This window comes from Schistocerca americana, chromosome X (genome assembly GCF_021461395.2).
Source record: "Schistocerca americana isolate TAMUIC-IGC-003095 chromosome X, iqSchAmer2.1, whole genome shotgun sequence".
NCBI lineage: Eukaryota > Metazoa > Arthropoda > Insecta > Orthoptera > Acrididae > Schistocerca > Schistocerca americana.
The window spans coordinates 759,141,368-759,213,456 of NC_060130.1; the positions used below are offsets into that span (position 1 = coordinate 759,141,368).

General features: G+C 40.2%; 1 protein-coding gene across 1 annotated transcript; it reads left to right on the forward strand.

Moving 5' to 3' along the window:
• Window positions 1-1,295: 1,295 nt before the first annotated feature.
• Window positions 1,296-48,707, forward strand: LOC124555435 (transcriptional activator GLI3-like). The gene is made up of 10 exons (XM_047129345.1): window positions 1,296-1,457; window positions 15,198-16,101; window positions 23,800-23,997; window positions 28,106-28,355; window positions 28,515-28,738; window positions 30,970-31,131; window positions 31,427-31,540; window positions 32,428-32,569; window positions 41,657-41,809; window positions 48,098-48,707. The coding sequence occupies exons 2-10, from the start codon at window positions 15,217-15,219 to the stop codon at window positions 48,223-48,225; spliced, it is 2,256 nt and encodes a 751-aa protein (XP_046985301.1). The 5' UTR covers window positions 1,296-1,457; window positions 15,198-15,216; the 3' UTR covers window positions 48,226-48,707.
• Window positions 48,708-72,089: the final 23,382 nt, after the last annotated feature.

The window sequence follows — 72,089 nt, forward strand, 5'->3', positions numbered from 1 at the left end:
GAGGCAGCACGGCTCATTATTTCTGCAGGGCCGGCCGGAGTGGCCGTGCGGTTCTAGGCGCTACAGTCTAGAGCCGGGCTGGCGCTACGGTCGCAGGTTCAAATCCTGCCTCGGGCATGGATGTGTGTGATGTCCTTAGGTTTGTTAGGTTTAATTAGTTCTAAGTTCTGGGCGACTGATGACCTCAGAAGTTAAGTCGCATAGTGCTCAGAGCCATTTGAGCCATTCCTGCAGGGGACTTCCAACGACTTGTTGACTCCATGCCACATTGAGTTACTACACCACGCTGGGCAGAAGGTGGTCCGACACGATATTAGGGGGTATCCCACGACTTTTCTCATCTCCGTGTATAAGCGAGTATCATTTACTGTCTTAACAAAAAGTGATGTGTAGCATTTGGCCGGCCGGGGTGCCCGAGTGGTTCTAGGCGCTACAGTCTGGAACCGCGCTACCGCTACGGTCGCAGTTTCGAATCCCGCCTCGCGCATGGATGTGTGTGTTGTCTTTAGGTTAGTTAGGTTTAAGTAGTTCTAAGTTCTAGGGGACTGATGACATCAGAAGTTGAGTCCCATAGTGCTCAGAACCATTAGAACCTTTTTTTTTTGTATCATTTGACGTAGTCTTGGCTTTCTCACAGAGCTTTAACGTGTTTGGGCTCCATTAATTTTGTTGCTATAATTAAACGTTTACGAAGGAGAAAGTAAGGAGGTTCGGATTCGACTCCTGGCTGGGTCGGAGATTTTCTCAGTTCAGGGACTGGGTTTCGTGTTGTCCTTACGTTCGTGTCGTCATCAATGATATTACACTGTTGAGGTGGCTGTTATGGACACGTCTCGACAGCCAATAAATTTAAAAAATAGGAAGTTAAACCATCCTTAGATACTGCTGAAATGCATCGGATCGCGCATGTGCAAGCAGCACATACGTGCTCGTGTAAATTTTTGGCGAATACAGTTTAGCATTGGCAGGAGTTTTTCTCGCAACCTTTTCCGCATCTTTCGATCAGCGGAACGTTAATTCAAAACAAGTGCTGCGCGCTGAGCGTACAGTAATGATGGTGCCATGCGGTCCTCGACGTTATGGAACGCCGCCGCTCTCTAAGTACACATTTCATTCAGTTTCTTGTCCCTGCCGGGCGAGCATCAATTTCGTTTTTTTGTCGCGCCGCGAGCGGGCTCGCCTTTTTTTCCTCACGCCTCTCGCTCCGAACACGCGTGTCGCGCGGGGGCGTGGTTTAAATCTGTGCGTAAGCGTGGCTGAGCGGCTGACCCGCGATTATGAACCCAACAGTAACGACGCCAGTCGCATTCGGAACGGCGCACGGATCGGTGGCGCGGCCGCGAGTGTTGAGCCTGCAGCATCCAGCCAGCAGCCACGCCAGTCGGACTGCCACAGTGCAACGCGCCGGACGTCACCGGAGTCCTCACAAGACTGACTGCATCTCTCTTCTCCACTGGGTAAGTCTCGCTCAGTTTCATACCAGGGAAGGCACAACAGCTAGTGTCTTTCCTTCGCCTACAAATGACAACCGACGATTGTGAAGACTTTACGATTGAGGGGAAATACATCGGTTAAGATATTTGCTCTCTCTGTAACGAGTTTCGAGGTCAAATGTTCATCGCCAACGATGTCAGTACCTTTCTTTGAAAGATATGATAGTTAAACATCAGTTCAGTTATTTTCTCGTTTGAAATGAATGTTCGCTCGAAAGGAATGTGACAACAGACGGTGTCTGGTTCAGTTGGAAAGGAAAAGTAACAGAAACCTCTTGTGGCATTGTTGAAGTAATTTTCCTGACATTTGTGTCAACGATTTAAGGTAACCGCGGAGAACCTGATTCACATTGAGTTAACCGGATTTCAGTTTCACGGTTTTCAATAAGAACCTGATGTCTTCATCAGTTGTTACTCGGCACTGCATTTAATAGCCAGGTCTCTGTACATACGCCCAGAGGAGTCGGATAAAGCAGAACCTGCTATGACATTGAGCGTGTTTCTGAGTGTTAAACGCGTGTTGCAACAATTGTTGTGCGTCAGTTGAGGTGTTTGTTGACTCCATTAGACGCCAGTAATTTCATAAAATACAGAACACGAGTATACAAGATAACTATTGTGTTGCCTTGGTCTGAGCCACTTATGGTGATCAAAATTAATGAATAATCCTTTATATTGTAGAACATTCGACTGTTACTACTGCAACACGGAGGTATCAGTGACGCGCCTGTAATACACGAAAACAATTTCGTCAGCCGCGTTGCTTATCCAGTATTTATCTTAGAATATTCAAAACACATTGATATGAATCGATATTTGATGACATGGCCGGCTTCTTATGTGTAAAAAAATGCATTCGATAACGTCGTATATATATCCTTCACGTCATACATAATGGGTTGGCCCACATTTCAGCATTTAAAAATATTAGCATTAGGCTCTCAAATTTTAGTTTTTAATCTATCTGTAAAATCTTTGTTTGCCCACACTTCACTGTTTCTAGTCCTTAATGATGCCGGTATATTGTTTCATCAGTGGTTTGATGGAAACATGTACAGACTCATAATCATAATTTTCTATTATCATTGTAACAGAGTATTTCATAGGTGGTTTGGTATCCCTGTTCACTCTACAGAATAAAAAGCATATCAAAAGATTGATATGGATTTTAGGAGGAGCGAGTTAAAATATGTTGAAATTGTTTGCCATGGTGCTGAGGCTTTATCTTGCCCGCGTGAACTGACCCTGAACCGATGTGAGCCGATAGGTTGGGAATCCTACCACATATTGATAACCTCACTTTGCGTTCGCACGGTTGCCATGGAGACCAGAAAAGGCCATAAGCTTGTGGCAGGATTTGGAACTGCGAATGCGGCATACGAGGTGAAGTCATGAAATAGGCACTTTCAGTTTTGCCTCTTCAGGAAAAAATCCACAGTAACGTAATAGTATATCGTTGTAGCATAGAAGCGTGATTTCCTACAATAGTGTAAATTCTGTTTCTGATGCCAGAGAAAGGAAAATCCATCTTCTTTTCTACCTTCCACTGCTGACTTTTATAATCTAATAAAGTGATTAAAGAAGCAATTCTGTGTCTTTCCATAGTCTTTATAGCGTAGATATAAAATTCGGATTTTCCTCTTTATCATTGCAAGCCGTCTTTTTTCTGTATAAATCTGCTAGGTTGCTTCTGAGTGACCTGGTGGACTGGTAGCTTCTGCGATAGGGTAGTACGATGCGGGGTTATATCCTTGTGCGATTCAAGGCGGTTCCTTTTACCTTACACTTCAGGTACAACTTTTGAAAATTTAAACAATAAAAATTCGATCTGTGATTAGATTTCAAGTCAAATTGTAGGGTCATTCATACCGAACTGGACAAGGTGATTGACACTTAGGATAAAGGAAGACATTATCACTAAAGTAGAACCATACCGAGTAAGGCATGCCTGTGCAAATTCAGATGCGCCGAAGACCAACTACATTTAGCACACATATATACAGTAAATAGCATTTTTCACTCTTTTCTGTGCACTGTCGAAAATGATGAACAGCCGTCGTCACTAATGTTTTCTGTAATTCTTGTTGTACGGTTGGCCATTGGTAGTAGTAGCAGTTTTAGCTATACACAGAACTCGCAGGACATACGTTTTCAATACAACCTCTCTCTCTCTCTCTCTCTCTTTCTTTCAAATAAGGAAGACGGAGAATCGGGGGAGGGGGGGCACCTTTGTCGGTATAAGCCCTCTTAAATCGAATGCACAGAGACTTAACCAGATCGCAAGTACTCTCATAAAGGCAACTTGGCACGATCAACTTCATTCATAAGGAAGACAGACTCCCCCACCCAGCACTGGATAAGAATAGTCAGTATCTGTGACCGATATCGTGTTCTGCCAGCCCTCAATATTGAACAGAGAATCTGTTTTCATGTTGTGTAGCTGAGAGTCTTTCTGCAATTTAATCATTAAAACACAGTTAAGTTAGCCCCTGAGTGGAACCGCATTCGTCAGCTAATAGTTGGGGCTAAGCAGGAATACCGTACTGTGTTCCAGGGCGCGTTCCTAGTGGGGAAGTTTGCCTGCTACTTTCATCCCACTTGTGGTTAGCCCCTCGTTAGAGTAATTCCACAGTGTAGTTGGCTGTAATGAATTTAGTGTTTTATCTTTGTTCATGGATAAATCTAAGAGAAATGCGCATGTATATTTGGACAGTTATCCAGAAAATGTATAGAAAACAACGCTGATTCTAACATTCCAGTCTGAGCGCTAGAACATAATCTACAATGAGGGTTGGGTTGTTTGGGTGATGAGACCAAAAAACGAGGTCATCGGTCTCATCGGATTAGGGAAGGACGGGGAAGGAAGTCAGCCGTGTCCTTTCAGAGGAACCATCCCGGCATTTGCTTGGAATGATTTAGGGAAATCACGGGAAACCTATATCAGGATGGCCGGACGCGGGATTGAACCGTCGTCCTCCCGAATGCGAGTCCATTGTGCTAACCACTGCGCCACCCAGCCTTACACATTCGTTTCGCAGGGTTCTGAAATGTGACTGCGAAAATTGGCGTAGAGTCTGTCAGGAAGAGCACACGTTTGAAACCTCGAACAAGATCCGGTAAAAGAAGGTCTTTGCTCTGGCAGGAAAGTATTAATTACCAAGCAGAGCACCTCAGCATCATATAGAGTTCTGGCGCGGTGGCTGTGCGTGAATACAGCCCATGGCTGGGAGCTATTGGTGGAAGCACTGCGTGATTGTGAAGTATTTTATTTTCCTATTATTTATTTATTTTAGACAGGAGGTAGCGTACTGTTGTAGCGTACTTTTCATAGTTCAGCCTTCAGTTATCTTTCATCTGGGAAGATTCTCTAAGAATAAATATCCTTGCTTTTACCACAGTTTTGTAGGATAAAAGAACATTTTATAACACCACAAGAAAATCGGCAGAGCTACAGGATAGTGGGAGATCCATTGTTGCAGGTTGCCCCGTCATTATTGATTTAAAGACATTTTGTGATGAAAAATCTGCCTTCAGTCACACTTACATTTTATTTACTATACAACCCTCGCCGAAGCTTAACTGTAAAGGTTTCATAATGAATTGTGTTGAAAATACCACTTCAGTTGTAAATTTCTTTATTTTCACACGACCGGTTTCGGATTGCTATAAGCCCATCTTCAGGTGTCGTAGCTGTGCTGTGGTCCCCGAGCGACAGGGAGTCCCCGTTCTGCGCTCATAGGCAGCACACCGGGACTGATACACGCGGCGCTCGGGGACCATAGCACAGCTACTGCACCTGAAGATGGGCTTATAGTAGTCCGAAACCGGTCGTGTGAAAATTGAGAAATTTACAACTGAGCGGGATTTTCGACCTCTGCTAAAATGCTCAGTTGCGGAAGTTCTTCCTACAGGATTGTTTGTCCGACGGTTACTGTTTTTCTTCCAAAGATCGTTAACAACATTCACACTTACAAATTACCGTAGGTGTTTTGGGTGCGTTTAAGTTATGAAGTTTCATAACTGAATCCTAACTGCATTACAGGTAGTAGCTCTACTCTACTTGGTGGTATCACAGTTGAAAAGCCACATTAAGACGGGCGTCATTTCAGATTTCGGCGTCCCAATTTCATACATTCTAAAAAGTTTCGTATATGTTTTTAAATCGTGAAAATTCACTGTGAACTTCCTTGGTTAACTGAAAATAGTATATATAAGCGCTTTGCCTTGGTTGGTCTTGGAACTGTCCAGGAGATGCTGCTTACTCCAGTGCTAACTCATAGATCTGGTTGTAATAAATTGAGACGAATACAAAAACGAAAAATGTCCATCTCCACTGCATCTGAACCCAGAAAAATCCTTTAAAAATCATATATCTCTCCGTCTTATGATAAATGTTAGTTATTTACCAAAGTTCTGATGAAGATGTGACTATTTTTAAAGGATCTGAGTTTCACAACAATTTCACCCGTTCTGATTCAGATATATCTATGTTTTCCTGAATCAGTCTAGGTGAATAACTCGTTGGAATCTGGTCCAAGAGTAGGGTCAATTCTCTTTTCCTGCAGATACATAAGCTCATGGGGCATTAACATTAATTCCTCAAAAGCTTTATTGTGTTCAGGCAATATCTGCTAATTTAACTAAATGATTCCCGTAAAAGTCGCATAAATCTCTTTTTTTTTTCATGAAAGAATTTAGAGTTTAACGCTCCATCATTAGACGCAGAGTACAAGCTCGGAGCTGATAAAAATGGAGAATGAACTCAGCTGCTCCCATTTCAAAGAAACCACCTTCTCTCAGTCGTCTTCGTGAACCAATGGAAACCTTAAATCCGGTTGGTCGGACGGCAGCTTGAACGCCACTGCTCCCGACTGCGAGTCCAGTATCCCGTCACTGCGCCACCTCGCTCAGTAGCATAACTTGCATTTTATGATTAAAGTGTGTAGCGCTTAACTCAGTTGTATTCCCAACATCGGGTGTATACCGAACAAGGACACAGGTAAAACGAAATCTGGCTGGCGAAATTCTGGGCCTGAAATGGAACCTTGTGGATAGTAATTTATTAAACGTACCCTTTACACGCAACCCGCCTCCGTAGCCGAGGTCGCTAACGCACTCTTGTGCGGTGGCGCTAGGCTAGGAGGTATGTCGTTTCGAATCCTGATGGCGTAAAAGTTTCACTGCCAGTATGGCCGGCAAGAGAAGGAGAGGTGGTGGCGGAAAGTTCATGATCACCAGTCTCTGCGCCAATGTCCTGGATTAAATTCCAAGCCTCTCCGCAGTGTCTCCTATAATGAGGGTATGTGACACTGTTTTTGGTGATCTGTCCGTCTGATGGCGGTCCCCTTGGTGCTCCCCGACAGGGGCAGGCTATGTTCACCCCCTCTCTTCCCTTCATCCATAACTACATAAACTCAACACTACACTGCACAACGAGTCCACACAGTCACCTCCACGACATAGATACACACTTCAGGAAAACGATGACAAACCACATCCGCTTTGACCTGGCCTAGGACGACGGTGTGGATTCTTGCATCTGCTCCCCTACGCTCATTCTATGTATGGAACTACTTTGACTTTTACACGTCTTTCATCCTTCCTATTGTTATATAACAATCCAATGTATTATGTATTTTTTGTGCTTAAAAGGCTAGAAAATTTCTGTGCTAAGAAATTTAATATGATCAGGCAACTTCTAGTTTGTTCTCCGTGTCTAGTGACGAAGCATTAAACCTTAATCTTCCTTCCTAGAAAAATGATTTGTATAAGAGAGGTTCTTCTAACATTTCCTTTTTCAAGCTTTCATGTAGCTAAGACGGTCAATTGTTTGTCGGCAGCTATCTTAGGCGATCAATATCGGGCGTGTTTCATAGTGATGGATAAAGAGGAGTATCGGACAGTAATAAAACATTTTTCTTTATGAAACGATGAACTGCTAACCAGATCCAAACTGCACTACTGGCCATTAAAATTGCTACACCAAGACGAAATGCAGATGATAAACGGGTATTCATTGGACAAATATATTATACTAGAACTGACATGTGATTACATTTTCACGCAGTTTGGGTGCATAGATCCTGAGAAATCAGTACCCAGAACAACCACCTCTGGCCGCAATAACAGCCTTGATACGCCTGGCCATTGAGTCAAACAGAGCTTGGATGGCGTGTACAGGTACAGCTGCCTGTGGTGTCACCGCCAGACACCACACTTGCTAGGTGGTAGCCTTTAAATCGGCCGCGGTCCGTTAGCATACGTCAGACCCGCGTGTCGCCACTGTCAGTGATTGCAGACCGAGCGCCGCCACACGGCAGGTCTCGTCTAGCGAGACTCCCTAGCACTCTCCACAGTTGTACAGCCGACTTTGCTAGCGATGGTTCACTGACTACATACGCTCTCGTTTGTAGAGACGACCGTTTAGCATAGCCTTCAGCTACGTCATTTGCTACGACCTAGCAAGGCGCCATATTCAGTTACAATGTCTTCTGAACAGATAATATTGTGACTCATGTACCGTCAAGAGCGACATTCATCATTAATGGATTAAAGTTAAGTATCAAACTAATTTCGTCCACTTTCTGAATTCTCGTTCCTTGTCATGTTCCAGACCTCACGTCAGTATAGTTCTTCCCTCTTCACGTCAGCCTGCGTGTGCTAAACGCGTGCATTTCGGCCTCCTCTAGTAAACGATGTTGGCTCTTCTGCCAACTACAACACTGCCGATGCAGCTTCATCACGATACCACAGTTCATCAAGAGTAGTGACTGGCGTATTGTGACGAGCCAGTTGCTCGGCCACCATTGACCAGACGTTTCCAATTGGTGAGAGATCTGGAGAATGTGCTGGCCAGAGCAGCAGTCGAACATTTCCTGTATCCAAAAAGGCACGTACAGGACCTGCAACATGCGGTCGTGCATTATCCTGCTGAAATGTAGGGTTTCGCAGGGATCGAATGAAGGGTAGAGCCACGGGTCGTAACACATCTGAAATGTAACGTCCACTGTTCAAAGTGCTGTCAATGCGAACAAGAGGTGACCGAGACATGTAACCAATGGCACCCCATACCATCACACCAGGTGATACGCCAGTATGGCGATGACGAATACACACTTCCAATGTGCGTTCACCGCGATATCGTCAAACACGGATGCGACCATCATCATGCTGTAAACAGAACCCGGATTCATCCGAAGAAATGACGTTTTGCCATTCGTGCACCCAGGTTCGTCGCTGAGTACAACATCGCAGGCGCTCCTGTCTGTGATGCAGCGTCAAGGGTAACCGCAACCATGGTCTTCGAGCTGATAGTCCATGCTCCTGCTAACGTCGTCGAACTGTTCGTGGAGATGGTTGTTGTCTTGCAAACGTCCCCGTCTCAGGAATCGAGACGTGGCTGCACGATCCGTTACAGCCATGCGGATAGGATGCCTGTCATCTCGACTGCTAGTGATACCTTTCCATCGTGCTACACGCCCACGGTGGCGTTTGTCAGAATTGTGGTGAAATTTTATTCCAATGTGACATCATTATGCCACCTTACAACTCACATGAACCTCTGAGCTCTGGCCTTTATTTTCCGCATGTGTCTAAACCTCGCTGTTTGAAGCATCACCAAGCCAGAGGCGCCACGCTTTTGTACCATTACAGCAAAAGGATGTATGCAAATTTCAAATTTCTGCGTCGCAATGGGGGAAAACGAAGGCGTTTCAGAAATGTGGTACTTTAATTCTTCTGCGCAGTATATTTAGAAGAACACCTACCACATTTCAGCGATGTGCAAGCAGATGTATTGCGCTGGTACAAGAGCATTTTTAAGCGAGCTGCGATATCTTTAAACTCTCTGTGGAAACGGTTTAATAACACTGTATAAAAAGAGTCAATATACGTGTTACCATTTTACAAGTAGTCAATTATGAGTTGAAGAAAACGGTACATATGCACTTTTCAAACGGTCAAAAGTGTTTTAGATTTTTTTTCTGTGCACTTTCACCGTTGTCAACCATCTGTTTGGGCTAAAGTTGTCGCTCTGCATTGTAAGGATGGATTCTTGTTTCGTTTACACTCGTGTAAGCGTACGAATCTTACAGCCATGTTCTTCTTTCACGATACCGTGAATGATACAGCCTGTTTATTCAAAAGAAGCACCAAATTGGCGTGCCAAATCTGCAGTACGCTACATTCATATTTCTAGTAACAAACAGCGTTGGGTCAGGGTGCAGAGTCTCTATGAACTTCTTTCAACATGCACTACTGGCCATTAAAATTGCTACACCACGAAGATGACGTGCTGCAGACCCGAAATTTAACCGACAGGAAGAATATGCTGTGATATACAAATGATTCGCTTTTCAGAGCATTCACACAAGGTTGGCGCCGGTGGCGACACCTACAACGTGCTGCATGAGTTAAGTTTCCAACCGATTTCACATACACAAACAGCAGTTGACCGGCGTTGCCTGGTAAAACGTTGTTGTAATGCCTCGTGTAAGGAGGAGAAATGCGTACCATCACGTTTCCGACTTTGATAAAAATTGGATTGTAGCCTATCGCGATTACGGTTTATCGTATCGCGACATTGCTGCTCGCGTTGGTCGAGATCTAATGACTGTTAGCAGAATATGGAATCGGTGGGTTCAGGAGGGTAATACGGAACGTCGTGCTGGATCCCAACGGCCTCGTATCACTAGCAGTCGAGATGAGAGGCATCCTATCCGCATGGCTGTAACAGATCGTGCAGCCACGTCTCGATCCCTGAGTCAACAGATGGGGACGTTTGCAAAACAACAACCATCTGCACGAACAGTTCGACGACGTTTGCAGCAGCATGGACTATCAGCTCGGAGACCATGGCTGCGGTTACCCTTGACGCTGCGTCACAGACAGGAGCGCCTGTGATGGTGTTCTCAACGACGAACCTGGGTGAACGAATGGCAAAACGTCATTTTTTCGGATGATCCGGGTTCTGTTTACAGCATCATGATGGTCGCATCCGTGTTTGGCGACATCGCGGTGAACGCACACTGGAAGCGTGTATTCGTCATCGCCATACTGGCGTATCACCTGGTGTGATGGTATGGGGTGCCATTGGTTACACGTCTCGGGCACCTCTTGTTCGCATTGACGGCACTTTGAACAGTTGACGTTACATTTCGATGTGTTACGACCCGTGGCTCTACCCTTCATTCGATCCCTGCGAAATGGTTCAAATGGCTCTGAGCACTATGGGACTCAACATCTGTGATCATAAGTCCCCTAGAACTTAGAATTACTTAAACCTAACTAACCTAAGGACATCACACGCATCCATGCCCGAGGCAGGATTCGAACCTGCGACCGTAGCGGTCACGCGGTTCCAGACTGAAGCGCCTTTAACCGCACGGCCACACCGGCCGGCGATCCCTGCGAAACCCTACCTTTCAGCAGGATAATGCACGACCGCATGTTGCATGTCCTGTACGGGCTTTTCTGGATACAGAAAATGCTCGACTGCTGCCCTGGCCAGCACATTCTTCAGATCTCTCACCAATTGAAAACGTCTGTTCAATGGTAGCCGAGCAACTGGCTCGTTACAATATGCCAGTCACTACTCTTGATGAATTGTGGTATCGTGTTGAAGCTGCATGGCCAGCTATACCTGTACACGTCATCCAAGCTCTTTTTGATTCAATGTCCAGGCGTATCAAGGCCGTTATTACGGCCAGAGGTGGTTGTTCTGGGTACTGATTTGTCAGGATCTATGCATCCAAATTGCGTGAATATGTAATCACATGTCAGTTCTAGTATAATGTATTTGTCCAATGAATACCCGTTTATCATCTGCATTTCTTCTTGGTGTAGCAATTTTAATGGCCATTAGCGTAATTTATTGGGATAGTGTACATCCAAAAGTCAGGAAAATCTCCTGTTTCCCATACACAGTTGAAGAGACGGGGCGGGGAATTTCTTTAGTTATCACTGAGGTGTGCCACGGCATAGCATAATGGATTTTGTCCTGACCTGGTGTTGTGTCAAGAACCTGTAGCAGTCCGTCTCCTGCATGGATAAAGAACAGTAGTATGTTTTATTATTGATGGAACAAAAATCCTAACAACCACATTGATCAATAGCTCAGTTGTGACGGGAAACTGGATCCTGGCTAGTGATACGCTCACACTAGCGAATTATTTCACACGTGCCTACAGCATGTTTCTCTGGCGGGCAGAGAGCCTGCCATTTCCTATACACCAGTAACTTACCAGTTCTCACATCTCCGAAACTCTTCTCTTCATCTCCAGTAATAAAGTAGACTTAATGTAATAGTTTATGGAACTCAGGAAGAGCAGAAGTTATGCTTGCTGCAATTTCCTCTTGTTCTCTTTAATAAGTGGTGACATACGGCTTTTGCTACTTGAAAGGTTCTAAGCAACTGTTCGGCATTTGAAACGTTGCAGAGCCACCGGCCCACCTCTGAATGTAGCGCAGCATTCGTTTCTTGAGCGGGTGACTATCTGACTTTATAACTGGACGGATGGATGCTTTAATGACGTTGTATCATGTTGACAGTATGCTCTACCTATTCTTCCATGCTTCTGCGATGCCCAGACACAGCCATTTGACCACACAGTGTCCAGTCAGCCTTACTAAGAATCGATTTTTGTAGTTTCTTTTTCAGCGTTGGACCATATACAAACTGAATTGAGACCGGAAAGCGACCAGTCAAGTGAATATCGTCAGCAATTTCCCACAGAGCGCAGGGGCTAGAGTGTATATCAGTATATCGATATACCTAACGATGGCTAAGAACCCTTTGGAAGTGCTGAAGTGCATGCACTTGCACGTTTCTAAGAAACACCAGTCTTTCATCTTCGTGAACTCCACCGCAGGGCTTGAGACAGAAATGTCCTCCTTCAGATTTCCACACTGAGGTTGTCCTTTCTATGGAGTGTAAGACCACCAGTAGCTTTGAAACTAGTTTCCCGGGGACAAAGACACAAGGATCTCCCCTCTACCTTGAACTTCAGTAATAATCCGGAAACCATTCATGTTTCACTGGAGTATTAAAGACATTTTACTGATGAAAATAAAACACCTACAGCCGTCCTTATGATGTCATTTATTGTACGGCTACCAGTTTTTTTTTTTTTTTTTTTTTTTTTTTTGGAGAGACAACATCGCAGTTACAGGTAGCCTGTGTAAACCAGTTATGTTGGCCACTGATGCATCATGTATATAGATGGTGTTAACCTCTTCAGCATCAGCTAAGGCCCGAAGATGGCCAATTGAAGAGCTGAAACTGGTAGCTGTACAATAAATGACATCATGATGATGACTGGCTGTAGGTGTTTTATTTTCTTTTATTTCCAGACGTCCAATCACAAGGATAGACATACAAAAACTTTTACTGACGAGGTTTCTTTCACCTTATCCCCACTTATTTCTGACTTGGGGAAAAGAGATTTGTGGATAGGAATCTAGTTTGGTGACTAGCAGGTTCTCACAACAGTTTTCTACAGCAGTATCCCCATTCTATAAATCAGAAAACGATGATCTGCTGGCTTGTGGTCCGTTTTTATCGATTTCATTTTATTTTCGTGGAGAGGACGGCACTGATCATGTTGAGGATAAGTGTGATGCAGAAATTTTCCTTATTGCAGTTGCTATCTTTTGTATATATGTTTACAGGGGACCCTGTTTCAGTTGTTTGATATAAACAGAGAAAGAGTCTCATGGTATTGTTGGCTGGTTCTCCTTCTCTGTTCCATCTCAAGGATTCGATCCAGCAACTTCCTAATCGACGCTACTGTATATGACGTACATTACCGCTCTTGGCTACGGAGGTGCATTGTTTTTGGGAATGACATAGGCTATAAATATAAATGTTTATGCTGCTTTCTGCTTACACAGGATTCGTTACGTTCTTTCAGATGTGAGGCAAAAAGAAAATACATGGCGCTGTTATTCTGTTTATATCCTCCATATTCTCTTTTCTTTGAGGAAGAGTTGGCCATCTCTTCTATGTGATTCTGGACCTTACTGTGGGTTTCCTGTCTCATGTACACCAGTTCAATGTTTTCCCTACGTCGCTTTCCCTCTGCAAAGCAAAGTGATGCGGCAATATTTTCTGCATTTTCAAGGACGCATTCTGTTTGGAACATATGATTTACAGTTGATAACATCAGTCTCGCGATAACCAACAATTAAACGTCAGTATAAAGTCGGCTGTCCGCTCAACTTCGTAGTTGCCTCTCTTCATAGTGTTCTTACAAACACGTTCTGTCTCCCTCTCTTTCGGTAAATCCGCTGTCAAAATGTTTGAGACATTTACGTACGACTACGTCCTTGCTCAAGTTCAGCAGCTGTGTAATTCTGCAGTATTTGGGCATTCGCCCAGTTTCTCAATCTTTAACAAGTGCGGTACATAGCGTGGATAGACTCAGCTAGTCATGTGAGAAGTGTTGCGTTACATGGCCACTGAGTTTATTTTAATGATCTTTCTGGTCCTTCCAGTAATGTACCTTGTGCATGTAGGGGGGGTGGCGCTATCAATCGTCCTGCTTTGCCCATATTTTAGGGCGTGATCTTTGGCCTCTTAGTAGTATCAGCTGCTCTCTTTCATTCAGGACTAGCACCTGAAGTCTGCATGACTGAGTGTGAGTATTTCTCAACAGCCCATCTAAACTATCGGGAGTGTTTTCGTTTAAAATTGTGAGCTCCAAAGCAACTGGCGCAGTACCTGAGGAAATAACGATCAATCCAGTAAAAGTGTCACCTTTTCTGGACAAGCTAATACAACTTTAGCACAGCAGGTGCTTCCAGGACTGTGCATCACCCCAACATCCGAGCCATCGCAATGAACACACTTTCAAGCGAAGAGCTTTTTTTTTTTTTTTTTTTTTTTTTAGAGATTTGTACCATCCTCACAATACTGAAAGTTAATTCAAAAATTCCATTCCCTGTGGCACACAACTTTCCACGATCATACGATCATGCCACACAGTGGAGACTGACGCATGGCCAAAGTTTATCTGTACAGAGGTCTGGCGATGCACGCTAGACCTCCATTTGGTTGGGAACCCTGGGTTAATCAAACTTGCATCTAGCCAATACTAGCCCATTTCTCTGAGGTGCCCATTATTTGATACTGCACATGAGGTGTATATACCCGGTCAAGTGCTATGGGCATGATTTGCAGCCCCCTTGTACAATCCCATCACCCTTCCCACTCTCCGCTCTCACTCATTAGTATCACTCCCACAGAGCAATCATTCTTCCCTCACTCCATCAGTGAATTAATTAAGGAAAAACTATCAGAAATGTTGTAAAACAAAATGAAAATGAAGATATTCTATAGAGTACAACACCAATGTTTATGTCGTTAGAGATAACTTACTCCATCAGGTTTGGTAAGGATTGAAAAGTAATCAGCAACAGAACTGGTAAATGTAGCAGCCCGTGGAAAAATTTTCCACAAGTATGTCTGAAATACTTTCTTATTTATTTCTGTTTAAAGAAATTGTTGTCTCAGCATGTTGGGAGACTGAGGTACTTTATACGGTATCTGAATGCAATACAAACTTTCAATACCTCAAACTGGCCTTGAACTTCACAGCAGTAAAAATATGGTTACAAACACGCTCAGTATTTTGTTGTATAATAACTGAAATCTGTGATAGTAATTTTCTTAATGGTTGACACTATAGTTGACATCTTCTTTCACAGGTTCTGTCTGACATGAAACATGCATCTGGATCCAGCAACTCCAGCAGAAAGTCAGATGTCATCCAGAGGACTGCATCATTCTTTAACATCGTGTGCATCACCTACATTGAGCTTCTCACCAACTGTGTACTCATCTTTTAGTCAGGCACCACAAGATACTGCATCATTCTTCAGCCTGATTCCAGATGCTATTCCAGTACGCACTGCGTCTGAAGATGTTAGAGAGGAGTGTGGACCACAGACATGCTCAACAGCTTTACTCACACCCACACAAAACGAGTTTTTTGAACAAGATTTCAATGTGTCTGTAGAGGATAAGATGGATTACCATACGCCACTTTTGGACAATACAACGACAATTCCATCATTCCTCTCACAGGAAGATTGTTCATTATATCTACGTGAGCTAGTGTGCAGTGAATTTCCTACTACCTTAATCAAGAGCAAAAGCCCATTTTTAAATGACACTTCTGATTATTCTGTGGATGAAGTATCGTCATTTTGTGAAAATTTCTCAGTATCATTTGATGGTGTATCTGAAATTTCAGTAATTTCTGATTCAGGTGTAACAGAGGTTCACAACTATTCTCTGGAAGACAGCAACAGTGAAACATCGCTTCCTTGTCAAAATGTAGATGTACCCTCAACTACATCAAAACAACACATTACCATTGCTCCAAATGTGCTGCAGGAGAAAAGAACTAGTTCAAATACCCAAAGTCTTTGTGAAGAAACTGTTGTTGATGGTATGGACAACGAAAGTACAGACTTAAAATTTTCGTCTTGGAATATCCATAATACTGATTCAAGAAGAACTTCCTTTTCTTTTAGAAATGATAGCATAAACTTGAACAGTATAATTAGGCATTCCTCTACAAGTCTTCTGGGATCATCAACAATACAGGTAATATACAATACTATTGTCTTGTTTATAATGTGTTAACACCACCAGAAATGTATCAGTTGATGTAATTACCATATATAACTGATAAGTCATCTATAGTTGGGAAACAGTAAGTATAAAAACAATATTTCAGAAAGTCTTGGTTGCAACAAAGACTGTTTCCTTCCTGAAATAATTCATAACAATTGTTGCGCCAGTCAATGGAGTGGAAAAGATTTTTGAAAAGTATTTTATAATTTTATACATTATTAAACAGTTTTTTAAAGTATATGTTCATGCCATTGAAAAAGCTTTATCATCTGTACCACAGGAGAATCATTGTGCACAATGCTTCTTACTAGATCTTATTAACTGTGTATTGAAAAATCACAAAACACACCATCAAGAGTATTATATTTCATATTATAGGTACCAAATTTAGCTCAGTACTGCCAGGGAATGTCATAAAGAGATCAACCAAGTATTTTGAAAAGCTGTTAAATGAACTTCCATTTGTGAAAATTTCAGCAAGACAGATACCTCTCAATGAAGATAACTTTATGCCAATACAAAAGTGATTAGGGTTATAGAACTGTGTCTATTTTTCTATTTTGTGAACAGAGTATGACATGCCCAAAGATGCTGCCATCAGAGCCTGTAAGCATAATTGCATGCATTAGAAAAGAACCTGGACTGAGTCATGCAATGTCTCCAGCCATGTAGTTTTTGGGTGAATTCACAAATCATCAAAAGTAGTTTTTGGAGGATTGAACAAATAAGTATCCAACCAAACCCAGGCATGTTAGGTGGGTAAATATGAAAATAATTTATGCAGCTATTTCCATCATTCTTTGAACAAGGCTTGCATATTTATTACCAAATGTGACAATGTCACACTGAAATGTTGTTTGTGAAATTGCCTGAATGATGACAAGTATCTGAGGCTTAAGACATCTATGATGTTGCAATTGTTGATACTGACTCTAATGGTACCCCAAACTGCCACAGTGCCTTAATTTAGGTGTGTTGTGCTACTCTCTTCTGTTGGTTGGTTGACTGCAACCCTGCTCTAAGGATATAGCAAATATGTGGTCATCACCAGAGGCCAAGATAAAATGATACTTGTCTGTTATCATGACAGTTGGAGTAAAATATATTGAACCATAATTACAATCACAACACACACCACATTGCTCCAACATTGGCCATCATTACTGACAAAGCTTTATGGTCTACTCCAGACATGTAGTCACATTACATGGTCTAGTATCAAGTCATTGCTCCTTACATCCCTTTTCTATCTTATTGTTCTACACATTTATCACTGTTGTAAAAACAGTCCTTGATAGAGAACAATTTCGCAGTATGACAAACCCATTACCATGTGAACTTCCACCCACTCACAAACAGATATTTTGCATTAGATGTAAATGAGACATACTAGTACTTGCTGTTCAATGGTTTGTTATTGATTAGACTGATAAGACCTTGCTAACATAAGAGGCACACATGTGCAGCATTGCTCTTAAATCTTATTCATTTAATTCTGGTGCACTGTTCTACACATTCTCCGTGTGCCATTTGGGTGATTTTTCTCAGGTGCTACTACAATGGAACTCCAATTTTACGTTCTCCAATTTTACATTTTTTATGATTCTACATCATAAGTTCATAGTCTCTGTGAAAAAGCCATCAGATCAATGCTAAAAATTTCTCTATTTTACATTTCTTTCTAGTAAGGTTTACCTTGATTTTAAGTTCTTACTCAATGTCTCACTCAACTTCATCCCATTTTCTTCCTATTGACATGTGATGTGACTGACTGAGTTATAGGTACCACAAAAGACAAATAATTTGCAACATCGATGGAGGCAAAGTTAAGGGGGTAATTTAGGCCATTGTGGAGAGGGAAGACTTGAGAGAGGAAATGCAGACATAATCCATGACTGCTGCTGCCAACACACTTGCAAGTTGCAATGTTAATAGAAAAACAAGACAGTCAATGCGAAGTGTTCTGCACCAAGCCAATATGTGATGAAGGGGCCTAGCCACCACCTCTTTTTGTGCCAGTTATAGCTCAGTCTCATCTTTTTGCATGTATTCCTGATGTGATGTATTCAGCAACAATATCAATTGTCAACCTTTTAAATTCAACCATTGAATCTCAAAGAACATGCTTGGTCATGATCGAGGAAATGTTGCCCATTTTTGGATAGTGAACTCTTATTGGCTGGCGATTTGTTAAGTCATCCAATAGCCAGTGCAGCCTCCACATCACACTAAAACACGTAAAATGAGCTCACCTACTGGATGTGTGCAGAGGGGGAGCGACACTGCAATGACCGGAATGCAGGCAGGGGTGAAAGCATTTTGTGAAGTGCTGAAAATATGCTTGTCATGCAGATGATGTGCTGTGGAAGAGATGTCACATGGAAATAGATCAAGGGTTTTGTAATAGCACATTTTAAAGGTTTTCATATGCAAAGCTGACGTGATACAGTTGTAACAACTACATACACTACTCACTTATATACTTTGCATCACACATACCACACACTGTAGATTGTAAAGAATGGCAGCAGTGATAGAGGGCACGAAGCAAAACTTTAACACCTGAGTTTTCTTCCAAATTTATTTCTTACACAGTGTACAGAAATTCACTGAACTGACTTTTGATAAGCTAGTAACGTCAATTGGGGAAGTAAACTCATTTTCTCACATCTCTGTTTTTCTCATCAAGCCTAAAAAAACACTTTAACATTGGTGAGCATATGAAGTGTGGCTTGTAAGAAAAGTGTTAAACAATAACAGCAATGGTGACAAAATTTGTCATTAAGCAGATGTCCACATTTATGCTTGTGGTTTAACCAATTAGATGCAGTGATGTTTTTGGTTTAATTCAACGTGTTCATCAATGTTTGCTTTTTTCTGTGTGAGCATATAGGATGATCTCTCAAAAACACATGTTTTGAGCATATAATTTGTGGTTCTGGCATGTCAGAAAATAGGTTGATTACCTTGTACCCAGATACCAATTTCAATTTTTTGATGAGTACACATCTGTGATTTTCTAAGAACTGATTGTATCGATTACCACAAATTATTGTATAATCATTGTATTGTACATTTAATTTCTTCACTTAGAAAAATTTTATGTAAAGTCTGGGAGAGGATAGCAATTTTTAATCATATATGCCAAGTACATGTGTTCTGCTTGTACTTTGTGAGGGGGGGGGGGGGGGGTTAACATTTCACTTGATTCAGAATTTTCCTCAACTTTGGGTTTCTTAAGTCTAGACAGCATGAAAACGTAAAATAGGGGTTTCACCTTATTCACAAATGTGTGTATACTTATGCACAGATATGAGCAATCATATTTGATTCTAGGTCATGCATTGATGGACAGTTCATACTCAGCAACTAAGATTTCCCCCCCCCCCCCCCTTCAGTAAACTCTATCAGCTGCCATCTCTCCAGCTCCCTCCCATTTCATGCCCATGAGTTTAAAATGCTTTGCATGTGTTTATTTTGTGGTGTTATGAGGTCTTCCTCTGCTTCAGTATCATCTGTTGGTTTCCACAGCAGTGCTGAGTTGTGGACACTCATCTTTCTCATCTAGAACGTAACCCGCAAGCTTTCATTTTGGTTGCGAAGACCACTTCTCTGCACTTCATCATTTGAAACACAGATCTTCAAAATCCACCTCAAGTATATTTGGTGAAAAACATTGAGCTTTTTTGCTGATTTTACTGACATTTTCCAGGTCTCCCATGCTTATAAGACCAATGGTAGGATGATAGAGGAGTACAGATGAAGCTTTATGGACATACTTATTGAGTCTAATTGCTATATAGATCACATTCTTTGGAAGGCTCCAGAGGCTTTCCCAGTTCTGCTGCTGATGTCTGCATCTACATCCTCATTGTTACAGATAACACTGCTGAGCAACAGAAATGGGTCAGCATCTTGTAGTACCTTCTGTTGCACTATATTTTGAGTAGATATCTTACCAGTTTTTGTGAAGATTGAATTCGGCTTATCAGCATTTATTGGTAGCCCTACAGAACTGGCCATTCCATCAAATTTGGTAGTCATTAGCTATAAACCTTGTGGTGTTTCTGCCACAAGAATGATGTCATCAGCCAAATCTAGTTCCATAAGCGTAAACTGCTCATTGAAACATATGTCCATACTGGAGTTATCTACAGCTTTTCTCATTATGAAGTCTGTGACAAATATACAAAGGAATGATAACAAAATGCATCCTTGTCTAACACCTGTCAGTATCCTAAAGAAAGTGGTGTTCCCATAATCTGTTTTTATACAGCAACTTGAGTTTTGATATAGGTTTCTGGAAACATCAGTGAGGCGGTCAGGAATTCCATATAACCTTACAATATTCCACAATGACTCTCAGTATATACTGTCAAAAGCATTTTTAAAATCAACAAAGTTTAGGGGCAGTGGGCAGCTGAATTCTATGTATTGTTCTATTACATTCCACAGAACAAACATTTGTTCAGAGTAGGATTTCCCACTTCAAATGTCAGCCTGTTCTTCTCATAATGAACAATCTGCAGCTTGTTTTGTTTTTAGAAGAATGAGTCAGCAGACTCTGCCTGGCTTTGAGAGGAGTGTGATATCTCTCCAGTTTGTACATTCAGTTACATTAACCTTCTTCAGTAGTTTAACTCTGATGTTATGCCCCCAGTTTTCTGTAACTTACCTAGCTACTTCATTGTTTTCTAGCTACTTCATTGTTTTCAAGAATTGTGATCACTGTGCACACCTCTGCTTTTACCATTAGTTCTTGCATGTTGTACTCATTTTTGAAGTTTTAAGCATGCAGTGGGTTGGGCTGGTCTAAGGTTTCTTTGAAATACTCAAACCATAGGACACTTTTTTCATATTTTTTGAACAGAAGTTTGCCTAACTATATGTGATGTACATGCATGTCAAATAGCCATTGCATTCCATTATAATTTTCTTCATGACTACAAAACATTTTTATTATAAATATGATGGTATGTACATTTAGTATAGTTTCTGATCTTCCTTTCCATTTTAATTCTTATAGTATGATATCAATATAGTTGCACTTCTTTACCAGACTGTGTCAACATTTGATTCTAGTTTCTTGTTCCTCAGCTTTACTATGATGAAGTTAATCATACTCATGCCACTACATTACTATGACTTAAGTTTCAGATCAATATAACCATATTCTGGCACAAATTCAGTATTTTATTAAACAACAGAAAGGGCTATATGATCTTCTACACATCATGACATTAAGTCAAGACTGATAACTAGCCAACTAGCAACCAACATAAAATCAAAGAGGTGCTACTTAAGGTTCTGGAGTGACAACCATCTTTCATTTGAGTCCATGATGTGTACATAGTTTTTTTTAAATTCAGCAGTGAGGTACTTAAAATGAGTAAACAATGAACAGTTCATACTTTGGCCTATAATAGGCACAACACAAGCAGTCTGATAGAAGATGATATTTCAAAAGCCATTTTATTTGCACTAGAATGATGGCTGGTTATATGAAATTACAGGGTGTTTCAAAAATGACCGGTATATTTGAAACGGCAATAAAAACTAAACGAACGGCGATAGAAATACACCGTTTGTTGCAATATGCTTGGGACAACAGTACATTTTCAGGCAGACAAACTTTCGAAATTACAGTAGTTACAATTTTCAACAACAGATGGTGCTGCGGTCTGAGAAACTCTATAGTACGATATTTTCCACATATCCACCATGCGTAGCAATAATATGGCGTAGTCTCTGAATGAAATTACCCAAAACCTTTGACAACATGTCTGGCAGAATGGCTTCACATGCAGATGAGATGTACTGCTTCAGCTGTTCAATTGTTTCTGGATTCTGGCTGTACACCTGGTCTTTCAAATGTCCCCACAGAAAGAGGTCACAGGGGTTCATGTCTGGCGAGTAGGGAGGCCAATCCATGCCGCCTCCTGTATGTTTCGGATAGCCCAAAGCAATCACACGATCATCGAAATATTCATTCAGGAAATTAAAGACGTCGGCCGTGCGATGTGGCCGGGCACCATCTTGCATAAACCACGAGGTGTTCGCAGTGTCGTCTAAGGCAGTTTGTACCACCACAAATTCATGAAGAATGTCCAGATAGCGTGATGCAGTAATCGTTTCGGATCTGAAAAATGGGCCAATGATTCCTTTGGAAGAAATGGCGGCCCAGACCAGTACTTTTTGAGAATGCAGGGACGATGGGACTGCAACATGGGGCTTTTCGGTTCCCCATATGCGCCAGTTCTGTTTATTGACGAAGCCGTCCAGGTAAAAATAAGCTTCGTCAGTAAACCAAATGCTGCCCACATGCATATCGCCATCATCAATCCTGTGCACTATATCGTTAGCGAATGTCTCTCGTGCAGCAATGGTAGCGGCGCTGAGGGGTTGCCGCGTTTGAATTTTGTATGGATAGAGGTGTAAACTCTGGCGCATGAGACGATACGTGGACGTTGGCGTCATTTGGACCGCAGCTGCAACACGGCGAATGGAAACCCGAGGCCGCTGTTGGATCACCTGCTGCACTAGCTGCGCGTTGCCCTCTGTGGTTGCCGTACGCGGTCGCCCTACCTTTCCAGCACGTTCATCCGTCACGTTCCCAGTCCATTGAAATTTTTCAAACAGATCCTTTATTGTATCGCTTTTCAGTCCTTTGGTTACATTAAACCTCCGTTGAAAACTTCGTCTTGTTGAAACAACACTATGTTCTAGGCGGTGGAATTCCAACACCAGAAAAATCCTCTGTTCTAAGAAATAAACCATGTTGTCTACAGCACACTTGCACGTTGTGAACAGCACACGCTTACAGCAGAAAGACGACGTACAGAATGGCGCACCCACAGACTGCGTTGTCTTCTATATCTTTCACATCACTTGCAGCGCCATCTGTTGTTGAAAATTGTAACTACTGTAATTTCGAAAGTTTGTCCGCCTGAAAATGTACTGTTGCCCCAAGCATATTGCAACAAACGGTGTATTTCTATCGCTGCTCGTTTAGTTTTTATTGCCGTTTCAAATATACCGGTCATTTTTGAAACACCCTGTAGTTGCAACTAGGAGAGATCTTTTCAATCAGTAAACTTTGCATCAGTATTCCCCAGCAGTCATTACTCATAATGTTAATTTTGCTCTCAAAGCAGCTGGCCAGGAAGTATCCCACAATACCTCTTGAAATACTTTGATTAAGTATTATCACATGTGAAAACTCTTAACATCACTCTGTTAGCTGTCAGTCTCATGGGACAATGCTGTACCTGTTTGTAGTTGTCACTATTGGTAATAAGAAAAGCCAACCTCTAAATGAGAATCTTTATAATACTGTTGGAAATATGTCAGTAGTTTTGTCATGTCAGTCTAGGTTATTACCACATTCTGGCTGCCATTTAAGTCCTGTATCGTTTTCTTATAAGCATCAATTTATTGTTCTTTTTCATACTTTTTGCTTCAGGGACTTTCATAAACATTAACAAACTTTAAACTTGAGTTTACAGTTTATTTCAAGTGAAATTATACTCTTGAATAAATAATTTTTTTGTATTTTTGTGGTATTAAAGTTACAATTTTACAGCAATGTAATTACAAGCAATTATCATTCATTTACTTAATCACTTATGTATTAGCACTGCACAAAACTAACCATTCAGTCACTTTCAGGAGCACAGCAGTACAGGTGCAATGGGCAGCTATGGTCACTTATCAGCAAGGAGCACTTGTAGCCCACCAAGCCTGAGTTTCATTTCCAACAGCAACAATAATAATTTGCCAGTAAATGGGCACTCACATAGTTCAGAGGCAATGACCTTAATAGAAAATAAGCCATTCAACACATGTGAAGCCCTATCTTCAAATCAGGCAAGTAAATATTCACAGTACTCGTAAACAAATTACAAGATAAACACTAACTTCAGTAGTCCATGTTTTTTCTTACTTACAGTAAAGCACTAAGGTAATAGCACAGAAGGATGATGAGCATTGTCATAGTGCTAGAGAGTCAATCAGCTTCAAAATTTTAAATAGATATATTTAAAGTTTCATTTTACTGAACTTTATCCTGTGGTGAAAATAACAGTGCTGTACACTGAAACTGATAACCAGGTTAAAGCTTCTTCCACAAAATGTTGGACAAACTGCCAGAAGTCAGTCTTGTTGCCGTAATATTTTGGTGTAGAATTTTCTGGCCATCTTCAGTTTTATAATGGTGAAAATACACTGATTAAATCTTCATGGTGTGTTAGAACTTGAATGTAAAACTTTGCTTTTACATGAGCAGTGTTCCTCTGAGAGAAAGCCTGCGTGTGTTACACAATGCAGGTTAAAGCATGTCTGCCACATCTTGTCTTTTTGTATCTGATTTTATTGTCTTGGGTGATGGGGGAGGGGAGGGCGGCATACTGAGGCTTTAGTTTCATTTACAAAAAGAGCAATACTAAGAACTCATCATAAACTTTTATTGCAGTGGTTCTTTAATAAAGTATATTGTTTATATCAGTATGCCAATAGACAGGTCTTGGAATGTAACTAAATTATAAGAGATATTTGAACCACATATAAAAAGGTAAATGATTTTTTGGTGTTGGGAGTTGGTGAACAAATAGATGCATCATAGAAAATACTGACTGAAATGCCAAGAAATGGATTTAATAATACTGTATTCCCATTTTTGTATCATATCTCCAAGAAAGGTGACCTATGCATAAAGCAATTCTTTTCTTAAAAATTTTTGAGATCTGATGAGCCATATAACATCACCTAAATAATAACTATCAACAGTCATTATAGTCAGAATTTATTTATTACATATGTTCAATTTTTGTTAGAGCTAATCCTCAATTGAAGCTGTTCCACTTTTTTCAGCTTTATGACCAGTTCATACACCTGGACATTCTTCTGTGTTATGCTACTTTAGATTTAAATTACTTTCTGAAAATTGTGTTCTGCAATGAGGGCATGCTGAAAAGTAATGCCGCCAAGTTTTCTGTGAAAATTCTTAAGGCTTGTTAAATAAAACAGACTTTATTAACTTTCTAGATCTATATTCTTTTTGTTTATATATTTATTTCTCAACACAGACACCCTGGTGACAACCACATTCCTCCCAGCATCAAACAAGTTTGTTGATACAGTCTCTGCAAAATGTTTGACTTTGTTGATGGAGCCACAACCTCATGTCTTCTTGCACCACTTCTTCAGTAGCAGTGTTCTTTAAGTTCTGTAAACAGATGAAAATCAGATGGACCAACAGAATAATGTGCACGAGATGTAATACCTTGACCAACATTGAGAACAGACTAAAAAATTCAGAGGCATTACTTTTCAGCATGTCCTCATATTTATCTGCTAACTCATTTTGTGATCTAGCTAAATACAATCTCCTATTACCAAATTCCCAACTGCTTGCTTATGTGTCATGTTGTTGGTCCTTCATAGTTCATGAAAGACATGCACTGTATTTACATGTAAACAAAAAAAACAAAACAAAAAAGTAAGTAATTTATTTGTCTGTGGTTAATTTTACAACTATCTTAGTGTAATTGAATAAACCAACAATATGCTTGTAGAGAATAAATATATACAGTTGTATATTACTGATGTCATACATATTTACTTTAGTTCTTATCCATTTTTAAAGCAGATTGGTTTTTTGCCTTCAAGAAACACAGTAATGTGGATGGAGAGAAAATCATCACATTATAAATGGAATACACAGGCAGCCATAACTGCATTATCTGTTTGTAGACTTTCATGAATTTGCTATTATTTTTATGTCTATGACACCTTAATTTGTATCTACTGTTATTTGCTTTTTCATAATACACTATGTGACCAAAAGTATCTGGACACTTAGCTGAAAATGACTTACAAGTTCATGCCCCCCCCCCCCCCCCCCCCAAATCAGTAATGCTGGAATTCAGTATGGTGTTGGCCCACCCTTAGCTTAACGACAGCTTGCGCTCTCACAGGCATACATTCAATCAGGTGCTGGAACGTTTCTTGGGGAATGGCAGCCCATTCTCCATGGAGTGCTGTACTGAGGAGAGGTATCGATGTTGGTCGGTAAGGCCTGGCACTAAGTCAGTGTTCCAAAACATCCCAAAGATGTTCTGTAGGATTCAGGTCAGGACTCTGTGCAGGTCAGTCCATTGCAGGGTTGTTGTTGTCATGTAACCACTCCGCCACAGACCATCCATTATGAACAGGTGCTTGATCGTGTTGAAAGATGCAATCGACATCCCTGAATTGCTCTTCAACAGTGGGAAGCAAGAAGGTGCTTAAAACATTAATGTAGGCCTGTGGTGTGATAGTGCCATGCAAAACAACAAGGGGTGCAAGCCTCCTCCATGAGAAGCACAACCACACCATAACACCACCGATTCCAAGTTTTACAGGTGCCACTACACACGCTGGTAGATGATGTTCACCGGTCATTCGCCATACCCGCACACTGCCATCGTATCGCCACATTGTGTACTGTGATTCGTCACTCCACACAGCATCTTTCCGCTGTTCAATCATCCAGTGTTTAAGTTCCTTACACCAAGTGAGGCATCTTTTGGCATATACTGGCATGATGTGTGGCTTATGAGCAGCCGCTCAACCATGAAATCCAAGTTTTCCCACTTCCCACCTAACTGTCATCGAGCTTGCAGTCGATCCTGATGCAATTTGGAATTCCTGTGTGATGGTGTGGATAGATGTCTGCCTATTGCACATTACTACCCTCTTCAACTGTCAGCGGTCTCTGTCAGTCAACAGACGAGGTCGGCCTGTATGCTTATGTGCTGTACGTATCCCTTGACGTTTTCACTTCACTATCACATGAAGAACAGTGGACCTAGGTATGTTTAGGAGTGTGGAGGTCTCACGTACAGATGTATGACAAGTGACACCCAATCACCTGACCACATTCAAAGTCTGTGAGTTCTGTGGAGTGCCCCATTCTGCTCTCTCATGATGTCTAGTAACTACTGAGTTTGCTGATGTGGAGTACCTTGCAGTAGGTGGCAGCACAATGCACCTAATATGAAAAACGAATGTTTTTAGTTGTGTCTGGATACTTTTGGTCGCATAGTGTATTTACTGTAGCATAATAATAAGTCATGATTTTTATGACCATGTTGAACTAAAATATGTAAACAACTGAAAATGGCTGCATAAACCAATACTTGCTGCCTGAGTAAGTAGCGGTATTAATAAGTATTACAGTCCAAATAGAAAACATCACCTATGTGGTATAGTCTCTCTCTCTCTCTCTCTCTCTCTCTCTCTCTCTCTCTCTCTCTCTCTCTCGCTCTCATGCGTCTGGATAATGTGACAGCTGTCAACAAATTTAGGTAAAATTAATGTTTAGCTGTTCTGATGCAAAGTTTAAGTTATCTGCAGTGTTACATGGATTAGCTAGATTAAGGTAAAGTTTGAGTTTCTTTTTAAAAGCTGGAAATGCAAAGAGTTATTATAAAAATGGATACTACACCTTAATTTCAGCTGTTGCTTTGTATTTGTAAGTGTTCCTACTTTTTTGTTATAGTCATGCAAGTCTTTGTTTAACAGTATAGTGCAATGTATTTTTAAAAAAGTTTGTTATTGTATGACTTGTCACACCTCCTTGTCGGATTGTGTATTTGTAATTTTAGATTTTGGATACAGATTAGGTCATGCAAGCATTTACACATAAACTAACTTTCAGTGTATCAATATTAATGTCATTTATCACTGGTAAGTAAGGGAATCCTTCATAGCCTTTTCAAATAGTTCTTACAATTGCTTGAGACAACAATGTACTTTGCTGCTTAAGGATGTATATAGTCATAGTAGCAAAAATTCTTTCCAAGGACCTCATCTGCATAGCTGCTGTCCATGAATGCCATTCTTTACATCACTACTTCATCTCCTGTGTGTTACAATATGGTCACTGAGGTACCTTTGTAAGAAAATACTGAAACATCATTATTTGCTCTTTCAGGTTGTTCTTCCTAAATACAAGGGTGAAATTCTTTCAAATTTACTGAATAAACAGCAACTACCTTCCTTTCATCAAATACAGCTGTCAGCTGACCATTCAAAGGATAACTATCATTGCCACTATCCAAAGAATGTAAATTTGCCTGATTGCCTCAGACCCCCTCATGATCCTTTCCTTGGGACACTGGAAAGTGAGAATACGTCATTACAAAGAATTACTTCTGAACTTGCTGAAGATGATGAGACAACAGGTTAGTAAATAAATTCTGATAACTTATACTTTCAATATTGCTCAAATAATTTGTGGAGTTTTATGCCTTTGTCGTGAAATTATATCATTCAGCTATGCAATTTTAAATAAAGTAGTCATTAATTATCCAACTGTAAATATTTTTCTGCATTATTTACAGCTGAAACTCTCCTTGAATGTCGTTGGATTGACTGCTATGCTGTTTTTATGGATCAAGAGTCACTAGTCAACCATATTGAAAAGAGTCATGTAGAAATGAGGAAAGGTGAAGATTTCTCATGTTTCTGGCAAGGATGTTCAAGGCGGTCAAGACCTTTTAATGCAAGATACAAGTTGCTGATACATATGAGAGTCCACTCTGGAGAAAAACCAAACAAATGCCCAGTAAGTATTAATTTTGAAAACAGTAATATCCTGACATGTACGTTTCAGATATCAATTTATCAGAAAAATTTTAGATCATTAACAATAATCACAATACCTAAAACTTAGAGAACAATGTAGCATATTTTCAGTATCTCAAAAGGGAAATGTAGAGGAAGAGAATGGAGGTACCTATATGTTGTACCAGCACATACCGTCACAAATCAAACACTGGGTGCATGTATAAATTACGTGATTCAGTTATGTTTAGTTCTGTTATTTTTATTATCCACAGATGATAATTCCAATCTCTTGATATGATGTGAAATGAGTCAATTTTAGAAATATAGTACTTGAAGATGTCAGTTAATTGTGCTGATGAAATATTGTGGGAATTTCACAGTGATACTCAACACTTCACCTGAGAATAGTTTGTGCAATTATTATCACACATTCAGGAATTCCTCTATACAGGAGAAGAAACTGTCATTCAGAAATGAGTTCAGTTTGTCTGTGAAGCCTATTTTACTGTCTGTTAGGCTTGTAACATTACCCTATTTACCTGTGCTAATATGCCTCCAGTAGCTGCACCTCTGTCAAATCTAGTTGAAAAGAGACTGTCAAATGTAGGTGAATTCAAATTATATTGTCCACACCAGGTATAAAGTCCAAAATACTTTCATTACACTTTGATATTAATAAGTGTACAATTTGTGGCCAGATTAAGTCTCATTTACTAAAATTTATGCAGATATAAAGGGTAAGCCATATACAACAAACTGTTGATGTCGTATATTGTGATTGATTGAGTGCAGTAATTTAATGGTGAACTGACCCATAAGTTTACATGTGGCAAGCACATCATTAACATGTTCAATAATCACACTATACTTCCAAACAGATAGTAATATCAAAACAAAAACTATGTGCATAGTAAATATCATTTGGAAATAACATAGTTCACAGTCCAGTACCATTGCCACAGTTTTCAGAATGTATTATTGAAAATTAACACAATTCATGACATTAACTGTGAATTCACAATCAATGACTACAAAACAGTCACTGCATAAACTCTCAGACACAGAATTTAGGTAAAACTTGTCACCTTTTACGACTTGTGCTTTGTGATAATTCATCTGCATACATTATGCAGTAATTTTGAGCACAGATCTTGCTCACATCACAAACTCCTGCTGACTGACTCAAATGGCTTCCTACTGCCTCTCTTTTATAAGATTACAATAATTAGAACTGAAGCTGTTTATTGTTTCTCACTGTATTTTCATGAGCTCCAATTAAAAATTTACACTCCTGATTAACTGAATGGTAGGAAAAGAGATTTCTGAATATGAACTTTTAAATATGACAATAACTACTATTGAATTATGCTGTTCAATTTGTTAAAATATAATATTCTATGTCAGCAACAATTTTTTTTTTTGTTAAGAATGCTTTAATCTGATAATTTATGAAATTCTTCTGTATTTGTGCCACTGAATGAAACATGAAGGCCTATTGGTTATACACTTGGCTTTGAAAGGTGTTTGTGGAGAAACCTTCTTTGATTTCATTCATGTGCAACCTTAAAGTCTGTGTCTATCTGTGAAAGTAACTAACCACTGGGAGATTATTAAAAGGGAAAGAAGTGAGTCATGTTTGCACAATTTTTAATTTGTTGCTTTCCTGTTTTCCGTATCATGTATGTATCTTCTCCTGATGGAGCCAAACATTGTTTTGCATTACTTACATGACCAAGAAACATAATCATCCATATTCATATCGTGCACAATCATTTTCTCCATAAACATTTATGTAAACCTATTCCACAATATAAAAATATGAAAATATGTACTGAAAATTTTGAACATAAGTGACTCCATGACAGTTGGGATTTAAATTGTACAATACAGTACAGTTGTTAACATAAAGGTTACAGAAGTGACACACATCCTAAACAATGTACTTTTGACTTTCTGCACTTAATATAAGTCACAATCACTGATCATAGTTAATGCAATGGCTATAAAAATAATAAAACTTAAAGAAACAAGATAACATTAGCAAAACTATACACCATACCAGAGTATGATGTAACTGCAAGTAATATCAAGTATGGTTCATAAGATGTACCAAAATGACCAAATTGCATTTTTCAACCATTACCACAAATTAATAAACTTTAATTTCATATTAATAACACAGTCAGTCCTTATAATTCTGAAGAATGTCATTTTCATTTTGTCTTTCAGTATTCAGATTGCACCAAAGCATTTTCTCGTCTCGAAAATCTCAAAATTCATCAGAGGTCTCACACAGGAGAGAGGCCTTATTTATGCCAATATGCAGGGTGCACCAAGGCTTTTAGTAACAGTTCTGACAGAGCAAAACATCAGAGAACTCACTTTGATACGGTATGTAAAAAACACAATATTTTTCATCTCCTTTGGATAAAAAAATCATACCAATATCAATGAAAAACTAAATTTGTGTCACACTATATCTACCTTAATTCCTTGTTATTTTGTTCACTTTTTTGGCAAAATAATTAAATCCAATACTTTGCCTTTTGTTTCCTTGCACTGAAATTATAAATGGTTCGATATTACAGGTGGGCATAGATTTATTGATGTTAGCTTTCATAACTGAATTCAAATAACTCATGAAATTGAAAACCACACTTCACTAATAAAGAATTTTTCATTTCAGAAACCTTATGCATGTCAAGTGATTGGCTGCCCGAAACGCTACACAGATCCAAGCTCTCTGAGGAAACATGTGAAAAACCATACTGAAAAAGAGAGGCTGCAGGTAAAGAAAAAGGTAATTAAGATAAAAGTCATACATAATTCAAAAAACTGAAGTGTCAGTTTCTTAGTATTTGCATTTTGTGGATTTCTATTTCATAGTGCACCCCACACACAGTAATTGCACACTGGCAGATCAGGTAACCTGAGTGGCCAACTAGGACTGCGGCCAGACTGACCTCTGCTAACAACTCTATCAGGTGTGAATATCATATAAATGTGATCCAAAGTTTGGCTGGCTGCATGGGCAGTTGCTGCATCCTGTTGCATGTAACCTCATGGGGTGTGTTTATATACATACATTCACATCCAATCATCTCCACTTGCTCGAGCCATTTTTATTTTCCCCACCCTGTATTATAGGAATCAAATATTCTATCAATGCCTTTCCCACAATTAAGGCGAGCAAACCTACATAATGGAGGGGTGAAAATGATGTTATGGCTGATCTGTGTGCATCCACAATTCAGGCAAGTATTCAGTAGATCGCAGACTGAATGCCCAGGTGCCTGGATCTGGTGGGCAGGGTTAAGAAATCTTTTCACCACAGAGAGACAAAAAGTGATGTATTGTTCACCTTGTCTGTGACAAAATCTGACTAACTACAGATATCATAAATGTTAGGATTGTATCACATTTCTGGATCAGTATGTAATCTGCAAATAAAATGACATCATAACTCATACTTAAATTGCAACACTCTACCCCCTTCCACTTGTACTGAATATATTAAGGATTCTGTTATACAGTAACTGAGAAATTATTTAGTATATAAATGTTAATGAGTACAAAGTGCCCATTGATGGCATTATGAGATTATACAGCTTAATAAACATCACAGGAAATTACATGTAAATGTTTTAATATATGTTTACAAAATGATGATAGGAAACTTAATTTCAGATGACAAGTGAAGATGGCGATGGAATCAGCTCTCCTCTAAAACAACCATTCATTGTGGCTCCCAGTTCAGATCTACAGTTTATGATGGATGTTTCAGAACAAAGAGATTCAAATCAACAGAGAGATGGCAGTTTAGTAACAGGTACAGTAAGCAATAGTTTTAATGTCAGATATCATTAAAATTAACAACTTGAGCTATGAAATGGTATTTCACCTCTTTCTTATTCATATAGAGAGGAATTTAAATTATTTTGTACCCATTTTGGAAGGATGTCAAGCTGACTTAACACATCTATAGTGAACTGTAAGGTGTTCTTTGAGTCTTTTGTCTATCTTCCATTAAACCAACCTTTATAAGAATTCCAGAATAATGGACAGTGCTCAAGAACTGGTCAAGCAATGTTCTTTTAAGTCACTCCTTTCGTGCATGAATTACCCTTCCTCATAGTTTCTCCCAGAATACCTGAGTCTGACATCTATCTTCACCCAGATTAAATTATTGTGGCTATTTTATCTACAATCTTACGTACAATATGGTTCTGATTGACTTAGGAGATTGATAGCTCACTATGTAGTCAAACTATGTAACATATTTTCATTTGTTGAGGAACATTACATTTGAAATGTGTTGTACACATCTGTATCATCTGCAAACAGTCTCATAGAGCTGCAGTATTTCGCTGCCAGATCATTTACGTATTAATTGTGAACAGTGGTGGCCCCATTGCACTGAAATCAGGTATAACAGACACTACCTTTATTTCTGAGAATGCCTCTCCAGTAAGAATGACATTCACATTTTTTTTTAACAGACCAACATGGTTATCATATTGACCTGAACATTGTCCAGTCACATGACATGCTCTATTGATCCAGAAACCATACAGAAGAACTGCCACTTTCTTAAATAGTAATTTACCATAATAATAATAATAATAATTATTATTATTATTATTATTATTATTATTATTATTATTTCTTTACTTTCTCAGACATTAAGTCTGGTTAAAAATTGAAAGTGACGCGGACCTTGATCAAGCGTCACTTCCTTTTAACTGTATGGTATGTGTTATATTGCATTTAGGAACTTTCGGGTAATTGAACATGTATCAATAATTACAGATTTCTGTAGTTGTATATGTAAGTTTGGATGTAGCATTGATGTACTGGTGGATATTGTGTGGTATGACTCCTGTAGTTGATAGTATAATTGGTATAATGTCAACTTCATCCTGATGCCACATGTCCTTGACTTCCTCAGCCAGTTGGATGTATTTTTCAATTTTTTCTCCTGTTTTCTTTTGTATATTTGTTGTATTGGGTATGGATATTTCGATTAGTTGTGTTAATTTCTTCTTTTTATTGGTGAGTATGATGTCAGGTTTGTTATGTGGTGTTGTTTTATCTGGTATAATGGTTCTGCTCCAGTATAATTTGTATTCATCGTTCTCCAGTACATTTTGTGGTGCATACTTGTATGTGGGAACATGATGTTTTATAAGTTTATGTTGTAAGGCAAGCTGTTGATGTATTATTTTTGCTACATTGTCATGTCTTCTGGGGTATTCTGTATTTGCTAGTATTGTACATCCACTTGTGATGTGATCTACTGTTCCTATTTGTTGTTTGCAAAGTCTGCATTTATCTGTTGTGGTATTGGGATCTTTAATAATATGCTTGCTGTAATATCTGGTGTTTATTGTTTGATCCCGTATTGCAATCATGAATCCTTCCATCTCACTGTATATATTGCCTTTTCTTAGCCATGTGTTGGATGCGTCTTGATCGATGTGTGGCTGTGTTAGATGATACGGGTGCTTGCCATGTAGTGTTTTCTTTTTCCAATTTACTTTCTTCGTATCTGTTGATGTTATGTGATCTAAAGGGTTGTAGAAGTGGTTATGAAATTGCAGTGGTGTAGCCGATGTATTTATATGAGTGATTGCTTTGTGTATTTTGCTAGTTTCTGCTCGTTCTATAAAGAATTTTCTTAAATTGTCTACCTGTCCATAATGTAGGTTTTTTATGTCGATAAATCCCCTTCCTCCTTCCTTTCTGCTTAATGTGAATCTTTCAGTTGCTGAATGTATGTGATGTATTCTATATTTGTGGCATTGTGATCGTGTAATTGTATTGAGTGCTTCTAGGTCTGTGTTACTCCATTTCACTACTCCAAATGAGTAGGTCAATATTGGTATAGCACAAGTATTTATAGCTTTTGTCTTGTTTCTTGCTGTCAATTCTGTTTTCAGTATTTTTGTTAGTTTTTGTCTATATTTTTCTTTTAGTTCTTCTTTAATATTTGTATTATCTGTTCCTATTTTTTGTCTGTATCCTAGATATTTACAGGCATCTGTTTTTTCCATCGCTTCTATGCAGTCGCTGTGGTTATCCAATATGTAATCTTCTTGTTTAGTGTGTTTTCCCTTGACTATGCTATTTTTCTTACATTTGTCTGTTCCAAAAGCCATATTTATATCATTGCTGAATACTTCTGTTATCTTTAGTAATTGGTTGAGTTGTTGATTTGTTGCTGCCAGTAGTTTTAGATCATCCATGTATAGCAGATGTGTGATTTTGTGTGGGTATGTTCCAGTAATATTGTATCCATAATTTGTATTATTTAGCATGTTGGATAGTGGGTTCAGAGCAAGGCAGAACCAGAAAGGACTTAATGAGTCTCCTTGGTATATTCCACGCTTAATCTGTATTGGCTGTGATGTGATATTATTTGAATTTGTTTGGATATTAAGTGTGGTTTTCCAATTTTTCATTACTATGTTTAGGAACTGTATCAATTTAGGATCTACTTTGCATATTTCCAATATTTGTAGTAACCATGAGTGGGGTACACTATCAAAAGCTTTTTGGTAATCAATGTATGCATAGTGTAGCGACCTTTGTTTAGTTTTAGTTTGATATGTCACCTCTGCATCTATTATCAGTTGCTCTTTACATCCTCGTGCTCCTTTGCAACAGCCTTTTTGTTCTTCATTTATAATTTTGTTCTGTGTTGTATGTGTCATTAATTTCTGTGTAATGACTGAAGTTAATATTTTGTATATTGTTGGTAGGCATGTTATGGGGCGATATTTAGCTGGGTTTGCTGTGTCTGCTTGATCTTTAGGTTTCAGATAAGTTATTCCATGTGTAAGTGTATCAGGGAATGTGTATGGGTCTGCAATGTAACTGTTAAATAATTTAGTTAGATGTGAATGTGTTGAGGTGAATTTCTTTAGCCAGAAATTTGCTATTTTATCTTTTCTAGGGGCTTTCCAATTGTGAGTAGAATTAATTGCTTGGGTGACTTCATGTTGCAAAATTATCGCTTCAGGCATTTCTGGTATCATCCTGTACGTATCTGTTTCTGCTTGTATCCATCGTGCATGCCTGTTACGTTGTACCGGGTTTGACCATATGTTGCTCCAGAAGTGTTCCATGTCTGTTATGTTTGGTGGATTGTCTATTTTAATGTGTGTGTTATCTATTGTCTGGTAAAATTTCTTTTGGTTTGTGTTGAATGTTTGGTTTTGTTTCCTTCTATTTTCACTTTTTTTGTATCTTCTACGTCGTTTGGCCAATGCTTGTAATTTCTGCTTCTTTTCATCTAATTGCTCTATCACTTCTTGTTGTGAGATTTTACCTAACCTTTTTCGTTTTTTTTCTGACATTTCATTTCTTATAAATTGTGTTAGCTGTCCGATGTCTTTTCTCAGTTTTTCTATTCTGATCTGTAGCCTGTGTTGCCATGCTGGTTTTGTGGGTTTCTTCTGTGTGTTGGTTGGTACTGATCTCTGCCTAGTGTGTATATTTAGTGTAGTGAGTGCTCCTCTATAAACCAGTAGTTGTAACTCTTCCATAGTTGTGTTTTCATTTATTTTGTTGTGTATGATTGTGTTGATAGTTTTTATTGTTGTTTTGACTTGTGGGTTATTTGGCGGTCTATATAAGAATGGTGTAATGTCAGTATTTGTGTCTTTGTATTCTATATATGTCAGCTGAAATTTTTCTTCTATATCTAACATGTGTGTCACTGCGTGTTCTATTTGTGCTTGTTCTGGTGGCTGTCTTAAGGTTTCGTTTTCCTCTGACTGTTTAATTGATGCGTGTTGTTCTTTGTTTGTTTGCTCTGGGATGTTTGAGTCCATTACTGTATTTTCTTCTTCTTCTGATTGCACATTATTTTGTTCCAGTATTTGTTGTACTTGTTGTTTGATGTTTTCTAATTCTGACTGGGGTATCCTGTTATTTTTGATTATTACATGGATCTGATCAGCTAGTCGTTGTTTTGTTAAAAATTTTAATTCTGGGTATCTGGTAATAAATGTTGTGTATACTTGTGATCTGTCTCCAGTTGTGTTGGTTCCTAGGTTTGTTGCTTGGTAATAATAGAACATGAGGTGTCGATTAACTTCATCTGACCATCTCATCCTCTGTCTTTGTTTTCCTTCTAGGGTGGTTGCAGGAAAAACACCTCTATTTGGATTTGAATCACTTTCCAGTTGGCTAACAGTGTCATTACCATTGTGGGCGGGCATAGGGTTCAAGCGTCGTCCCCGACCATGACGGCGCTTGTCCGAGGCTTCTTTAGTTCTGTCCTGAACCAAGTAATCACACTAAAAGGGAGGTTAGCCCTATTAGTGGTTTGTTCTTTTCGTCGCCTTTTACGACTGGCAGAACATACCGGAGGCCTATTCTTTTCCCGGGCCTCCACGGGAATTATTATTATTATTATTATTATGGCAAATAATTATTATTAGTAATAATAATAGTAATAATAATAATTATTATTATTATTATGGTAAATTACTATTAAAAAAAGGGGCAGTTCTTCTGCATATTCAATATAGAATTTAATGGGCATCCTATAATGTCAATTGGTTTGAGCTGTCTTTCCTGCTTTCAATTCTTCATTTACTTTCTTTTGTATCCATTATTTTTGCATCAGTGTGATGCCTGAACACAGGAAATGCATTATGATCATCATCTTTGAAGTAATTTCAGAAAACAGACTTTAGAATTTTGGCCTTTGTTTTATCGTCTTCCATTTTGGTCAATGTGAATTTGGACAGGTGACTTTGTTCTGTTGACTGACTTCACCCAGTACCAAATCTTTTTAGTCCTTTCAAACTCGGAAGATAAAATGTCGTCTTTGAATTCACTGAATTCTTCTTGCATATTCTTTATTTCATTCAGTTTTGTCTGTCACCTAAGATTTACTCACCTTACTTTGCTATCCACACCTCTGCTTTCATAGCAGTTTCCTGATACCTTTAATGAACATAGTGGATCTTTCCCAGGATTGTCTTTCTTCCATGGCAACAACTGACCTGGGACATGCATACAATATGTCTGAATTGCTGCCAAAGTTCCTCTAAGGCCTGAGATCATCCACATCCTTTTTCCCAGAGTAGAGTGTTTGCTGCTGATTGTTCAGGTAGTTGATAATGATTATCCTATCACACTTATTACGTAAAATAGGGAAAGGCAACCACTTACCTATATGGTCTGTTGTGTGGAGCATAGAAACATATAACAGAAAACAATGTTCATACTATCTTTCAAGTTATTGCTCTTTTTGTAGTAAAAGTACACACAGTCACACACAGAGCTACACAGACACCCAAATGTACACACCTGCGTTGAGACTATGGCAACAGCCTTGCCGCAGTGGATACACCGGTTCCCGTGAGATCACCGAAGTTAAGCACTGTCTGGCGTGGCCGGCGCTTGGATGGTTGACCATCCAGCCGCCATGCGCTGTTGCCATTTTTCGGGGTGCACTCAGCCTCGTGATGCCAATTGAGGAGCTACTCGACCGAATAGTAGTGGCTCCGGTCAAAGAAAACCATCATAACGACCGGGAGAGCGGTGTGCTGACCACACGCCCCTCCTATCCGCATCCTCACCTGAGGATGACACGGCGGTCGGATGGTCCCGGTGGGCCACTTGTGGCCTGAAGACGGAGTGCTTTTTTTTTGTGGTGAGACTGACTGAACCTTACCCTGGCTACAGGAGTGTACATTTGGATGTCTGTTTGGTTGTAAATGTGTGTACTTTTATTAGAAGAAGGTCAAGAACTCAGAAGCTAGTGTGAATACTGTTTTCTGTTGCATATTTCTATGTTCCACACATCAGTCTATAGGTAATGGGTAGCCTTTCCCTTATTTTACATATTGTTCCATTTAGAAAGTTTCACTGTTATTATACACTTCTTAATTATCTAGTTACTTCTGCCTTTCTTAAATTTCTATGTATTACCAGTAATTAATGATATTCTAGGCCTTTGGTCACTAATTTTCATTTCTAAATTCAATGAATTTAAAAGTTTGGACTAATTTTTGACTGTAAATCCAATAAATTCCACTCATGAGTGGGCTATCTCATCAACTGATCATTATGTCAGTCCTGCCTTTGGTGTTTAACTTCCTTCAGACTCACTTCCAGTCTAAGTCAGTATTTATCTCATTAGATATTCCAGTGTTTTACAGAAGGAAATATGCTTTCATCACTAATATCCAGCCTCTACTTTTGGTATGTGTTCCATTCTGAGTTGGATATTTCACTGCTGTTTACTTCTCGTTTGAGCCAACTTTTTTCATTTGAAGCATGGTTCTGACATTAATAAGTGGCACTAACTCTGAGACCTTAGCCCAGAGTTAATTAATGCCAGGTATGAATTTCCTTTTCCTGATCTACAATTATGCTTAATCCCCTTCATAAAGCTGCAGGTCACCTATACATGGTTCTTTCTTGTACTACATCTAACTGACCAGCATTCAGTGAACAGAGAGTATTATCAGAGACTCTACCCTCATGTGTATGCCACACATACTCTGCTAACTGAGCAGCTGCTTTCAGAGTGTAGTCCAAGCCTGATCTACTAAGGAGCATGTTCACTTACAAAAACATTCCTTAGCTAATTAACAGGTCTATTCACATTAAATTGTGATGGAATACCACAACATAGTGAAGTTCACTTCTTCAGTTAAATGTACTTATTGCTTTAAACAGCTAATGATCAGCTTGTATTTAGTCATTTTAACATTTTACATAACACATGTCGGCATTTCAAACAGTCGATGAGTTTCTTAACAGTTTTTCAGTTGGTAACACCCATAACAAACATAGTAATTTTACTGCAATGTCACACTGACTGCATATCGGAAGCTGACTGAATAAAATGAATACTATACTGGCTATACTGGTAGAATGATAGCCCACTCAGGCTTTGTGTGGAACATCTATTTATAAATGTGCTTAGTACAGAAAATCACAAATAAGTAAAAATCTAAGCTGTTCCATTTTAGATATTGACATAAAAGGCAGGAAAATTGAAAGGAACAGGGATAAAATAGGCAGCAAATAAGTTTCTTTAATTAATAGTTGCTGAGTGATACGGTGTGGTGGTTAGCACATTGGACTCGCATTTGGGAGGATGATGGTTCAAAACTGTTTCCGGCCATCCTGATTTAGGTTTCCGAAATTTCCCTAAATCAATTCAGGCAAATTCTGGGATGGTTCCTTTAAAATGGCACTGCTGACTTCCTTTGCCATCCTTCCTTAATCAGGTGGGACCAATGACCTCCATGTTTGGGCCTCTCCCCCTAAATCAACCAACCGACCAACCAACCAACCTACCCACCAATAGTCGCATAGTTAGAAATAGGCAAAAGTATAAGTTCTATGTTTTGGGAGAGCAACTGAATATGAATAGGGATTCACAAACTTTACTAAAATATTCTGGAAAATGACATTTTCTAATTGGAATAACTGAAAAAACTAACAAGTAATTTAAGTAAAGTATACATTTTTGGACACAGAAAGTTTAAGATTTGAACTTTTTGAAATACATAGTTTTTGAAGAAAGTGAAATGTTTGTTGGAAAGAGAGCTTTCAGATACACTAGGTCAGTACTGAAATTTTATGTTATGTGGTTTACAGGTATAGCAAATCATGAATATTCCTTTAAATAAAAATAAAATGTTTTCATATGAATCAAATGTACTATTGACATCTGCAATAATTAAAATCTTCAGTGAATTATCAATTTCAATTAAATACTTAAAAAAGAAATTAGTTATTTCTCATTACTATCGCATATGTACTTTTCATGAAAAGAAATCAGAAAAGGAAAAAACTAATAATACTGGCATCTGGAGTGGTATAAGAACAAATAGGATAGTCCCAGATTGCTCTGTTACATACTGACAGTATAAGAGGTGCCACAGAGGCCCTGTCTCTGCCACAGTCCTTGGCAACATGAAGCTTATTCTTCATGGCCAATGTAGGTTCTAATGATTTTCGGACTGCAGCCAGTTCTACCTGCATACATACATAATAAGCACAGCCCCTACACAGATTTTGATGTACCTTAAATCTAATTAAGTATGTATGTTTAAATGTATCTAAGGCTGGCTGGACTAATAGCCAAAAGAACTATGACAGTAATTGTGACTAAAGGTGGCTGACAACCAAAATGCATGCACCCCAAAAATATGGAAGGATTAGAAAAAAAATAAAAGTACCCAACATAGACAATTGATCTTAAAATTTTTCCTCTCATATATGGCATCTTTCCCTTCTCAGAATTATCTGTTATTCTGAAAAATTCCAAATTGCATCATGGTTTGGCATCTACCTTAAATTAGCTAGTTAAGTTAGCTCAAACCCAAGGGCATGCCACCTCCAACAGCACCACATCTAGTAAAGCCACGCTGTGTTCAAAGTAACCTTTGGGTTGAGAATCTTTACTTTTAAGTCTACGAAATAAATGTTCAATTTATTATCAGTTACATTTGTCCAGTAGGATCATTATTGTTTGACAGATAAACAACTGTAGTACATGTTTATTGTGCTTTTTAAATCGAAATCCTTCTTTTTTTATATTTTGCATTTCCAGAGACTGTTACCTTGTACCTTATTTAACAACAATCAATACTAAATACAACACCCACATTCAGACAATGTGTAATGCTATATCATAAAGAAAAGTAAAGATTATAGCACAACTGCATTAATAAGTGGAAAATGCCTTCAGCAACAAGCAGAGCTGCTTTTATTACATTCAAAAATCCCTCTGATAATATCTTTCAGTCAGACTATAGGGAAACACAGGTGATAGAACACAGGAGTTGCAAATGATTCAAACAATGTGGGCAGTGTTGGATTTGAATGAAGATTTTTTGTATAGATTGTATAAACACATTTTCTTAAATTTTCTTTACAGATCAACACGTATTTACAAACAACGTAAACCATGAAAATGATGAAGAGGATATGACATCAGCCACCTCACAAGAACCATCAGAGAGCCATAATGGTGCAGTTCCAGAATACATTCCCTATGATTCTATACAAAAAATGTTGAATGATAATATAGGTATGACACTTTCATTACTTATCCATTAAATATTTAACTTATTTTTCTTCACTTTCAATTATTTTCATTGTCCTACTACTGTTTGTGAGTTGTGTAACACCTGTCAGGTAAACAGTATGAAATTAACAGGACATCAGAGACAGGGAATCCCATAATATGATTACAATTAAAAAGGAAAAATGCTAGACCAAACATTAGCCTTGTAATAGTTTCATTATGTGATATTTGATTAAACTACTATACTTGAACAGGGGACAATGGCAAGTCCTTGTAAATTTAATTATTGGTATCATAAAATTTCAAATCTGTATGGAGTACAGTGATATTGTATTGATATCTATGTGTGGTAGGGGATGAGTTGGAGAGAGCAGTGGTATATGGAAGGGGGAGAGGGGGGGGGGGGCGGGAGAGAGAGAGAGAGAGATAGAGAGTGAAACAGAGAAAGTTGGGTCAAATGTAACCAGACAGTTTGTGAACACAGAAGTGGGGAAAAAATGTGTGAATGCCATAGCAGCATCATTGTCAGTTTTCTATTGTAGTAAGCTCAGGACATAATTCTGTGATCACCAATAAGCATTCCGGTGTAAACTGAAAAATAATGTGTACAGACATCCTGGTTTAATAACCTAGATTGTGGCAGACACATCAACACATATTATAAACATGGATGTACACTCCTGGAAATGGAAAAAAGAACACATTGACACCGGTGTGTCAGACCCACCATACTTGCTCCAGACACTGCGAGAGGGCTGTACAAGCAATGATCACACGCACGGCACAGCGGACACACCAGGAACCGCGGTGTTGGCCGTCGAATGGCGCTAGCTGCGCAGCATTTGTGCACCACCGCCGTCAGTGTCAGCCAGTTTGCCGTGGCATACGGAGCTCCATCGCAGTCTTTAACACTGGTAGCATGCCGCGACAGCGTGGACGTGAACCGTATGTGCAGTTGACGGACTTTGAGCGAGGGCGTATAGTGGGCATGCGGGAGGCCGGGTGGACGTACCGCCGAATTGCTCAACACGTGGGGCGTGAGGTCTCCACAGTACATCGATGTTGTCGCCAGTGGTCGGCGGAAGGTGCACGTGCCCGTCGACCTGGGACCGGACCGCAGCGACGCACGGATGCACGCCAAGACCGTAGGATCCTACGCAGTGCCGTAGGGGACCGCACCGCCACTTCCCAGCAAATTAGGGACACTGTTGCTCCTGGGGTATCGGCGAGGACCATTCGCAACCGTCTCCATGAAGCTGGGCTACGGTCCCGCACACCGTTAGGCCGTCTTCCGCTCACGCCCCAACATCGTGCAGCCCGCCTCCAGTGGTGTCGCGACAGGCGTGAATGGAGGGACGAATGGAGACGTGTCGTCTTCAGCGATGAGAGTCGCTTCTGCCTTGGTGCCAATGATGGTCGTATGCGTGTTTGGCGCCGTGCAGGTGAGCGCCACAATCAGGACTGCATACGACCGAGGCACACAGGGCCAACACCCGTCATCATGGTGTGGGGAGCGATCTCCTACACTGGCCGTACACCACTGGTGATCGTCGAGGGGACACTGAATAGTGCACGGTACATCCAAACCATCATCGAACCCATCGTTCTACCATTCCTAGACTGGCAAGGGAACTTGCTGTTCCAACAGGACAATGCACGTCCGCATGTATCCCGTGCCACCCAACGTGCTCTAGAAGGTGTAAGTCAACTACCCTGGCCAGCAAGATCTCCGGATCTGTCCCCCATTGAGCATGTTTGGGACTGGATGAAGCGTCGTCTCACGCGGTCTGCACGTCCAGCATGAACGCTGGTCCAACTGAGGCGCCAGGTGGAAATGGCATGGCAAGCCGTTCCACAGGACTACATCCAGCATCTCTACGATCGTCTCCATGGGAGAATAGCAGCCTGCATTGCTGCGAAAGGTGGATATACACTGTACTAGTGCCGACATTGTGCATGCTCTGTTGCCTGTGTCTATGTGCCTGTGGTTCTGTCAGTGTGATCATGTGATGTATCTGACGCCAGGAATGTGTCAATAAAGTTTCCCCTTCCTGGGACAATGAATTCACGGTGTTCTTATTTCAATTTCCAGGAGTGTATGTAAATATGTATGTATGTTCCACATCTCAACATAAACTACTAGATCTACTTTAACCAGACTTGGTACAAATATCACTTACTGTCTAGAGAGAACTGCTGTGGGGATAAGAACCATCTACCTATCAAAGGGATGAGGTGGGGGTGAAAAAGCAGTGTAACCCACAATGTGCGAAAGCTTGTACTTTAGTCATCCAGTATTTGAGAATGAGAGCACTTAGAGGCTTGCAACAAACGTTTTCACATGATTTCAAACCTTTACAAAAAGTTTTCTTGCTGACAACTCACACAAAATGATAAAGGAAAAGAGTTTATTGCTTACCACATTTTCACTGCTCATACAGTAAAAGTGCCACATGAAACACGACATCTTTATTTATTGATTCTTTATGACTAACTGTATTCATGACACATTTTGCAGATAGTATTCACATGTACCACTGAATGACTGAATGTACCAGCAAAATTATATCACTGTATGACATATATAGCTGAGGAGATAAGATGTCTCAAACACTGACATTGATGAAAAACTACCACATCATGCATAACATTTTAATTCATTACTTCTTTACTATTAAGTCTATTCACAACAAATTTTGCAGACAGTAGCCATATATACCACAGGATGTATCTGCAAAGTTATATCATTGTGTAGCATGTAGTTCAGGAGATATGATGTCATAAACTTGAGCTATGTGAAAATGAAATTGGAGGTCGAAATTCGCTAGTGATGCAGGTAAAATGTGTGGATAAATACGTGTGAAGTATGCTAAATATGTATGAAATATATTTGATATATCAGTAAATGGCAAAACCATGGGTAAAAATGACATCCTAAGTCCCTGGGACAATTTAAACCAAATTTGGTACACATATTAGTTACCATCGACAAAGAAATGCCGTGGAGGTAAAACCACCAGCCTGCAGTTGGGGTGAGCATGATGACATGGAAAGATATAGGAGGAGGAGGAGGAGGAGGAGGAGGTGGAGGAGAATGAGGAAGACGAGGAGGAAGAGGAGGACAAACAGCAAGGGGGACAAGGTGATGGGCACAGATAGGAGAGAGGAGGAGATGGACAGTGAGGGCAGCAGGAGGAAATAGACAGAGAGAGGGGAGAGGAGGAGATGGACAGAAAAAGGTAGGAGCAGTAGATGAACAGAGACAGGGGGCATAAGAGGCATGCAGAGCAGAGAGAGGTGGAGGAGGAGATGAACTGAGACAGGAGGAGGACAAGATGGACAGAGAAAGAGAAGAAAAGGAAATGGGTGAGGGGGGGGGGGAGAACTATAAGGACAGAGAGAGGGGAAGGAGGAGACGAATAGAGAGAGGGGCAAGGAGGAGATGGAGCGAGAGAGAGAGAGAGAGAGAGAGAGAGAGAGAGAGAGAGAGAGAGAGAGAGAAGGAGAAGGGGGAGGGGGAGATAGGGAGAGGGAGGGTGGGTGGAATTAGAGGGGGAGTGGGAGATGTGCAGAGGAGAAGGGAACGGATGGACACATAGAGGAGGGGCAGATGTCAAGAGAGAGAGGAAGGAGAAAGTGGACAGATGAGCAGGGTGAGATGGACAGTGTGGGAGGGTGGGGGGGGAGGGGGTGGGAGATGGAGTAGGTGGACAGAGAGAGAGGGTAGAGGAGATGGACAGAGAGGGAGTGAAGGAGGAAATGGACGAAGAGAAGTGGGAGGAGGAGATGACCTAATAGAAGCTCAGAATAAATACATACCCAGGCAACACCAGGCAGTCAGCTGGTCTATAATAAAAGAAAAAAAGCCTTGACATCAAGGTAAACCGCACACTGAAGATGTAACTGGATACTGAGACAAAAAATCATTTATGAATATACTTCTTTTCGGATGCTGAGCTCTATTGATATTCATTTCACTAACCTGATTGATTTAATTTGATTTCATTTGATCCTGTAGGATTCATTATCACATATTTTTTAAAGAGCAACAATTTAACTTTGGCTTTGACACTAATTAGTACAATGAACAATACCAAAAAATTTAATTTAATAAGTAATCAATAAAACCATAACATTCCTTTTCCATCAGACAGCCTTTGAGCTCCTTTGGAATATTAATGTCATGTACACCATCCAGCAGGCTTTTGGGCAGACTTCTTATTAACATGATACCTGAGTCCTGATACCCTTTATCAAGGACTGACAGTTGTGTAAGGGTACAGATATCAATAAAGTTGACTACATATCAATTCTAACTTATCTCTGCTGGACCAGAGCCCATAGGTGGCACAGGGATACCCCATCATTCAAGTGTAGCAGCATTTTCGTGCCTGCCTGCTTGACACATGGCAGTTGGTCTGAGAGAATCTGCAGAGTGAGTTGCAGGGGAGCGCGTTCTGAACAATCATTAATCAGAGTGCGGAAAATTGGCACTGATATTACTAATTGTTGGTTCGTGTTACTTTCGTATGAAATGAGACAAAATATAATTTTTACCACAACTGTACTGAATCAGAGAAGCAATGACAAAGTCTAGTGGAGATGTGGATGTGAATGAAGTTTAGGTATTGCAGGGACGTTTTCTATTAACTTGAAATATAATAAATACTTTGTCTAATAAAAACTGCTGTGATTTCAAGACACCTTTCTCATTAGTAGAAATATTTTATGGAGATGGTGTTGTACAGCTTTAATTATTGTTAAGAACTGCTTATGCAATACACATCTGTAATAATATATTTTATTAGAGACAATTGATTTCAGTCTAGGATCAAACCATCATTGGGTCCAAAATCCTCACCTTTACATCTGCATAACTGGAATAACAGTTATCAGATGTACATTGCTGCATCATTGATAGTGGCTGTAAATATGTAACATTATGTCCATTCAACCTGTATACGTATTTCTCTTTTTTTTTTTTATATGTGTTACTGACTTAGTTCTGTGGAGCAGTGACAGCAGGAGTTTGAAATAGCATGTGTCACTTAGGCAGACAGTTAGGAACTTTATAACTAAATCTGTATCTTTGGAGTAAAGCTACCCTCCAATTCTGTCACATCAACAGTCCGATGCCAAATAAGTATGATAAAGATGAGACTGCATGTTTCAAATGACCTTTGGCTTAACATGAGCCTAACCTCTTTAATAAAAATTATGAATTTAACTAAATAAATATTATATATGTGTAAAGGATGTATATTGCAATAGTAGAGTGCAGAATAGATTGGTAGGTAAAGAGCTGGTGTGACTCTCAAAATTTTAACTCCTTTGTATGTAAAAGTGGCAGTGTAATAACTTGAACCATCCAGTCCTGTAATTCCATCTATATTTACAGACTAAATGATCAGGTGAACATCCACAACTGAGAAACATATTAATAGAATAAAAATCCTCTTCAGTTGGCAATAATTTTTTATTTATTACGTGACTGCTTGCCAAGCCGAAAGCTCCATCTTCATGTGCCACCAGATAACTATGGACACTCAAATGTTTGGCAGTGACCGAAGTCAGTCATGAGATGACAGAAGTCTGTGTTGGCTGTCAAGGTGGGCAACACTGTTACTTGTCCTAGGCTCCCATGTGTTTGTTTGGTATGTGTGTGATGCCCTCATGACTGACTGATCTGAGTGCCACACATTTATATTTTTCCATAATTATATTTTACATTTCCATAATTATTTGGTGGCTCCTGAAGGTGAAACTTTAGGCTTCAAAAGCAGTCCTGCAATAAATGAGAAATTACTGACAACTAAAGCAGACTTTTATTCTACTAAAATCTGCACTTAGTTAATCATTAAAATATCTTGTAACGCCCATGCTTTTAGAGGCTTGAGTGAAACTTCTTTCTGATCTTTCTCTCCAGATTTGGGGGTATATAAGAACGTCCTTGATATGACTCCAAATTATTGAAACATCTAAAGATAAGATCCGTCAAATAAAACAATGAACAATAATGCTGGTATCTAGCTATATCCAAGGCCTCCAGCACCCATAAAAACAGTCAGACAATGTGGAAGGATCCTGAGTCAGCATGAGTTCATCCCAGCCTATTATTAGGAAAAAGAAATAGTCATGTGCTATTATCAAATGTAAAAAACTATATATATTTACTAATATTTGGTAGTGTGTGTTGCCTTTGTGTTTACTTTAACAATTTTTCAAGTTCATTCTTTTTATTTTAATAGCTAATACTTGATTATATTAAAGACATATTTTTCATTCTTTTAGGTTACATTGAAACAGCCCTGCAAGAACATCTAGAGCTAGATGAATCACTTAATCACCAGTTTCTTCAGATAACTGCCTCGCATGAGATGGCGCATCACTCTCACTTGACTTTTGAGGAAACATCTTAGCACACACACACACACAGCATGTTGCTAAAAGACAGTAATTTCTTACAGATAATGCTCTTAGATGTGTTGTGCTTTTGACATTTACTGCAGTTTAATGTGGTGATGATAAACTGGAAACTATTTATTTACTTCAAAATACTTTCCTTGCCAATTAATTCTGGGCAAGGATCCAGTGAGTTGTTTCTAGTACAAAATATTTCAGTTATCAACTGAAATGTGCTCCATTGTAGATCATAGTGTAAAAATAAGATACTAAATTATTGGTGTAATTTGCTACATTATATTACATTGTCAGCAACAGCACTGAAGTAAACATGTGTGATGTACAAAATATTAAATTAGGAAGATAAAGTGTTGGACTGTGACTACTTCCTTGTTTAAGAGGAATACAAAATACTATAATAGAAAACTATTCCATAAATATATTAATTGATCTCATATCTTTTTGTACATTGATTTACTGTTGTTGTTTTTATGTTCGGTATTGTTGAGTGATATTTTAATTTTTCTCTGAGAAGATAAATAAACCTTTTTTAATGAACTTCTGTTTCTGTTGTACAGCAACATAGAGATGTAGTAGGGCCTACTAGATTGGTCCTACAGTTTCTTTTTCACTTTTCACGTCCTTTTCTTGTAACACTTAAAAACTTGCCTTTCAAACGTTGAGTAGAGGTATCTCAGAGTGCTGAAGTTCCTTAGCCTTGTGACAAAATATTTACCTAATATTGTGTCATATGTTTTAGTACTTGAAAAAGCGAACTTGTTAAAAAATTGGTTTAACATTACAAAGCAAATGGAACAGTAAAATGTAAACCCCTTTAAGTGATTTTGACAAAGAAAAAATAATAGTTACAAATATAAAACAACAAATTAAACATTGTTTTATCATCACTGCTTGTTCATATTGCACTGAAGCGCCAAAGAAACTGGTATAGGCATGCATATTCAAACACAGAGATATGTAAAGAGGCAAAATACAGTGCTGCTGTTGACAATATCTATATAAGACAAAAAGTGTCTGGCATAGTTGTTAGATCAGTTATTGCTGCTGCAATGGCAGGTTATCAAGATTTAAGTGAGTTTGAATGTGGTGTTATAGTCAGTGCTTGAGCAATGTGACACAGCATCTCCAAGGTAGCAATGAAGTGGCGATTTTCTAGTACGACCATTTCACGAGTGTACCATGAATATCAGGAATCCGGTAAAACATCAAATCTCCAACATCACTGTGGCTGGAAAAAGATCCTGCAAGAATGGGACCAGTGTGCACTGATCTGAAACTTCCTGACAGATTATAGCTTTGTGCCAGACCAGGTCTCTAATATGGGACCTTCGCCTTTTGCAGGCAAGCGCTCGTCTGAACGAGCTATCCAAGCATGACTCACGATTCACCATCACAACTTTACTTCCACCAGTACTTCATCTCCTTACTTCCAAAGCAAACCATGTGAGATTAGCACTTCTGGAAGGAAGGTCCAGGTTCAAGTCTTGACCCAATACACAATTTTAATTTGTATGGGATTACTAGCTCAAAGATTTATGAGGGATTGTTAATCTGCCTGCCTTGAAAGCAATGTTACCATGTACAAAATGGTATTATTGCTTTGTTATGAATGAGTTTTATGTCTTAAGTGTCTCCGTTCAGAATAGGTGATGGTGGTGAGTGGATCTAGAGTTTAGTGTCATTTAAACATTGTTGTTGATGAGGAAGAGATGGGAGAGAGTGCAACTCAGTGCTGACACATAAAACCAAAGGAGACACCAAGCTTAATGGAATCATCTCAAGGATTCACTAGTGTCAATAGAGTCACATAACATCATTCCATAAAAAACTGCTGAGAGGTTGGAATTTAACCCAGGAAACTGATGCACACTGGTGATCTGCAACTTTATGCCATCACCTCTTCTCTCCTTGACTGCTAAATACTGATGATCATAATTTTAATGCAGTACTGTCAAGCTGAGTGCCATCAAAGAAAAGTGCATTAGTGACCTCAGCTATATAGATGTATATTGTAAATGAATACACACACTGACAAAAGGAAGAAGTAAAATCCACCAATGATTCTTCAACAGTCCTGTTCAAATTGGGAAGATAAATAGGACACAATTTCACAGAGAAATCTCAATCTCAGCCTTATAGAAATGTGTAATTCAGATGATATGAATGCTCTTTTGTAAAGTTCTACAAACAAAAACATCTGGCTCAGCCTCTCCTAAATTATTGTATAAACAGAATATTATGAAACCAGTAAGTTGCATTAAGAGTGACAAACCACAATGCTAAAGACAGCCACATAAACAGTGAGATATTATTAAGTTCAGTAATTTACATATATGTGCCAACAAATACAACACATAACATAACAGTTCACCAGCATGTCTTTTCTTAAAGAGTTCAACAGGAGACAAGAGATAACATTAATAGTTTTATGTATCTTTGGTGGTCACATAAGGTGCTCTGCTGCTTCACCAATTGCTGTACAATACAAAAGGAAATAAATAATGAAATATGAGTCTCAGTAACTAGCTGAAGTAGAGGCCTAGGTCTCTGTGCATCAGTGGATCATCAAAAAACCTTGCCGTTGAGGGCAACAGTAAATCATTCAAATAGGTGGAAGAACACAAATGCAAAGGTGAAGCAATATGGTGAACTTTGAAATTTGACGGAATGGCCAAAAGAGGAGTGAGCCAAGTTTAGTGCCAGAGTTTGAATGTAGTGCAGCTTTGTCAGCTGCCATGGCCTACATGAGACATAAAATGAGACAGAAGCAAACCTGTCAATGACACTACATAAGAGGCAGCATTAACTCATCCACAAAACCATCAATATACATCAATCACCTCTATTTGTAGCAAAATTCTAGAACAAATGGTGAATAAAAACATGATGACTAACTCTGAACAAAATTACCTACACCATTATCACTTAGAGGAATTTCGTTACACTAAAATAAGAAAAAGAGATATTAGAAAAAGTTCACTGTAAAGATGAAAACTATTTTGAGATTCAAACATTTTGAAGAAATTGTTGTTCATAATGCCACACAAACAGATAGAAAGCTTAACATTAAGTATGAAATGTAACCTTCTAAACAATCAACAGTAACATGTAAGTACACTCTAGTTAGACAACTTACATTAATATCGCTGCAGCACCAATGAAAGAAATATGGATGAAAACACAGGAAACACAAGTTTCTGTTCTTGAATGCAATTGTGTGTTTATTAGTGTTCAGAGAAATGTACTCACTACAATATCATACTTTCTCATTTGCATCATTGTTCGTCCTTATGTTTTTTGACGCTTTTAACAGTGCTGTAAATCAAAGAAGGCAGCTATGTGATGCATTCTGTGCATAGGGACCAAGATAATATGTTGTGGCAGAGCCAGTGTGCTTTTTGTCTCTCTGATCCGCACACACCATCTGTTGCCTGCCTGACAAGTGACAATGTTGGAGCCGTAGGAAGCCCAGAAGTACATGTAAGATCGAAAGAAAAGCCTCCCAGAGGTGAGAGTATTAAAATCCTAGTGGTTAACTGCCAACGTATTTGCCACAAAGTGCCGATGTTTGAAGCACCTCTAAAAAGCATTAACACTCACATAATAGTAGGTACAGGAAGCTGGTTGAAACTTGAAATTGACAGTAGTGAGATTTTTGGGGAAAATTTAAGTGTAAAAATGTCCGTGGGGCATCGTTGGCTGGGAGGCCCCATCCAAGGAAGTTCAGCCACTGAGATACAAGTCTTATTTCAGGTGACGCAATGTTGGGTGACTTGCATGTCGGTGGTGATGAGAAGATGATGAGGACAACACAACACCCAGTCTACAAGCAGAGAAAATCTCCAATCCAGCCAAGAATGGAACCTGGGCCCACTACACAATAGCAAACACCTTACCACTCAGCTAAGCAGGCAGACTTATTTAAGTGTGTGTTGAAACGATAGGCTAATGGGAAATGGAGGTTGTGTATTTGTCAGAGTAGACAAGAAACTCAGATCCAATTAGACAGAAATTGAAGCTGCATGGGATTCTTGTGCCACCCACCAGACTCATATCTTTATGTAACTGAAAACTGTAAAGATAACCTCAGTTTCCTTGTATGTAACATCATCAATGGTGGAGACTTTATACTAAATGCTTCCTCTGGAAACTACATAGAACAGATAGTTCAGAACCCACTCATGATGGAAATACATTGGATCTAATGGCAACAAATAGACCTGACCTCTTTGAGGATGTCCACATTGAAACTACTATCAGTAATCATGATGTGGTTGCGGCAACAATGATTACCAAAGTACAAAGAGCAACTAAAACCAACAAAGATATATATGTTCAGAAAACTACATAAAAAATCAATAGTATCCTATCTCAATGACAAACTTGAAACTTTCAGCACAGTGCAGGAGCATGTAAAGGAACTATGACTCGTTTCAAGCAGTAGTTGAGCATGCACTGGATATGTATGTACCCAGTTTGACAGTTCTAAATAGGAGGGACCCTTCACGGTATGCAGTCTCTGTGATAAAAACTTCTAAAGAAATGGAGAATACTGTATAATAGGTGTAAAATAAAGCATAGGACTATAGATAGATACTGAATGAAACACATTTGGCTGTCAAGAGGACAATGCATGAAGCCTTCAGTGACTACCTAAGCAGAATATTCTTAAATGGTTTTTCACAAAACCCAAAGAAATTCTGATCATATACAGGGTGTTACAAAATGGTACGGCCAGACTTTCACGAAACATTCCTCACACACAAATAAAGAAAAAATGTTATATGAACATGTGTCCAGAAACGCTTACTTTCCAATTTAGAGCTCATTTTATTACTTCTCTTCAAATCACATTAATCATGGAATGGAAACACACAGCGACAGAATGTACCAGCGTGACTTCAAACACTTTGTTACAGGAAATGTTCAAAATGTCCTCCGTTAGCAAGGATACATGCATCCACCCTCCGTCACATGGAATCCCTGATGCAGCCCTGGAGAACAGCGTATTGTATCACAGCCATCCACAATACGAGCACGAAGAGTCTCTACATTTGGTACCAGGGTTGCATAGACAAGAGCTTTCAAATGCCCCCATAAATGAAAGTCAAGAGGGTTGAGGTCAGGAGAGCGAGGAGGCCATGGAATTGGTCTGCCTCTACCAATCCATCGGTCACCGAATCTGTTGTTGAGAAGCGTATGAACACTTTGACTGAAATGTGCAGGAGCTCCATTGTGCATGAACCACATGTTGTGTCGTGCTTGTAAAGGCACATGTTCTAGCAGCACAGGTAGAGTATCCCATATGAAATCATGATAACGTGCTCCATTGAGCATAGGTGGAAGAACATGGGGCCCAATCAAGACATCACCAACAATGCCTGCCCAAACGTTCACAGAAAATCTGTGTTGATGACGTAATTGCACAATTGCGTGCGGATTCTCATCAGCCCACACATGTTGATTGTGAAAATTTACAATTTGATCACATTTGAATGAAGCCTCATCCATAAAGAGAACATTTGCACTGAAATGAGGATTGACACATTGTTGGATGAACCATTCACAGAAGTGTACCCGTGGAGGTCAATCAGCTGCTGATAGTGCCTGCACATGCTGTACATGGTACGGAAACAACTGGTTCTCCCGTAGCACTCTCCATACAGTGACGTGGTCAACATTACCTTGTGCAGCAGCAACTTCTCTGATGCTGACATTAGGGTTATCGTCAACTGCATGAAGAATTGCCTCATCCATTGCAGGTGTCCTCGTCGTTCTAGGTCTTCCCCAGTCGCAAGTCATAGGCTGGAATGTTCCATGCTCCCTAAGACGCTGATCAATTGCTTCAAACGTCTTCCTGTCAGGAAATCTTCATTCTGGAAATCTGTCTCAATACAAACATACAACGCCACGGCCATTGCCCTGTGCTAATCCATACATCAAATGGGCATCTGCCAACTCCGCATTTGTAAACACTGCACTGACTGCAAAACCACATTCGTGATGAGCACTAACCTGTTGATCCTACGTACTGATGTGCTTGATGCTAGTACTGTAGAGCAATGAGTCGCATGTCAACACAAGCACCAAAGTCAACATTACCTTCCTTCAATTGGGCCAACTGGCGATGAATCGAGGAAGTACAGTACATACTGACGAAACTAAAATGAGCTCTAACATGGAAATCAAGCGTTTCCAAACACATGTCCACGTTACATCTTTTCTTTATTTGTGTGTGCGGAATGTTTCCTGAAAGTTTGGCTGTACCTTTTTGTAACACCCTGTATAAAGGCAGTTAGTGGCACCAAAGTTAGTGTCTAGTCCCTAGTGAATGAGACTGGAACTGAGATTGAGGGTAGCAAAGGAAAAGCTGAAATGCTTAACTCTGTTTTCAATTGTTCCTTTACAAAGGAAAACCTAGGAGAATTGCCTCAGTTTAATCCTCATGTCACTGAAAAGATGCGTGAAATCAGTATTAGTGGCAGTGGTGTTGAGAAACAGTTGAAATCATTAACATTGAACAAAGCTCCAGGGCCCAATGGAATCACTATCAGATTCTATATTCAATTTGTGGCTGATTTTTCCCCTCTTCTAACTGTCATGTATTGTAGACATGTTGAACAAAGAATTGTGCCCAGTAGTTTGAAGCAAGCATAGGTGACAAGCTGTCTACAAGAAGGGCAATAGAAGTGATTCACAGAACTACCATCCAATATCTTTGACACTGATTTGCTGTAGAATCTTAGAATATATTCTGAGCTCAAACCTAATGAGGTATATTGAACAGAGTGATTTCCTCCACACCAAGCAGCTTGGATACTGAAAACGTTGATCACGTGAAATCCAACTCACAGTTTTCTCACATGATATACTGAAAGCTTTGGATCAGGACAGAAAGGTAGATGCAGTATTTCTTGATTTCAAAAAAATGTTTGATTCAGTACCACACCTATGCTTGTTGTCAAAAGTTCAGTCACTTGGGTATGAAGTGAAATTTGTGAGCCGGCTGGAGTGTCCGAGTGGTTCTAGGCACTACAGTCTGGAACCGCGTGACTGCTACGGTCGCAGGTTTGAATCCTGCCTCGGGCATGGATGTATGTGATGTCCTTAGGTTGGTTAGGTTTAAGTAGTTCCAAGTTCTATGGGACTGATGACCTCGGAAGTTAAGTCCCATAGCACTCGGAGCCATTTTTTTCAACACATTATCTTGGGTGGAAAGTCATTGTCAGATGTAGAAGTAACTTCAGGTGTGCACCGGGAAAGTGTGTTGGGACCCTTGCTGTTCCTGTTGCATATTAATGACCTTGTGGACAACATTAACAGTGAAACTTCCTGACAGACTAAAACTGTGTGCCGGACCAAGAATCAAACTCGGGACCTTTGCCTTTCGCGGGCAAGTACTCTACCAACTGAGCTACCCAAGCACAACTCATGACCCGTCCTCACAGCTTCAATTCTGCCAGTACCTTGGTTCCTATCTTCCAAACTTCACAGAAGCTCTTCTGCGAACCCTGCAGATTTAGCACTCCTGGAAGAAAGGATATTGCAGAGACATGGCTTCCAGGAGTGCTAGTTCTGCAAGATTCGCAGAAGAGCTTCTGTGAAGTCTGGAAGGTAGGAGACAAGGTACTGGCAGAATTGAAGCTGTGAGGATGGGTTGTGAGTTGTGCTGGGTAGCTCAATTAGTAGAACAGTTGCCCATGAAAGGCAAAGATCTCGAGTTCGAGTCTCGGTCCGGCACACAGTTTTAATATGTCAGGAAGTTTCATCTCAGTGCACACTCTGCTACAGAGTGAAAATCTCATTCTGGAAACATTTACAGTATCCTCAGACTTTTTGCAGGTGACACAGTTATGTAAAATGAAGTACTGGTTGAAAGAAGTTCCATAAATATTCAGTCAAATCTTGATAAGATTTCAAACTGGTGCAATGATTGGGAACTTGCTTTAAATGTTCAGAAATGTCAAAAGGTGCACTTCACCAAATGAAAAAATGTAGCATCCTATAATATCAATGAGTAACAGTTGGAATTGGCCAACTCATACAAATACCTGGGTGTAACACTTTGTAGGGATGTGAAATGGAATTATCATATAGGTTCAGTTGTGGATAAAGCAGGAGGTAGACTTCAGTTTGTTAGTAGAACACTGGGGAAGTGCAATCAGTGTACAAAAGAGATTGCTTGCAAGTGGCTTGTGTGACCAATTCTTGAATATTGCTCAACTGTGTGGGTCCCATACCAAAGAGGTCTAACAGGGGCTATTGAACATATACAGAGAATGGCAGCATGAATAGTCACAGGTTTATTCGACCCATGGGAGAGTGTTACAGCGATGCTGAAGAAACTCAACTGGCAGACTCCTGAAGACAGACATAAACAACTATCTTGAGAAAGTCTACTAACAAAGTTTCAAGAAGCGGCTTTAAATGTTGACTCTATGAAGATGCTACAACCCCCTGTGTTTGACTCACATGGGGATCATGAAGACAAGATTAGAATAATTACAACATGCATAGACACATCCAAACAATCATTCTTCCTGCACTCCATATGTGAATGGAGTGAAAAGAAACACTAACAACTAGCACAATGGGACATACCCTCTGCCATGCACTTTGCAGTGGCTTGCAGAGTGTGGATGCAGATTTACACTAAAGAGCCAACGAAACCGGTACACCTGCTCGTGTATGGCTCCAGCAAACATGCAGAAGTGCCACAATACGATATGGTATGTATTCAACTAATATATGAAATAGTACTGGAGGGAACTGACACCATGAATCCTGCAGTACTGTCCATAAATCTGTAAGAGTATGAGGGTGTAGAGATCTCTTCTGAAGAGCACATTGGAAGGCATTCCAGATATGCTCAATAATACTCATGTCTGGGGAGTTTGGTGGCCACCGGAGGTGTTTAAACTCAAAAGAGTGTTCCTGGAACCACTCTGTAGCAATTATGGACATATGGGGTGTCGCATTGTCCTGCTGGAATTGCCCAAATCTGTCAGAGTGCACAATGGACATGAATGGATGGAGGTGATCAGACGAGATGCTTACGTACGTGTCACCTGTCAGTCATATCTAGACATATCAGGGGTCCCATATCACTCCAGCTACACACACCACACACCATTATAGAGCCTCCACCAGCTTGAACAGTCCCCTGCTGACATGCAGGGTCCATGGATTTATGGGGTTCTCTCCATACACGTACACATCCATCCAGTCAACACAATTTGAAACAAGACTCATCTGACCAGGCAACATGTTTCCAGTCATTAACAGTCCAATGTCTGTGTATCCATCAGACCAATGTCGGTGTTGACAGGCCCAGGTGAGGCATAAACCTTTGTGCTGTGCAGTCATCAAGGGTACATGGGCCTTCAGCTCCAAAAGCCCATATCGATGATGTTTCATTGAATGGTTCACAAGCTAACACTTATTGATGGCCCAGCATTGAAATCTGCAGCAATTTCAGGAAGGGTTGTACTTCTGTCATGTTGAACAATTCCCTTTAGGTGCCGTTGATCCCGTTCTTGCAGGATCTTTTCCCAGCTGCTGCAATTTCGGAGATTTGATGTTTTACCATATTCCTGATATTCATGGTACGGGAAAATTATCACTTCATCGCTACCTTGGAGGTGCTGTGTCCCATTGCTCATCCACTGACAATAACATCACGTTTGAACTCACTTAAATTTTGATAACCTGCCATTGTAGCAGCAGTAATCAATCTAACAACTGTGCCAGACACTTGTTGTCTTATATAGGCACTGTCGACCGCAGTGCCACCGTATTCTGCCTGTTTACATATCTCTGTATTTGAATACACATGCCTACACCAGTTTTTTTCGTGTTTCATTGTAGATGTAGTTGCACAACAGAGCAACAATATACTTGTATCGAAATTCTCTTAAAAATGTTATTAGATGTTAATATATTTGTTTGCTTTATGTAAACTGTACAGCTACAGTAAAACACCCATTACTATACATGCATTAAAATGAAACTTATTGTTCAGTGCTGAATGCACATCTCATACAGAGACACTACAGAGAGATGCAATGGAATGACTTTACTGGATTGTGCAACCCATCACCCACATCCCTATATGTGTACCGTAGATTAGTCATTTCACTTCAGAAATGCAGCCAGCATTAGACCTGATTATAAGCACAGCATAAATTGCTTCATGCACTCCATCTACTTAATTGTTAACATCTACCCATTTGCCTATGCTCTGCAACAGTTGTTAAGTGCATATCAGAGGGAACTTTGCATGTTACCACAGATTAACGTTTATTCTCATTTCATTCACATATGGAGTTCAGGGAGAATGAATGTTTAATACACTCTGTGCAACTGTAATTAGTTTCAGCTTGTCTTCACAGTCCCTATGGGAGTGAGCTGTAAAGGGCTATAGCATATCTTTTACTTAATACTAATTCTTCAAACACGGTAAGTATGCCTTGTAAGTAGGCCTATCTTCAAGTGTCTACGAGTTTATGTTTTTCATTTTTTCTGTGGTAATCTCACAGGAGTCAAAGAAAACTGTTACCATTCAAGCTGCCCTTCCTTGCTTGCATTCAACATACCCTGTTAATCATATTTGGTATGGGTCCCACACCTAAATATCTATATCGGTTGACTGATTCCAATTGCTTACTTTATGTTACTACTATGATTGTCAGCTCTTCATCAAAGATTGCATAATGCACCTTCCCAACCAAGAAATCCTTAATCCAGTCCCAAGGTTTGTTTGAAAGTGCAATTCTTTCATATAGCATCGTGAGTTGGACCCTTTATAATGGCTTGGTTAGTAGACAAGTTAACTGTTTAGTCTATTGATGTGTTCTAATCCAAGATCACCATTCAAGAATCTTCCCCTGATGTAGAAGTGACAGACTTATATGTGCTTTGATTTTTGGTGATATGTTGATTTTTAGACAGCTTTGCTGTACTTCCACTGTCAACATAGACTGTTGAATGTGTCACTTGTTTGGATGGTCCAATGTCCATTGAACATCTTATGTCCTTGCATCCAGCATAATCTGCATAACTATAGACCTTCAGACCTTCTCTGTTCTTGTGTGCATATTTTCATAATACATTGTATTTTACCGGTATCTAGAACTTCATTTCACTTGATTTCAGTCTTGAACTGTAGGATCTTCTGCAGCTTTATCTACTTTGTGCACTGTGAAACCAATGTTCAGATGTAAGACAGTAGTCAAATACTTCAGACAACACACCACTTTGCTGTAACAAACTCTGGCTGTGATTTTCTCTTTCACATTACTTTTTTCACACCCAAACGTAGTATAAACTCCATTCAAAATCTCTCCAGAGATTTTTTTTTTTTTCACTTCTGTTGACCCTTCTTCATTATGCTGTATATTCATACCCAAAAAATTACTGAGAGACCTCCTAGTTGCATGAAACTCTAGCTTCAACATTTTCATGAATTCTTCAATACCTGCTCTGTTGCTTCCCACAAGTAAATCATCATAATTATAGATTGTGACATATAAGATATTATTGTTGCTCCAGTGATAGAAGAGAGACATATCAGCATCATTTTCTTTAAATCTGGCTTTCATCATCATGTCTACAAAATATTTGTTCCAACAATGTGGTGCCTGTTCGAGAGCAGACACCTCCAGTAGTACCTTCAAAATACATCACTTAGAAAAGCTGACTTGTCAGACTAGTCAATCTTCATTTTCTCTGCATCAGCCACAGCCAACAGGGTTTGAATAGTACCATAACGTACAACAGGGCTGAATGTTTTTACATAGTCAGTGTTACTCTCTTTCAGGTAGGCCTACTTCAGTTCTTCATGAAAGGCCTCTGGGCACTGATTTTATTGCCAGACTGCAAAGCTTCAGTATATGAGCTTCAATCCTAGTCCTTGATTATAGGTGTTCGAGCTATTTACACAAAATCTCCACAGCTCATCCTTTCTGGTTTCTTATTTTGACGTTAGTTTCTTCATTTCTCAATTAATACTTTCTCCATAAATTGATGTTTTACCCAAATCTTCTTTCTCTCCACTTAAACTTGTGTCCTCTTGTTATGGCTGAAATTTTATGATTCCTTTTCCTCATTGGAAGTCTGATTAGGTTGACTCTGTCTAACAGTTTCATCATTACAAACTTCAAATTCAGTAACATTGGTGCACAGATTACATTCAACTTCAGTCTTCAATTTACATCATGACTTACCACAACCTTCCTCTGAGATGGAATCCATATCCTAAAGCTGTCTCTGTCATTCACGTACCCAACCAGAAGTTTTCTCTTTCTGCAGGAGCATTTTGCTGTGGTGTGTAGGATGGAGTATTGCATTTCTCTATGCCTCTGTTTGCCAGCAATTCCAAGACTTTCTTGTTTCTGAATTCTTTTCCTCTGTCACACCTGAACTGTTTGATAACAGAATGATCATCTTACCTTCATTCAAGTACTGTTCCAGGACTTTGGCGTCCTCACTCTTCTTCTTAAAGATGAAAATTTTACGAAATTTGCTAATATCTTTAAAACATACGTAGTAGCGAGCTTCCTCAAGAGACTCTATAGACGTAGGTCCATTTACGTTGCTATGGATTTGTTAACCAGTAACACTGGTCAATTCACTCGATTGCTGAAAGGCAACCGATGTATTTTTCCCAGTGCACATCCGTCGCATAATTCTTCTTTTAACTCATCCACAGTGATGTTCATCTACTTCAAGATACTTTTCACATGTAGCCCTAGTCTGTTAATGGTCGAATCTCTCTCTCAACATATCCGCCAATGTCATCACATTCACTTGAACTGTTTGAGCTGATTTAATGACATATACGTCAAATGATGAGAGAAAAGAAATTATTCAGATAGTGAAGGGAGACGAAAATTTGATGGTCATGGGTGACTGGAATTCTGTAGTAGGAAAAGGAAGAGAAGAAAATGTAGTAGGTGAATATGGAATGGGAGTAAGGAATGAAAGAGGAAGTTGCCTGGTAGAATTTTGCACAGAGCATAACTTAATCATAGCTAACACTTGGTTCAAGAATCATGAAAGAAGGTTGTATACATAGAAGAGGCCTGGAGATACTGGAAGGTTTCAGATAGATTATATAATGGTAAGACAGAGATTTAAGAACCAGGTTTTAAATTGTAGGACATTCCCAGGGGCAGATGTGGACTCTGACCACAATCTATTGGTTATGAACCGTAGATTAAAACTGAAGAAACTGCAAAAAGGTGGGTATTCATGGAGATGGGGCCTGGATAAACTGCCAGAACTAGAGGTTGTAGAGAGTTCCAGGGAGAGCATTATGGAATGATTGACAAGAATGGGGAAAAGAAATACAGTAGAAGAAGAATGGGTAGCTTTGAGCGATGAAATAGTGAAGGCAGCAGAGGATCAACGAGGTAAAAAGACGAGGGCTAGTAGAAATCCTTGGGTAACAGAAGAAATATTGAATTTAATTGATGAAAGGAGAAAATATAAAAATGCAGTAAATGAAGCAGGCAAAAAGGAATACAAACGTCTCAAAAATGAGATCAACAGGAAGTGCAAAATGGCTAAGCAGGGATGGCTAGAGGACAAATGTAAGGATGTGGAGGCATATATCACTAGGGGTAAGATAGATACTGCCTATAGGAAAGTTAAAGAGACCTTTAGAGAAAAGGGAACCACTTGTATGAATATCAACAACTCAGATGGAAACCCAGTTCTAAGCAAAGAAGGGAAAGCAGAAAGGTTGGACTATATAGAGGGCCTACACAAGGGTGATGTACTTGAGGGCAATGTTTTGGAAATGAAAGAGGATGTACATGAAAATGAAATGGGAGATATTATACTGCGTGAAGAGTTTGACAGAGCTCTGAAAGACCTAAGTCGAAGCAAGGCCCCAGGAGTAGACAACATTCCATCAGAACTGCTCATAGCCTCGGGAGAGCCAGCCCTGACAAAATTCTACCATCTGATGAGCAAGATGTATGAGACAGTTGAAATACCCTCAGACTTCAAGAAGAATATAATAATTCCAATCCGAAAGAAAGCACGTGTTGGCAGATGTGAAAATTACCGAACTATCAGGTTAATAAGTCACAGCTGCAAAATACTAACATATTCTTTACAGACGAATGGAAAAGCTGGTAGAAGCTGACCTCAGGGATGATCAGTTTGGATTCCATAGAAATGTTGGAACAGGTGAGGCAATACTGACCCTACGACTTATCTTAGAAGATAGATTAAGGAAAGGCAAACCTACGTTTCTAGCATTTGTAGACTTAGAGAAAGCTTTTGACAATGTTGACTGGAATACTCTCTCTCAAATTCTGAAGGTGGCAGGGGTAAAATACAGGGAGCGGAAGGCTATTTACCATTTGTACAGAAACCAGATGGCAGTTATAATAGTTGAGGGTGCGACTGGGCGGTAAATAAAGAAATGCAGTTGCAGCATTCACAAGAATGTGCATATACAAATGTTGGTTAAAAATGTTATTGCAAACTTTGAGGTTTGCCGATGACACTGTAATTCTGTCAGAGACAGCAAAGGACATGGAAGAGCAGTTGAATGGAATGGCCAATGTCTTGAAGGGAGGATGTAAGATGAACATCAACAAAAGCAAAACGAGGATAATGGAATGTACTCGAATTAAATCAGGTGATGCTGAGGGAATTAGATTAGGAAATGAGACACTTACAGTAGTAAATGAGTTTTGCTATTTGGGGAGCAAAATAACTGATTATGGTCGAAGTAGAGAGGATATAAAATGTAGACCGGCTATGGCAAGGAACGCGTTTCTGAAGAAGAGAAATTTGTTAACATCGAGTATAGATTTAAGTGTCAGGAAGTCGTTTCTGAAGGTTTTTGTATGGAGTGTAGCCATGTACGGAAGTGAAACGTGGACGATAAATAGTTTAGACAAGGTGAGAATAGAAGCTTTTGAAATGTGGTGCTACAGAAGAATGCTGAAGATTAGATGGATAAATCACATAACTAATGAGGAGGTATTGAATAGAATTGTCAAGAAGAGAAATTTGTGGCACAGCTTGACTAGAAGAAAGGATCAGTTCGTAGGATGTGTTGTGAGGCATCAAGGGATCACCAATTTAGTACTGGAGGGAAGCATGGAGGGTTAAAATCGTGGAGGGAGACCAAGAGATGAATACACTAAGCAGATTGAGAAGGATGTAGGTTGCAGTAGGCACTGGGAGATGAAAAAGCTTGCACAGGATAGGGTAGCATGGAGAGCTGTATCAAACCAACCTCTGGACTGAAGACCACAACAACAACAACAACAACTAGAAACCAGCATCACCAGACTAGATACTGAACATGAAGTGATCTCAAATACATCTCTGAGCCCAGTATGTAAACTCCTTGATGCAACAACAGCTGAACAACTGAAACGGAACTCTATGCTCGATTGGAATATGAATGTATATTTGTCGCTATAGAATTCGCGAACTTCTCCTCATTTTCATCCCTCAGATATCCATATGCACTTATGATAGCTTCTGTCCCCTTGTAGTACATGAGGGAATAGTAGCATCAAGACGCATTAACTTACTAAACACAATTTTATTCGCAAATATCGAATGAGCAAGAACCAGTCAGCACACAAAAACGATGTGAAATTAAACCAAAGTGTTTCTTCAGTCACAGCACAAAGGTGCTGTGTGAGTGGTCTATAGTCACCACAGAATCCCACCCCAGTAGTGTGGAGGTGGCAGCCTGTGCAAGAGCAAGGAGGCTCATTGACCTAAGCCTGGTCCATGGATGGCGGTTGTAGAGGGTCGGTACTGAAGAGTACACTGTCGCCTGAGATTATGTCCATGATGTGGTAGTTGTTTGCATCTGCCAGCAGCTGGAAGGTGTTCAGTAGTTGAGTGAGGGTTGTGGTTGCATCGAGTTGCAGTGTCAGAGAGAAAAGGAAGACAAAAGCTTGTGCCATCTCAGATCTCAATGGAACGTTCACCTAAGTTAAGACCCATGACGTCAGCTGTAAGCATTGTAGGTGGGAGGGAGTGAGGGGATAGAGAGAGAGAGAGAGGTGTCGCACAGGTGCGTGATGCCATAGTTTACCTCGCAGATTGTATCCCAAGAGGAGGCATCATTTACTCCATCAGAAGAGAAATATTGTCGTTCGTCACAGGAGAGCTGCAGGGTTTAGTAAGGGAGGGGTCATCCACTAACGACCAGGCCAGTTTCGCCTTATTCAGTGAGACAGTTTGGCACTTGCTATCTAACACTATGTCCATAGTGTTCTGTCTTTGGTTAAGGAGTTTGTGAAGGCCCACGTATGAAGACCAAAGAGATGCATGAATTGAGTCATCACAAAGCATGACATATTCACAGTCAGAGAGTTCTTCATGAATGATGATCTTTGGCAGGGTGTGCAATTTCAGTGGAGGAGTACAAATGTGAGAAATATGTGAGCACACTCGATCACCTAGAGTGGAGAGTTTGCCTTGAGTTGGGATGTCAGATTGCTCTACAAATTCAACTGGTAGAATGTACAGTTCACCATACATAATGTCAGTGAGTGACGCTTGTTATTCCTCTGTGTGCAGTACAGAAACCAAGAAGGATTCATGGTAGCGCCTCTAACCAGGAATCACATGGCCTTGAGGGTGCAGTATCAGCATTCGACAAGTCCATTGCTTTGTGGATGATGAGCAGTGGTGTGGAACTTGTCGACATAACACAGCTCACGTAATTTGACAAAGAGGCAAGACTCAAATTGGCAGCCCAAGTCGGTGCTAATAGAGAAAAAGTGGGAGATCCAGCAGTCGAGGAAAGTGTGAGCAACCAAGTCAGCCACAATATCAGATAGTGGGACCACCTCCACCCACCTAGTGACTCGACAGACGATCGAGAGTGTGTATCGAAAACCTTCGGCAGGAGGGACAGATCTGATGATGTCAATGTGTACGTGCCGTAGGCGACCCTTGGTGACATCAAATTGATCGAAAGAAGGCTGTGCATGTCGTCCAACTTTGATTTTCTGATAAGGAATACATGCATGGCAATCAGTCTTCACTTTAGGCCAGGTGAAACATTCAGTAACAAGTTGTGTAGTGCGTTTGATCCCTGGGTGAGCGGGGTCATGATAGGATGTGAACACTGCCAGTCAGAGTGAAGGAAATACGACTTGGCTGAGAGTACCTGTCAAAGTACCACATGCGACAGGCAGGGAGGGGTCTGACAATATGCTTGATTCAAGAGATAGTGTGCATTTGGGATCCCTTTGCAAGTTCAATGTCGTCTTTTTGTAAGAGGTCCAGCTAGTTCATGATGGGAGGAATGATGATGTTCACTCGAACAAGTAAACAGCTAAGATGTTATCAGCTCTGAGTATGTATTGGACTTCTGCAGAATATTGACTGATGAAGTCCATGTGCCTGAGTTGTCTGGGGAGGGGGGGAGGGTGGAGGGGGGGGGGGCTTTGCCTGGGATGTGGATGGTGACGGTGAGCAGCCAGTGATCAGTAAACATGGTAAATTCACACCATTCAGTATCGTCAGGGACGTGCCTGACTGCCTCATAGACTGCAGGAAGCTTACAGTCGAAAGTTGACCACTTGTGCTGACAACACGATAGCTTTTAGTAAAAAAAGTCTGAGGGGCCTAGTGGTATCACTGATTTCCTGCTGTGGGACCACATCTATCGATGTATCACTCACATTGGCAGTAACTGAATGAGTGTGTCAGGTACCGTATGTGCCAGTGTAACAGCGTGGGCTAGAGCTGTCACAAGCGCCTCAAAAGAATGAATCATTTCCTCTGTCCATGATACTCTTCTCGTGCCAGGGATGTTTTTGCTGGCCAGAGCATCAGTATATAGGGCCTGGATGGAGTCAGTGTGAGGCAGATGTCGGTGACAGAAGTTTATAATGCCGAGAAAACTCTGCAATTCATTGTAGTCAGTAGGCAGTGGGAGATTATAAATGAACTCAATATGGTTGTACGTCAGTCAGATACTTTCAGAAGAAACAATATAGCCTGGGAAAGTGACACTGTCGTAAGTTATTTGTGACATCTCGTGATTGATTTCGACACCACTGTCACAGAGTGTGGCCAAGACCTGGACCAGATGTTGTTCATGTTCCTTGAATGGAGAGGGAGGAGGAAGGTGAGGATGTCATCAAGGTAGGTGAGGAAAAGTGGAAGGTTGAACAACAAAGAGTCAATAAATAAAAAGTCTGAAAGGGGAGATGAGTGCTATCTTAGGATTTCGTATTTGAACATAAGAGTATGATGATAAGCTTTGTAATGGTCAAATACACTGAACACGTGCTCACCACTGAATAGTTGAGACAAGTCCTGTAAATGAGTGATCGGGTAGTTGTACATAATAGAGCGAGCATGCAGGGCTCTGTTGTCGCCATATAAACGAAGTGAACTGTCTTTTTTGAGGGCGATACGCATGGCAGAAGACCAGTTGCTGCCTGAGGGGCAGATAATGCCCATGTCTAGCAGCTGCTTGACAGAGGTTTGGGCATGACACAGTTTTTTAGGGATGAGGCAGCGAGCCTTGTGGTGTATGGGTGGTCCCTCCATAGCACTGATTTTGTGACAAGTCCAATTAGTATTCACTGCCACATGTGCATCGTGCATACTCGCGGAAGTAGAGGTGTGGCAGTGGAATTCACTGGGGAGAAACATTCAGAGTGAGTGACACATACCTTAGAGCCCTGTAGCGGGGCAGGTGATGCCATAGGCATTGAGGGGCATGGTTGCAGGCACGTCGACTGTGAGTGGTGGCTGCATTTAGGTGAGGTGGCATAGTATACAATGAGCCCCCGCCCGATTCTTGGATGCTGCATCAATTAACTGACAGAGAGTGCCGTAGGCAGAGCACTTGGGAATAAGTTTGACCTGTGATGTGGTGAGGAGAGCCATCGATGTATGGCACTCAGAAAGAGAGAGAAGGAGAAGGTCATGTTTATCTAACAGAGGGGTTGCGGAGCTGAATGAGCATGAAATGAGAGAGCCAGAGGTACGATAGCATAAAGAGGTAGTTTGAATGTTTGGTGATAAATGGAAATTCTTAAGAAAGTCAATACCAAGCACAGGATCTTTGACATTAGTGACACACAATTTCCGGAGAAGTCTAGTCCAGATAAAATCGAGATCAGGAGCAAGGTGCACTTGAAGATCCGCTGTGCCAAGTACATTGATGTTAGACTTGTTAGCGCTGGCCGGAGTGGCCGTGCGGTTATAAGCGCTACAGCCTGGAACCGCGTGATCGCTACAGTCGCAGGTTCGAATCTTGCCTCGGGCATGGATGTGTGTGATGTCCTTAGGTTAGTTAGATTTAAGTAGTTCTAAGTTCTAGGGGACTGATGACCACAGTAGTTAATTCCCATAGTGCTCAGAGCCATTTGAACCATTTTTTAGACTTGATAGCGAATGTGAGCTTAGTTAGGGATGTGTGAGCGGGTGCCAGTGCAATAAGGATGACGATGGCCTCCACACTTGAATTGATCAGGAATCTTAAATTCATTGTGTGATTCAACATGTAGAGGTGCTCACCTGGGATGGAGATGGCATTCATTGTCTACTGTGTAATGAGGTGCAGTGTGCAGTCGTCATGGACCAGGGCACCTAAATCAGCCCACAGGCAGAGTTTGGGTAGACACAGGGACTGCGGCAATTCCATGATACATCCCCAAATATAGTGTGGAAACATCATAGAGGTCATGTGAGGTAGTGAGTGCTCTGTACTATGCGCGCAACATGTGTTGGGTTCCATTTTGAGTCATTAGAATGTTTGGACGTACCTTCAGCAGTGGCTAGAGGCGATCGTGGATTGGCACAGGTAGTGCATGGAGGCTGCTGCCAGGTGGATGCGTGTCTTCCTGTTGTGCTTCGGGGTCCCGTGCAAACCCTCCCTACTGCCTGGGTGAGGTGGATGGGAGATGGGAGTTGGGAAGTGGGGAGGGGGGGTGGCGTCACAGTTGTCAACTTTCTCCTGAGAAGACACCTGGTTAGACAAAAAGTTGTCTGCGTTGAAGAGTTCAAGAATGCTTGATCCATGAGATGAAGCTTGGTCTCCAACGGGATAGAAGCATGTGATAGGACTTGTAGTTGCAATTCATGTGATAGTTTTACCAGCTACAGAGTCCATTGTGTAATACCAGGCTTAAAATCAGTGTCTACCAGAGCATGTAGGCAGAGCCAGAATTGAGGAGTACGAGAATCGAGGTTTTCATCATAAATGATATGATTAACAGCTTGCAGCAGGTGGGCGTGACAGACATTCGACAATTGTAGCTTTACAGGCACAGTACTTGTGATGAGTAGGTGGTCAGAGGACCAAATCACTGATGAGATCAGTGTGGTCATGCAAGTGGCTGACGAGGCAAATAAAGCATGAGTCATCATCCATGATGCCATGGATGTCGAGGAGGTTGTCGATCAAAGCAGTCTAAGCCATGTGATTGTCTTTCAGCAGAGAAAGGAGTTTTGGGAGTCTGCTAGTTAGAACCTGTAGTGCAGGTGCAGATCGAGCCAGGAGAACAAGGAATCTTGGCAGTGAAAAGGAGCAAAATTTTGATTAAGGACAGCATACGTAGTTTGATGTTGCAGTGCTATGTCACTTAAGATAACCATAGGGAGGAGGGGGTCGAGGTGATATCCACAAGTAACACATGACATGGCTCCTGTGAGGGCATGGTCGACTTATGCAGAGAGACAAACATGGTCATCAAGTGCAGTAGTGATGTGCATTTTTGAGGTGAGAGAGCATGGTGTGCTGCATCATCCAATGCCCCTATAGGAGGAGCAAGTAGAGGAAACACAAAAGGCATGGGAACACAGCTGACTGGCACAGATGATACAGCCATAGCTGTCTTCAGTAATGGTAGATGCATGGAAAACCAGTCCAATGACTGGACAGTACACTGAGGTGCATTATGTGAGCTGTAGTTCACTGCCTGATGATCACTGAACACTGGTGAAGATGTATGTTGCATATCCACACTCTGTGTGGGATATTGGATCCAAAATGGACGTGTTCATGAGACTGTGCAGCTTGTGGAATGATAAGTTAGGCATAACCTAGAGTAGGCACTGAAGGTAATGCACATGGATCCTGCCATTGTGAGCCCAGGTAGGTCATGAAGCTCATGCGTGTCACATGTGGAAGTAAATGTACCTGATCCATTTTAACTATGGCATGCACTGGCAGAAAAATTTGAGCTTCACACTCTGGAGCCAAGATATGAGGAGAAAACACAGGGTTCAGAATGTTATATGGTGAATGGTTCATTGTTTATATTGTATATGCATCATTCAAAATAAAGAGATGTCCAAATAAAGTGAAGAGGAATAAAAATGAGTTTGGGGTCATCAGTATGGTACCTTCTGCCCCTTTACAATAAATGAGGGGAATAGTAGCTCCAACAAACATTAACTTACTGAACACAATGTAATTCACAAATGTTGAATACACAAGAACACAGTATGTGAACCAGCCGGTGTATGAGAACGAAAGCGAAGTTAAACCAAAGTGTCTATTGAGTCAAAGCACGAAGGTGCTGTGGGAGTGGTCAACACACTAAGCAAATTAGCGAGTGTACTAAAATGGCTGAATGCTATTGTAGGGAAAACTATGGCGCTAATTACAATTTAATTGTGCTTAAGAATTTTCACCTAACAGAAAGAAAGCATGTGATTGCTATTTTTGGAACATGTCTGTGACGCCATTGTAGATGTAGAGTCGTGATTAAATGGTAGTCAACATTTGTTGTAGTATGCGTGGGCAACTTAATTATCATTGTGCATTAAAGACTGAGAAATTTATTATGGTAATGAAGACTTTCTCGTAAAATTAATGCAACAAGACTACACGATACACTTTTGGCCCACTGTGGATTACTTTAAATACTTTCTTTTTTAAGAAATCCACAAGAAGGACCGAATGTAATAACACATATTAGAGATAATGAGAGTAAAAACGTTGTTTAGACAGATTTCTGGCTGCTGTGCATGTGAAATGTGTGTATGAATTGTGAACTGGAAGGAAATAACCAATAGTTTAAATGTGTACTGAATAGTACCTTTTCTTTGGCTATCAACGACAAAATAAACATGTTTGTGTGGGAATTTCGGTTATTATTTTCCAGAAGTCAATCCATTTTCTTACTGCCTGATAAAATTTTTAATACCGTATTTCTGCAAAAATTTCTTTCTTAACTTGAGTTGCACGGCCTCAGTAATTGTAGATATTAGGTTGTTTTTTCATCAAGGCTGCTTTCACATCATCTTGTAAGTATCTATGTTGCTCCAATAAACCTAACCCCCTCCCCCCCACCTCACCCCCATAAAATGGTGGGAAGTTCAAATTCCAGCAGAACAATGCAACACACCACAGCTACCTCCACTAACCTAGGAAAATGGCGGGAAAAAAGGTCACTTGGAACACTACACTAACCTAAGTCATCCGACCGCCACCTCTTCCTAGGAATTGGCAGGGAAAGGACTGAGCCTGTGCTGGGCTGCTGGATGGGACGGACATAAGTCTGTATTTTGCATGCAGTGCTTATTTAAAGAATTTGAGGCAGTAGCTCTATCCAGTATGTTCACCATGAGGTCTGCAGTCCAACTTACCTAGTACACAGTACTGCCACCAGAGAGCACTGTCGTCGCTTCCATGTCGTAATCCAAGATGGCGGTGTGGGATGGGGAAAATGGCGGGAAAAGGCCTCAGCCTGTTCTGGGCTGCTGGAGAGAGAAAGGAGTGTACTTTATTTATTTTGGAACAATTTATGTAGCGATGGATTTCACGCAGATTATTTATTACACTGATACAAAATACTCGCTGTGACGTGCTTGGGGTCACAATACACAGCCTACAGACCTACATACTACTCGTAAATTATCTAAATAACGCAGAATACTGATAACCAGACACATAGACAACTCGTAAATTACCGAAATAATGCATTGAACAGCCAACAGAACTGCAAACTACTCATAAATCACCGAAATAATGCAGTTCACTGATGTGCAGACACACTCACAAATTACAAACTGAAATAATGCATACAATTTATTTAGGGAAGGATGTCACGTAGTTTATTTATTACAGTGGTACAAAACATTTATCCTGGCGTGCCTGAGATCGCACTAAATAGTCTACAGACATACAAACCACTCGTAAATCACCGAAATAATGCAGTACACTGATGTGCAGAGACGCATGCACTGCACAGCCTGCACACCTGTTCGCAAAATAATGCAACAGACACGAAAACTCCCCATAAATTGTGATAAGATAATGCATGTGTATAGCTATGCAAATACGCTCCACAACGCTTAAACAGCCGAAAATAGTACAGTGGACAAACATTCATTTCACATAAAAAAAACGCTTTTGAACTATTGTCAGCCACGACGTATCAAGAAACTGCCCCCCACCCCTACACAACTGCAAGGTGTGAACGCTGGGTGGTGCACTCACGCCAGTCCCACATGCGAGACGCATCTGCACCACGCGTGTGTGTTTACCATTCCTGACGCAATACCTCTCTACCTGTTGATACAGATCTCACAGGTCACGCTATAAAAATCTGTTCCTGGTGGTCCTAAAGAAACATGCGATTTGTGTCTAGCTGTGCACGTCTTTATCTGCCCAGCGTAGCTGACGCATCACTGTGAAATGTTAGCATAGCAATTCACCATTGCAGACGCAAGTAAAAGGACATCAGTGTTATACTGACGACACATGACTATGTAAATAAGAGCCAAGTTCACCTCTCAGACATTGTAAAGGGTCACTGAAATACACTCCTGGAAATTGAAATAAGAACACCGTGAATTCATTGTCCCAGGAAGGGGAAACTTTATTGACACATTCCTG

What these genes read in the sequence shown, in the direction of transcription:
- LOC124555435 (XM_047129345.1), top strand. Translation starts at nt 15,217, where the DNA reads ATGCATCTGGATCCAGCAACTCCAGCAGAAAGTCAGATGTCATCCAGA. An exon ending in TGGGATCATCAACAATACAG is followed by an intron (nt 16,102 to 23,799) that starts GTAATATACAAT and finishes AGTCACTTTCAG; the next exon opens with GAGCACAGCAGTACAGGTGC. An exon ending in AAGCCCTATCTTCAAATCAG is followed by an intron (nt 23,998 to 28,105) that starts GCAAGTAAATAT and finishes TTGCTCTTTCAG; the next exon opens with GTTGTTCTTCCTAAATACAA.